General features: G+C 41.9%; 3 protein-coding genes across 3 annotated transcripts; 1 reads left to right on the top strand and 2 right to left on the bottom strand.

The window, feature by feature from the left end:
- The first annotated feature begins 16,128 nt into the window (after positions 1–16,128).
- si:ch211-247j9.1 (uncharacterized) lies at positions 16,129–21,513 on the top strand. Its single transcript, XM_050042037.1, has 2 exons — positions 16,129–17,245; positions 18,199–21,513. The coding sequence occupies exons 1-2, from the start codon at positions 16,257–16,259 to the stop codon at positions 18,434–18,436; spliced, it is 1,227 nt and encodes a 408-aa protein (XP_049897994.1). The 5' UTR covers positions 16,129–16,256; the 3' UTR covers positions 18,437–21,513.
- Positions 19,947–44,198, bottom strand: mapk9 (mitogen-activated protein kinase 9). The gene is made up of 12 exons (XM_050042036.1): positions 44,000–44,198; positions 36,241–36,387; positions 31,629–31,758; positions 31,253–31,311; positions 30,798–30,936; positions 29,800–29,965; positions 26,219–26,290; positions 24,428–24,610; positions 23,890–24,014; positions 23,728–23,791; positions 22,280–22,351; positions 19,947–22,093 (listed from the first exon to the last, which is right to left on the bottom strand). The coding sequence occupies exons 2-12, from the start codon at positions 36,354–36,356 to the stop codon at positions 21,957–21,959; spliced, it is 1,263 nt and encodes a 420-aa protein (XP_049897993.1). The 5' UTR covers positions 36,357–36,387; positions 44,000–44,198; the 3' UTR covers positions 19,947–21,956.
- Positions 44,199–45,525: 1,327 nt separating this feature from the next.
- On the bottom strand, positions 45,526–66,268 carry gfpt2 (glutamine-fructose-6-phosphate transaminase 2). Its single transcript, XM_050042726.1, has 19 exons — positions 66,110–66,268; positions 64,661–64,768; positions 63,689–63,796; positions 63,341–63,475; positions 61,872–61,930; positions 60,620–60,754; positions 58,578–58,639; positions 56,561–56,640; positions 52,860–52,977; positions 52,472–52,635; positions 51,095–51,190; positions 50,729–50,826; positions 50,445–50,565; positions 50,032–50,189; positions 49,703–49,817; positions 49,365–49,492; positions 49,058–49,225; positions 47,780–47,941; positions 45,526–46,743 (listed from the first exon to the last, which is right to left on the bottom strand). The coding sequence occupies exons 1-19, from the start codon at positions 66,114–66,116 to the stop codon at positions 46,699–46,701; spliced, it is 2,067 nt and encodes a 688-aa protein (XP_049898683.1). The 5' UTR covers positions 66,117–66,268; the 3' UTR covers positions 45,526–46,698.
- Between the last annotated feature and the right edge of the window lie 5,821 nt (positions 66,269–72,089).

Here is a 72,089-nt window from a genome sequence, read left to right as displayed (position 1 = left end):
TGAAAAACTCACCATGGTATATGAACAGTGCTTACATTAACTTCAAAACCAGCCACAGCTCAGCCCTGAGCAGAGTGACCGTTCTCTATTGACCAATCAACAGACTGCAGTGTTCACAGCTCCACATTTTAGTACCAGATCTGTGTGCTGGGTAACCCAACAGAGGGGATGCTTCTATTGGTACCATCCGCAACTTTTCACAATGGAAACGGAAAATTAATCATTCTAATGTGTCCTAAACTGAAGTGAACTGGACTGCTTGGTGGAAACGAGGCATAAGAAGACCTGAGTAGGCGAGACATGGCAGGCAAAAACATTGATTTTTCATGCAGTGGTCAATTTTGAGATTTTGGGCTAGTTTACTCCTTGAATATGTATTCTTTCAAACTGCTATAAAGAAAACATTCAAATTATACATTTAGACGTTTATTTTATTAGATGTTGTCTACTTGCGGCAGTAAGTTTCTCCAGAATTTACCAAAAAATTAGCATTGTGCAGTGTGGGCCAATACGTTTATTAGTTGGGTTACTACAGTTGTAGGCCTTATATGCCTGTCATGTTGTTAAATGATCAATTGTCATGAGCTTAAAATATACTATATTATTATTAAGGGCCTGAACATTTATTCTGTTTGTGAGCAATTGTTTCCAATAGAAATGTATTTAATTCTCCTATGTAAATCTTTGAATGTCGTTTTCTAGTGATGGCCTCATGAAGCATCTACTTCATTTTCTGAGCCCACTAGATGGCGCTCTTGATTTAAAGAGAGAGGCCCAAAGACTGGCAATTCAGTGTGTTTTACACCTTTGGTTGAACAAAAAGCGCCATCTTGTGGGCCCAGAAAATAAAGAAAATGCTTCATGAGGCTTCATGAGGCCATCACTACCGTTTTCTCAAAATGAGTTTTTGGTCATACTCCAAGTCGAACATCTCAGCCTCTGTAGCACCTATGTACCCCAAACTTTCCTGTTATACACCTAGCTATATTCTGAAGATATTTACAGAGGGATTTGTCAGTAAATCATTCCTAGCCTGATTCATGTGACATTTTATTCCCAAAAATATGGTGAATATTTTTTGTTTTTAAGGCTATGGACAGTATATTTTGATTTTCTAGGTAATAAAAGCAGATTTCCTTAAATCCCTCTGTATTTTATTTTCATCTTATATGTAAACAAAATGAAAAAATAATTTTTTTAAACATTAAAATTTTAAAAACTTGTAATACATGTTTTTCCATACTATTGAAAGTAATCAACTGAGGAAGTTTCATGCTGATATCTAAAATTTTACCCTATTCACCTGTAGTGTCTCACCTGAAACAGAGGTGAAACATGTCAGGGGCAAAACTAGTACACTCCTTAAATATTGTATTAACAGTGTAAAATAGTTTTTCTTTTTCACAGAGACATTTTGACATAGGAAAAATGCACGTGTAAATAATGAAATCAGGGTTCAGGGTCCTGTTATCGTATGTGCTCGTTCACCGTGACACCGCCACTGCTCCGTGGTACACTTGAATGTAGAGGAGTCATTGTCAGTGTCATTAGTTACACCTGCGCTATTCCTGCTATGAGGAGTTGAATTGTGTGCTGCTGCGAAAAAGGTCAACTGGGACAGAATTATAGACGGAGGAATAGCGGGCAGACAAGAGCGAGAGAGCAAAGAGAGCAGGAGAGACAACTGTAAGATCAGAGCGTTTTGACACATAACGAGGTTGTAATGGCTGTGCTGGGGATGATTTACAGAGCGCAGTGTGAGTGATGTGGTCTTGTATCCATACAGCACGTTATCATACGTCATAAATCAACACGGAGAGGTGGATTGGTGTGGATCAGATGCGAGCTGACATTAAAATGCAAGTGCCCTCATGCCTCACACTGAACAATGTTTTCAATCTAAAAATAGATTAAAGATCTCTCTTTCTTTGTCACTTCTCTTCATTCCTGCACTCAAAGTGCAAATGGGCGACACATCCGAGAGAGTCTCAAATGATCCTCCTTTATATGGAGAAGCAAATTACCACCCTCCTAATTTTTTCTCTGATGCAAAATAGAAAGAATATTTCAATTGTTCTGCCCGACACGTTTCCTGATGGGAACCAAATCTCAGAAATCTTCAAAAAGCCTGTTCATGGGGACGAGAGAGAGAGAGAGAGAGAGAGAGAGAGAGAGAGAGAGGAATTTGAGGAGGAGAGCACAGGGAGAGAGATAGAGACAGAGCGGGAAGAGAAGGAAAGCATTATATTCAATAATTTGATCTCATATGGGATACTCTGTAAGCTTGAATGAGCCTATTTCCTGTCATTGTGTGAGAGAATTTAAAGAGCATCTGATGAATGTGAGCTCATGCAGCAGCAGGTACATTAAAAGAACAGTCTCTGCCTATTTAATCTCCGCTTTATGGTCTCCCTCCTCACTCATAACCACATCTTGTCGGAGATAAGACTCTTTCTATTTATACCTGGGTATTTGCTCATGGAAGGATTCATAATGGTTTGGGAATTATGTGTGACAGATGGAGTGTTGGTCTCCTTATTGTGTGCCATAAAACGCTTCCGTATCCCTTCGCAGGAATTTGAATGAGCATCCAGAGAAGGAAGCAAACGATTGCTCTGTGAATCTTTTATTATTGCCATTTGTGGCACAAGTCTTCGCTGAGCCTGAATTAAAGAGCAGGCAATCTTTCTATAGATAGCAAGCGTCTGTGCCTGCAGGGCTGGAGGAGGTAGGTGTGCAGCACCACACACAGAAGTAGACAGTTGAGTATGTGATCATCAGCCCTCCCACTGAGGAAGACAGCGGTGTGAAATAGACACAGAGCATATGCCTCTGGCTCTTCCTAGTGTTGCTTTCCAACCTCTCCTTTAGTTTACACTTTCTGTCTCTACTCACCAACTACAGCAGCGGCGGAGCAGAAAGAGACATACCATAAAAACAGACAGCTGGGGATAACAACCAGCAGTCAGCTCTGGAGCTAAAACACTACCTGTTTGTGTGTCAACTTTATCATCACACTGACTTCTGACCAAGAAGCAATTTTTTTTCATTTCATTTTAGCATCCAGCAAAGAGCAAGGCAGTCGTGTTTATTTGCCAGGAGTAACAGTCGTCTCATCAATATTCAGCTCAGGTTGTCACATTGACCAAATGGAGAGCCTTTTCTCCCCTGAAGTCACTCTGCTGCAAACATACTTGACAAAGTGACCAGAGCTCAAATGAGCTGTGATAGCCTCTCTGTGTTGGAGAGAGAGGGAGAAATGTGTGTGTGACACACCTGCAGGCAGGGCTGCAAAGAGCCTATTATGGGCCCACACAGGGAAATTAAATTTAAATTTATTTTCATTCAAATAAAAGTGAAATTGATTTGAGTTAAAATGTACTCTGAGCAGAGGCGGCGTAATAAACCACGATTGATGATAGCCGCGATATTTAAACATGAAATACTGATTTCATGGTAATAATACACATCTGATAATATCCGGTAAATCAGTGGTTCCCAACTGGTCCAGCAGCAGGGTCCAGATTTCTCCTTAGTCATCAGATCAAGGGCCACACAGTTTCATAAAATCAGCATCATACTTGTGTTAAGCCATGTCGTATGTAGGGGTGAACATACACAACATGGTATAAAAACTACTACTCGACCATTTCCTCTTTATCTGCACGCATTCATGCTACTCACTCCACGCTGTGTTGTGTTCAGTGTTGCCAGATCTTGGGAGACAAACAAGCAACCAAAATTACTTTACAAATACATTATATTTACTGCCCTTGAAGAAGGAGAGGGGTGGAGGGAGCGGAGCTGTGGAAACATCCTGCAGCTCGACATACAATCATGCGTTTAAATAACTTATTAGACGGATATAGAGAAAGGTGACGTTAAGAGAGCAAGCCCAAATAAGCAACTCCACTTTAGAAACAAGGCCCCCCCAAAAAAAAAAACGCAACCCACGACTACCAATATTTGTAAGCAACTTTACAAAAAAACAAGCCCAAAGTCACGGCTTATAAGCGGACCCGTGTTCACGCACGAGGATGGCGCAACCGAACCTGACGTTGTTAGCTGTTTGTGTGACACCGTTGCTAGGTTACCAGGGAGTAAGTGAGTGTGTTCATGCAACCAACCTTGCAGAGCCCGACTCCGAGGATAACTCGCGCGGCTTTCCTCGTGTTTTTTTCTAACAGAATACAGTAAAATTATCAAACGTTACATCGAACGTTTTTTCTATCGACGGCACATAAGTGTTTAGCGCGAGACGATATGTTATTGTTTTATCACCCACCACTAGTCGTACGGTTAGTTTACCGTCTCTGTCAAGACGCTGTCCAGCAGGAAACAGCACTTTAAATTAAAGCTCTGTGCCGGAAATTCACTGTACTTCAAAATAAAGTGTGTTTTTTACAAACTCGACATGTTTGCAAGTCACTTGCAGTCCACTGAGAATGGACCCACGACCCACTTTTGAACGACGACCCACCTGTTGGGAACTATTAAAGTGAATAATCCTGCAGCTCTGACAGAATTTCTTTGTCTTTGTAATTGCTCTTTTTGTGCAATTTTGTACAGTTATGTACACAGACTCTCTGTCCACCACCCAACAATCTTATTTTGAGTGTGACTCACTTACCAAAAAAGAGACAATAAAAAAAGAAAGATGAAGTATGGGTAAAGGAAAATTGCATATGATGATGATGTCATATGATAAAAACATATAGGGTACAAAATAAATTGTATTGACATGTCAAGTAGCCTCACAGCAGAGGCTCTATAACCAAACCACAAGTTCCTTTTCTATAGAGCACACTTTGCAGCTTGTGCTTACAACTGATTATCAATTACACAACTATATTAAACTAAAAACAAGAGACAAAATCAAAAATGTCTGACAATAAATACAAAGAGCTGTCTGCAACATGTATGACTAAACTGCACAAATTAAGTAACCTCACACTTCCTATAGATTCAACAGCAGAACAAAACATCAGCAAAGCAGACAACTTTCCCTTTTGCGCAGTTTTTGCACAGCAACGTGTAGTGTGTGCACATGCTAGGCTGTTGCCTGGCAACGTCACCTGTCTGAACGTCACTCTGCCAGTCTGCTGCACCGTGACGACCTGCTCAGGCTGCTCCAGGTTCTCTGCTGTTCATGCCCAGTGTTACAGTCCACCCTGTGTCTCTGTCCTCCTCAGACTGTTCAGACATGTTGAGCTGAGAGACTCTGCAGTCTCACAACTGGGACTGAAGTTAGAGTCACAAACAGCTGGAAGACCTCACACACCTGACTGAAGGTAGAAGCTCCTCAGTGACCGTGAGCATTTTAGCATTTAGCATTTTAGCCAGATCCAGCACGCACCTGTTCGTCATCAGGTTACAGGTGTGTTTGATTTTTGTCACTCAGCGAGCTGACATAAATATAGCATGACTTTTTAAAAAAAAAATATTTATTTATAAGTACACAAAAACACTCAGTAGCCTAATAATAATAATAATAATAATAATAATAATAATAATAATAATAACAACCATTAATTTTTCTGGTTTACTAATAAACCATTCATGTTAACAGTAGACCATTAGCACATTATTTTAGAGTCACAGCTGAGTCTAAGATAATAATAATTATTTTTATTTTATTTTTAATTGTTATAATATAATAATAATTATTAATATTATTATTATTTCATTATATTTTATTTTATTTTATTTTATTATTCATGTTAATAGTAGGCCATTGCCACATTATTTTAGACTCACGGTGAGTCTAAAATAATAATAATAATAATAATAATAATAAGGAGAAGAAGTAGAATATTATTATTATTATTATTATTATATTGTTTTAATTGTTAATAAATACACAAAAAAACACTCAGTAAAGGGAGTAAATGTAATTTTTCCATGGCACCAACAAAGCTTGAAACATGTTTCTGTTTTCTGTAGAAATTAATTTAGACACTCACCCATCATACAGTGGGTGTTATGAGGACATTAAAACTATGAATGACAAAATAATGTTTTCAGTAGACATATGTGATTAGAGCATGCAGTGTGTGGTGTGAGGCGGCAGGCACATGGAGCCTGTTGTGAAATAAAGTAGAATCAATTTACTGAGCTGAGAGCAGTTTCATTTGTGGGTTGGCTGCATATACAGTGTTCCTGTGTGTGTGTGTGTGTGTGTGTGTGTGTGTGTGTTGTTAATTTGTGCCAAGGTCTGTTTTGCGCTGCATTACATACAACAGCTGCCAACTTCCCATTCTGTTGTTTTATTCACTCTCCGCCATTAAGTTTTAACCTCATGCCCTTTTCTCAGTGTTGTTTTTACATTTCCTCATACTAGTTTCAAAAGGAAATTCCCTTTTCCATATAACCATGGGTCTTGCATTTGTAATTTTGGCCACCAATTCTATAGCTAACAGTAACATTGCACTCATCAAGTTAAATGCTGTGATGCGGCAACTTTAACAAAAGGATAAAAATGATGCTGCTGAGCATTCAGACCAAATATCATCATAGACCATACAGGTCTATCATGGTTGCCCATGATCATCCAAATTTAATTTCGACCTACTTTGACCCAACATTATAGGAATTTTTATTCTTGGCTCAACCTCCAAATGAGGTCTACAAACTTGGTTCTCAAATAAAGACCTCAGCCTTTTCTTTCTTACAACAACTGCTAAAAAATAACGTCCAAAACTCTTGAAATAAGCGCCAAGCTGTAATAAATCGTCATTTTCCTATGAGAGATCTGTGAGGCAGAGCAGCAGTGGTTCTGCATGCCTGCTACAATAATGAAAGCCGTGCACAGCTCCTGTCCGTTTACAGTGTAAACAGCACAGAAACGGCCTTCCTCCACTGTTCCCAGAGGGGGATGGGAGCCTGGCAGCTCTGGCAACAGAAACACATCTACAGTACATGCACGCATGCCGCACACACCATCAGTACAAATACAATCACCACCCATGGAGTCATTATGATCAGTCTCCCACTTTCTGGTAAAACCCCAGCAGTATGAGCGATCACTGAGATGCACCAAAGTACATCCATAAAACCATGCAGTGTCTCTGTGTCCCTGCCTTTATGAAGCCACTCTGACTGTGAGCTCATAAATACACATATCCCTGTTTATCTGCTGTGTAACAGCCCACAGTTCTGCTATCTCAGTTCGTATCAGCTGTATAAATAAATATGAGCTGTGACTCTCTCTCTCTCTCTCAGCCTATAAATAGAGATGGACCCTGAGTAAAACTGGTCTTCCACATGCTGCATGAAGGCCTGCTAACCTGGACAGTACACATGCAGTGCTGCCTCAGCACTAACACACACACACGCTTGGGAGAAAGCCAAGAATAATGTGCTCCTGAAAGATTCCATTCATTTACATTAAGGCATGTTTGCTGTGTGTGACTTGTGTGCATGAAAATGTCAGGGCACACTGAGGAAGGTGACAGCTCATACGTGTAATCCACCCCGCTGACCTCTGATCTCCACGTTGGCTATTCCCATCATCCTATTGTTTACTCTCCCAGACCCAATCAGCCGTCCTAGGACCGTCTCCCACGGTGACCGCAGTACTGGCCAATGAGCCGAGCTCTCCCAGTGCTCTGTGCAAACTGGACTTGTTTCAAATGTGTGCTCAGTCACACACACACACACTGCGGGCCTGGGAGCCAACACTGTGAGACCACATCGTCCTGTTAAACTGAGAAACTGTCAGGCCTCTGTTTGCCCATTAGCCTCCAGCTAGAAGGTCGGACATGTCCTTATTCCTCGCAAGGGCGCGGAAAAGCTGATGGCAGCTCCTGAGGGGCAATCCATGGCTCACTTTAAGGATCTTTCATGTTGCTGTTTATGTCTCTCCTTTTTTTTGCATTGGCTCTTTTTCCCCTACATGATGTTCCCATCCTTTCCTACCTTTCTCATTGTTTTATTGCTTACTTCCAGAGGTGTGGACTTGAGTCACATGACTTGGATTCGAGTCAGACTCAAGTCACAAATCTGATGTCTTTTAATTTGACTTGACAAAATCAAAAAAGCCTTGCAACCTGACTTGGACTCTAACACCAGTGAATAATTACTTCACTTGGTCTTGCACCTTTTGACTTGGAAATACTTGATACCTACCTCCAAGCCCAAAGATTAAAAAGTTTCATCAGGAACCAGTGAAGGGAAGCAGGGAAACTTTGCTGATATTCAACCAGCTGTGTGTCATCACAGTGTGCGCAGATGAGCGTTGTTTGACTTCCCATCTGAGATCCCTGCCCGTCCGGCGGCGGAAGTCTGGGTGCTGTCAGCGAAGCCAAACACACACTGCGATGCCACACAGCTAGTTAAATATCAGCGAAGATTACCTTCACATTCATTGTCTTGTGTGGCGATCAGCAGTGATGTGGTGGTTCACTTTTACACTGTGATCTGTAGCCTATAGTTCGGCTTTAGCTTCTAACTATCTTTGTCTTTTGAACCTGTTGTTGCTGCTGAGTCAGTTTGACATCCTGGATATATCCTTCAAACACAGACTGTAGACCCCTCTGTCTCCTTCTCTCTGGAATCACTCTTTCATTTTTCCAAAAATATGATAATAATTCTTCAGGGAGTGCAGTTAGTTACAGTGTGGGCTCCATGCTTACTCCAACAGCTTGTTGGACTATCACGGATGGGTGAGGCTTAGCGAAGGGTCAATTTTGTTCGCATGCAAAAGCAAAAACAAAAACAACAAACTGCAGTAGGCCTATGCAAAAGGTGCGGGTCCAAAATAACGAACAAAGATGCAACAACTTCCAACTTCGTTTGACATTTGAAGGTGCACAAAGAACAGGAAGTCCGAGCTAATATTTACCTAGCTAACAAGCTAATGCTTAGCTAAGGTTAGCTTAGCAGCTAAGTAACTTTTTTCAAACTTGCTTCAATAAATAAACCATTTTTAATAATAAATTTATAAATTTATTATTGACATTATTTGTTATTAAAGAGTATGTTATGACATGTTAAGGACTCCAAAGTTCAAGTTTAGGACTTGGGACTTGACTCACTGGTGACTTGCAGAACAATGCCTTGGTCCCACCCCTGCTTCCTTCTGCATTTTTGTTCATATAATAGCATTTTTTATTCCATTTTGCGCTCCTTCCTTTCTTTAGCATTTCTTTTCTGCACAAATCAAGTGTGAGGGATCAGTTTTGGCCCCTTTAACACCTGTTTTTATGCTCCAACCTTGCCAATACCTGCTGAGGCCTCCACAGTGTAGAGGAGAGCATTGATATGCTGACTTCCCCGCTCACATCCCCTCTATTTCCAGCAATCCTTTCCTTCCTCTTCATCCCTCGCTATCGCACCTCCACACACTCTGTATCTGTTTTTCTGTCTGTTCCGCCACCTCCTGCTCCACCTCCCGCTGACAGACAGACTATCACATATGCAGACACTTCAAACATGCTCCCTCTCAAAGAGATCCTTGGAAGAGAGCTCGAGAGAAACCCTGAATAAGTCATCAAATCAGCTGCGTTTTTCTTTCTACCTTCCATCTCCTGGCCCGTGTGCTGTTGTGTTTTCTTTCTACGCGCACAAATATTTTCATCCCCACCAGCTTTTCCTTTTTTTTATTGTGTCTGCTAAGACTCGCTCTCTTCAGTCGCTCCACAGCTAGCTTTTATTGTGTTTACTTTGTTTCTGTTTCTTCCTTTGCTCGTCTGTTTATTTCCATCATTTTACTCCTCACTCCTCTGCATCCATCCAAAATATCTGAAATAATTGCTTTTACTCATCCTCTGCCCACCCAGGAATCTGACAGAAGGACACTCTAATAACATCCCCGGCTCAAAAGGGATTTCCACCGAAATTCTCTTTCCCTTTATTTCATTTTCAGCTCGAGTAGAGTGAACATCTGTCTCACCATACTCCGGGATGACAGCTGCGTGATGCAAAGTGGCGGTTACATATATACATATAACACATGCATCAGTTGCTGGAGGCCTGCAGTCAGTCAGAAAGACAGGTTGGTTGTTAAAGGTGTTGCTCCTCTCCCGTCCTGCCTGCTCTAAAAGAAGTTGTTCCCATGGTAACTCTGCCAGGTTTGTTAATTGACTGTCAAAATGTGTGATGCTCGGTGATGAGGAAAAAATCCTGCAAACAAATGTATAGCATGGTATTAGTGGGTAGATAATCACATCGCACAGCTGCCTCAAGAGATGATAGTAAGAGCTATCTAATCAAAATGTTAATGATATGAGCTATAATGAAACTGTAGAGCCTGTGGACACTCACACGCAGGCATGAACGTGTCAGAAGTTAAAATGTGCAGAGGGTTTTAATTGAGAATGCGTAGTGGAGAGATGGCTTTAAAAAGCAATATAATCCAATTTAGCATGGCAGCAACATAACCTACCCACACATGGATACCAGTGACGCACAGCTCCGATGTATAAATCTATGTGGGATTGTTTGAGAGACAGCAGGAGCGTTAGTGCGTGTGAGCGCGTGCTTCCTGTTGCCTGAAGGCACGTTGTTCATGTTCTCAAATAATCCACAGTGTTGAACGAAACCTTGAAACAGACACTCATTTAAAATGGATGAGATTGAGGCACAGACGCTTCCTGACACAAAGAGCTATGATTCTGTTCAGCCGGGTCTGATTCTGGACACGAGCGGAAAGTTTAAGAGCCAACCCTGAATAACAAACGCAGATGCATACATGCATCAGAGATGAATTACTTTACTAGAAACTGAGCCACACATCACTGTGGATACACAACCTCATGTGAATTTTATTCTGCATAAAATCTGTTTGAAACATAGAAAAGGGAACCCCACAGTATCGCATGATATTCTGATAAATTTAACACCATATGCTTAATCCAATTAAACTATAGTAGTAGTGTTGTCAGCTAAACATTTTGAGTTTCGGCTCCAGTGGTAGAGTAAAAAATAATTTACTTAAGTAGGGTGACTCTGGCTCAGGAGGTAGAGTGGGGTGTCTTCTGATCAGAGGGTCGACAGTTTGATGACCGGTTCCCCACCTCCCAGACCAGAGGAGATCCACGACTCTTCCAGTCCACGTGTTGAGGTATCCTTGGGCAAGATACTGAACCCCAAATTGCTCCAGTGTGAAAGTATGTTAAATGGTTAAAAACTGAGTAGTTACACCTTGTATGGCAGCCTCAGTCACCAATGACTGAATGTGACAAGTAGTCATCGAATGACTAGAAAGGCACATTTCAAAAGTTGCCCTCACTCGTGAACAAGACCCCGACATACTTGAACTCCCTCGCTTAAGGCAGTAACTCACTCCCAACCTGGTGGGGGGCGATCCACCGTTTTCCGGCAGAGAACCATGGCGTCAGATTTGGAGGTACTGACTCTCATCTCGACCGCTTCACACTCGGCTGCAAACCGCCCCAGTGCATGCTGGAGGTCGCGCTGTGATGAAGCCAACAGAACCACATAATCTGTGAAAAACAGAGATGCAATTCTGAGGTCACCAAACCCCTTCCTCCCTCCTAGTTGCGCCTCAAGATCCTGTCCATGAAAATCACGAACAGAATCAGGAAGCCGACACCCACTGAGAACGTGTTTGAATTTGTGCGCAATTTGTGAACGCAACTCTCACTTGGGTTATAGAAGGACCAGATGGCTCGTGGCAGCGACCCCAGTACCAGTATTCCTGCAGTACCTCCCTCAAGTCTCCCCTTGGGATGCGGTTGTAGGCCTTCACCAAGTCCACAAAGCACATGTAGACTGGATGGGCAGAATCCAATGACCCCTCCAGCGGCCTCACAGGGGTGAGGAGCTGGTCCACTGTTCCAGACCAGAACAGAATCCGCAATGCTCCTCCTGAATCCAAGGTTCAACAATCTGTTGGAGCCTCCTTTCCAGCACCCTGGAATAGACTTTCCCAGGGAGGCTGAGCAGCGACCTATGGTCATGAGCTCTGGGTAATGACTGAAAGAAGGTCACGGATACAAGCGGCCAAAATGAGTTTCCTCCGTGGGGTGGCTGGGCTGAGCCTTAAAGACAGGGTAAGGAGCTGGTATCTGATCAGGATGCTTCCTGGGTGCCTCCCGTTGGAGGGGTTCCAGGCATGTCCCACTGGTAGGAGGCCCCAGGGCAGACCAACAACACGCTGAAGGGATTACATGTCGTCTGGCCTTGGAATACCTTCAGGAAGACCTGAATGCGTTGCTGGGGAGAGGGACACCTGGACTGTTTTACTCGGCCTGCTGCCCCCACGACCTGGCTTTGGATAAGCGGTTGAAAATTGATAGATGGACAGATTCAAAAGTAGCATTAACACACTATAATAATGCTCCATTAGAACAAGTAAAACTACTGCAATTAAAGTTTTAGTTAAGAAATAGCAACAAAATGTATCTGTAGTAACAAAAGTAAAAGTGCTCATAATGTCAAATACTCTCTGTTAGTGTCTGTTAGTGTTGCATTTAAAGGTGCAGGTGTTTTTGTCACCTTAGAACGAGCTGTTTTTATCTTCATATGGAGTGGGTCCTCTTCCATAGAGTCTGCCATGTTGTTTCTACAGTAGCTCAGAATGGATAAATCAAACTTTGGCTCTAGATAGGGCTATTTGTGATTTCGTGTTTTTGTGTTGGCCACCACAGTTCCCCTACACACTTGGCACACAGGAGAAGTTTCAGTTGGTTGCAATCTGCAACACTTACCTCTAGATGCCACTAAATCCTACACACTAGACCTTTAAAAGGTAAGAAGTACATTTTCTGTCTCTCTGAGATGTAATGGAGAAAAAGGAAAACTTGCACCGAAAACACACCAAGCAGTGGTAAAGAGTGGCCTGTGCGGAGCTGCCACGCAATTTCTATGGAAAACTGCAGCAGCCACTCAGAGCTCAGCGAGCTGCAGCTGTTTGATTCTGTGGCGAAGTGCGGCCAAACTTAAAGTGGATGATAGTTTCATTTTTGGCGGCAAATTGCGGCCAGAGAATACCCTAAAGCCAATCAGAAAACAAAGTCCTATGACCCCTGACATGTTGACTTGCGTTGCAAAGGATTTCTTCCGACCTGAAACACATGAACACTTCTCGCAGCCGCAGAAGAATTTGCGGCGAACCACGCTTTGCCACTGCTTGATGTGTTTTTGCCGTTAGTATAGTGCAAGTACCTAAAAGTTGTCCTTGAGGGTATTTGAGTAAATGTGCGCAATTACTTTCTGCAACAGTTGTGAAGAAAAGAAAAAGAAAAAGAAACAATAAAATGCTCTCCACATACTTATAGCAGCATTAAAATAGGACTCAGTGTGGCGCTGGGGTTTGAGAGCTGCTGAGGTGACTGAATAGGAAGCTGTGGTCGTCTTAATAAAACATGAGTAAACAGCAAAGAGATGGTATATAATCTGCTCAGGTAGCACTGCAGCTTTAAAGCACACACACACAGAGGTTGGGGATCAGAGGAAAGAGAGGCAGGGATGTTAATCTCTCCAAAACACACCTGCATGCAGGAATACACCATCGCATTACAGACAAACTGCTTTTTTTTCTTATCTCGCTGCTCTCCTTAATGGTGTCCATGTAGCTGCCTATCTCCTCGTCCCTCCTCCACATCACATCCACGGCTACACTTTTACCTGATTTGTCTTAGTTTTACACCCTGTGATGAATCAGTATGGTGGACTATATGTACCTTATGCCTCCCTATAACCACTCGGCAGTTAAAAGAGAAGCTGGCTGTGTGTTGCCCTTGGAAGCTTCGCCTGTTAAGCAGAACCTGTCTCTTGTTAACAAGGGCCCTCCTCAATTACTCTCCATCGAGACACTTGCTAAAATAGCCACAGAGCCCTTCTTTTCTCCACACCCCCACCCCCTCCTCCTCCTTCATCCATCCACCTTTATTATTTAGAACCATGGGGATCTGTGTTGCCATGGATTCTGTCGTCATGACTACAAACAACTACGCACATGTACAGGAAGTGTGGAGAAGGACGAATGAGAAGGGAGGGCCGGGGGGTTGATAAAGGGTCTTGGAGGAAGCTTAACCTCTGTGTGCTGGCTATCCAGCTGTGATAAGTCACGGGGTTCAGGGTGAGGGGGCAAAGATGGCGAGGCTGTCCATCAAATGTTCAATGACAGATGGAGGTCAGGGCAAAGCCTCAGAGGGACGCGAGTGTGATTAAAGCACATGTGTAGTATTCCAGCTGGGTGTTTCCTTGTGTCAGAGAAGACATGTCGGAGCATTTTCTGAGCGCTACAACAACAACAACACCTTTCCCATATTCCAAAAATACCTTCCTGCATTAATGCAGGATGGCAGGAAGAGGGAAACTCTCTCCACATTTAAATCCTTCTCTGTACGTGTACAAACAGATAAAACATTGTGATTCCTCCAGTCGGTCTGTGCAGCCTTGAAGGACGCGGGGTGATTTACATAGGGGGCAGATAAGAGCGGAGTTTTATCAGCGTTGACGGACAACTGACTGTTCAATGCACCCGTGCAGAAATGAAGTTTGCAGCACGTCCTTGACTTGTGAAGCATTGCAGTGACACTCCAAGGCTCTCATGGAACAGTTTGTACCCAGGGCGTAGATTTTGTTTCAATACTGGTAGGGGACACATATGAAACACAGGGTTTGGGGGGGTCCTCTGACACTTATTTTCCTGCATTTGCTGAATTTTTAGGCAAATATGTGTATTTTCTGATGCAAAACCCCTCTGCTACTTCCATGTTTTCATTCGGGTGGACAAATGCACATGTTCAAAATACTGAGAAGGTTGTGCCGTCTGCATCCCCCCAATATCTAATCTTTGTTCTCAAAATGAAGCACTGACAGGTGGCATGTGTGGTTAAACGACGGTTTGAGAGACGTCACTTCCTCCATGCTCTGTGCAGCCATTTGACTGGAGGGGATTTAAGGACAAACTGCTTGTATGGATGTTTCGTCTGATCAAGAGGAAGTACCTTTGATAGTAGTTCCTCCATTGCATCACGCTAATGAGGGAGTTCTTCACCGGGCTGTTGGATCAATGGTGGATCGATAAGTCGTATCTGATCTTTATAAGGCTCCAACTAACTCTCTACGGCCCAAACACGGACTGAAAAGGATAGATAAAAACAGAAGTTATAGGCAATTAAAACATAATGCATGGGAGGCAAACACAATTACAATGATGTTATCTTAAATTTATATTTCAGCCGCAAATTAAATCACATTTATTGGACTGGTGTAGCTCTGAATCATCATCCTTGTCTCTACACCACCCATTTACAGTACTTCATCATGTTGTCTATAGCTCCACCTTGTGGCTTTATGACACAGTGACCATGACAGCATGAGGAGCTGTGTGTTGTTTCTCCTCTCCCTCTGCCTCTTATGCAGACTCTTCCTTTCATCAATAGAAAGACACATTTTTCCTCTCTACCACACAGTGGAGGTTAAATCTGCAACCTTTATGATTTGATAATACCAGGTGACACTATATGATTTGTTGCCTGGCTGCTGTTGTTGACAGCATTTCACAGGTTTAAGTGCTGAGCGGCTCTCAAAGGTAAGTGATAAATGCACTGCAGCAGATTCCGCGGGGTGAGCTCTTTCTACAGTACAAGCACTTGGCTGTTAACACATCCTACAGTGTTAATGTAGACAGAGTGCATTACAGGAGAGAAGGGAAATCAATGGCCCAGCTGAAGCACTGGCCCATGCAAGCAGTACACATTAAAAGTCAGAGTAATCCTGATCTGCACTGTGGAATTTCCTCAATGTTAATATTTTTATATTCAGTATCTGTGTCTGACAGATATTGAGTGCAGATTATGGGGTTCATTGTGTGTGCTTCACACTTTGTGCCTGTGGCCACTGTCTATTTCTGTGGTTGCAGTTATGTGTGACTGTCTTTAGGAATGAGCCAGACTATATTACACCCTGGTCCCTCCCTCAGAAGCTCTGCTAAAGTAACAGCTGATGTCAGTCCTGCTTAAAGACACACACACACACACACACACACACACACACACACACACACACACACACACACAAACACACACACACACACACACACACACACACAGAGAGAACTGCAACCTGTCTGCCATTAGGCAGCAGCTTCAAGGGCACAGCCAAAGGGGAGGAGGGCTCCTACACCTTCCTCTCCCCACGACACATCAGCACTTGGCACAGGCGAGGCTCCATAGCTCGCTCACAAATCCACAATCCAAGGCTTGAATCCCAAGTTGCAGCAGACAGAGGAGGGGAGGGCAGTTATCTAAGGCTCTCAGCACCCCCATGTGCCTGCTTGGATCATGGAGCTGCACTGTCTTCCTACTGAGACCCCCACCTCAGCCAGCTCCTGCTCCACGGACCCCCTGTACGACAACTGCCCACCTTTTGCCCAGCGAGGGAGGGCCAGGGAAAGGGAAATGGAGAGTAGGGTTGTGTGCCCGGCTGTAACCAGACTCCCAGGCCCCTGCAGCCCTCAGCCTGGTCTGGCCCCAGCTGTGGCTGAGGTTCCCACACTGGTCGGTGGGGGAAGAGTGACTGGCCCCTGGCCAGATCACAGCTACTGCAGCTGGAGAGGAGGTCTGAGAAGACAGGGCTGGGAAGCAGAGCTGGGCCCAGGCATAAACAGAACAAGAGGGGGAGAGAGAGGAGGAGGAGAACAGGGCGGTAGCTGGGGAGTTAAGGACAGAGCTCATCTGAACCAGAGCCCCAACCCATCACAAAGTGAGGAGCACAGGAGTGCTCTCTCTCTGTATGATAACCTCCCCGATGCTGTCACTCCTGACAGCCTCCAAGAAGTCTTTGACATGGAAACAAGCTTCCAGGAGCAGATGTACCAAGCATGGGCCCCTGACCAGATCCAGGGAGTGATGGACGGCGAGTGTGTGAGCGAAGACAAGAGCACATGGTCCTCCTGTGAGATCATCCTTGCTGAAAGCCGTTTCAGTAACCAGGACCAGAATCCAGACCAAGACAAGAAACATGAACAGGAGCCAGAGCTGGACTCAGGATCCTTTGGATTTAAGCAGGGGGACCCGATGCTGAACCTCCAGCTCCAGATGCCACCTCCTCAGCATCCTGCAGCAAGTTCCCCTCAGTTATCCCAAACTGCGTGCCAAGTTATGTGGCCCCCAGCTGAAGCCCAGCACCCAGAGCAGCCATCCTGGTCTCCCAGGGTGCCCCCTCCGGTTCCCTTGGCGGACCCCTCCGCCAGTGCCCTTCGCAGCCTCCTCACCAGCCTCCAACAGCAAATAGTCAGACAGAGGGAGGAGTACGAGGCACGCATACTCAGGTAATGTTCAATTTGTTTTGTCTTGCATTTCCATTTCAAACTACACAGCACGCGTAATCACGTTACAGAGATTAGGCACGCTGTGTGAAAAAAGACAAATGAAATGTCCTGAATTTAATGTGCTTTGCTCTCGGCTTCAGTATTACACTTTCAGTTCACTGATTCGCCTGTGAGATTTTCCCAGCCCTTGGTGTATTTGCAGCGGAGGGTGACACAATGTTCCCAGGCCCAGAAAGTGTGTGTGTGTGTGTCCACTCAGCTGTGCTGCTCTGTTCACTCAGTTGACCCCGAGCTTCACCCAATATCCTGTTTAGTTCAAAGCTACAGACAAGTGTTACTAGTTTGCTTTAAAGTTTCCCAAGACAGGAACATTAAGTCCTAATTATTCATGTTCTGTTTATGTGTTTTCACTCAACTATGGCAATCTCAGACTATCACATATTTCACTTGTGCTATACACTGCATGTAATTTTTCCACTGACCTACACAAATTCATGTTTCCTGTTTCACAGACAAAACGCACAGCTTGTGTGGTTGACCTATAGAAACAGCTCATGGCACTGGAAAGCGAGCTAATTTAAGGGGCCATGCTGCTGACCTAGACACAACACATACCTCATTTATTACCGATATAGATAGAGCAAGTCTCAGTGTACTGGTACTGGTTAGCAAGGGCGACAGGAAAACGACAATTCTTTTGGCTTTAACATAGACTATAGGAAACAGACAAATTTAATTATGTAAATTAACCCCACCTTCAAAAGCAAATGCTGCCTTTTTTTTAACTATATTAGGCAAGAATCAAACCTACACACACACCAAACAATCAGTCTCCAACAAATACACTACTGACCTCTCCTCTTTCACTCAGCCCAACCCAGTTCTCCATCTTTTATACACACCTTGTAATTCTGATATCCTTTCCCTCTTCTTCCTCATGTCTTTACCATCAGCCTGGAGCAAAGAAACGAAGAGCTCCAGGTAGAGGTTGTTCGGTTGAAAACGAACCTCGCCCAGCAGCGGCACTGGTACCACGCTGTCCAGGCTAAGATTGCAGAGTCTGAAAGGGGCCGGGCCGCCGCAGAACTTCGCAATGCAACTCTGCAGAAGGAGATGGAGCAGTTCTTTGACACTTTCGGAGAGCTCAACAACGAGGCCAAGAAGACAGAATATATAGTCAAGAGCTTTTGAGAAAAGAATGTATGAAATGTGTGTGCTGATGTGAACAGTGTGTGCTAAGAGAAGGACAAAAGGCACAAGACTGGTTAGTCTTTAAACTCTAGTTAGGATCATGTTTAATAGTTTGTCACCACCTATGCAGAATACTTTCTTACCTAATTGGGAGAGGTTTAAAGGGACAGTTCAACAGAAAATATTCATATTTTTCCATTTACCTGTAGTGCTATGTATCCGTCCAGATTGTTTTGGTGTGAGTTGCTGAGTGTTGGAGATATCAGCTGTAGAGATGTCTGCCTTCTCTTGAATATAATGGAAATAGATGGCACTCAGTTTGTGGTGCTCAAAGCACCTAAAGATAAATTTGGAAAAACTCAACAGCAATGTCTCTTCCCCAGGAATCATGACCCAGATACTAAAGATAATCCACAGACTTTGTTGTGAGCAGTTTCATCTAGGAACTATTTTCTTTCTATCTGACTACATCAGCAGACCATACCATTGCGCAGAAGGAAGGGTGAATCTACTGCTAGCTCTCCTAGCACCACTGAGCTAGCTAATGTTACAGTTCAGCCAAGGAGGACAGCATTAATGTTTACATCTTGCACTGTCACAAGCAGGAGCCTCTTATCCATGAGTAGATGCACACTTCCTTCTGCGCAGTGATACGGCGGGTGTACTAGTTCAACAGAAAGAAAATAGTTCTAACATGAGATTACTCACTGTACCCGACTCAGAATTACGTCGATCAAATCAGATTTGGCCAATTCGTTGTTGTTTTTTACGAATAAGGATTTAAAGTTTGAACGGGCTCAGCGGGAGGTTCAGTGTGACAACAGCATTCATGTTATATAGTAACAAGCTAACTATGCTAACGACGGATCGGAAACGTGCAACAATTTTTGCTGACACCGGATATTAAACAAAAGCCAGAGACTGTGTTGTATTAAGTATCAGTGAGCTGTAAATACACCACTTCAAAGCTGAAATGAAAAGATAATGTTATCTCAGAATCTTCCCTCTGTGCGTCTGCAGCTGACTGTACCAAGGGGTAGCGTGAGAGTCAAGAGCCCTCACACCACACCAAAATCTGGGCAGCAAATCGCCTCAGAAATGCACTGCGCAGCACACTAACTAGCAAAAACAAACGAAAAACAAAGATTCAACTTGAAGCAGTCTTAGTTGACTGAGGGATCTCCAACTGACGATTCGAATCTCCAACTTTTAAGGGGCAGTCTTAACAAGGTCTGGGGATTATCTTGAGTAACCAGGTCATGATTTCTGTAAAGAGACATTGCTGTTGCGTTTTTGGCGCTTTCGGCACCACAAGCTGAGTGCCATCTAGTTCTATTACACTGGAGAGAAAGCAGACATTTCTACGGCCGATATCTCCAACACCAGAACAACCTGGCAAGAGGGAAAACATGCGTTACGTATTTTGGGGTGAACTGTCCCTTTAAGTGATGTGTGGTTATGTCTTCATTAAGAATCTGAGACAGATACAAAACATCACTGAAAGAAAATGAATCACTGATGTCCACTTTATTAGTTACGTAAGGGCAAAAGATGTTGGCCGGGTGATTATATTGTGGTCATTGCAATCACACAGGACATCTCTGAAAACAAAGGCAGAAATAAACTGAACCAAAATGTGAGATGTACAGTGTATACAATGGAGCTTTCTTTTAAAAAACCAAAAAACCAAAAAAACATGGTAAACATTGTAACAGAGGTTCTGAGCACTGTAACGCTCAGTCCTTATCTGATCAGATTTGTGGGAGTGAATTGGCCACTCCTCGGGTCATTTAAGGCATGGCTAAAAGAATAAGGTCATGGTTTTAAAAAAAAAATATAGTGTACAACAATTCAGTCCTCTGTGACTCCATAGTGTCGTATCTCTGCATGTCCATCACACTGTGCAATCAGTTCTGCAAAAAGCAGCTCCACAGTCCATTTCTCTCGTCTTTAAGTTTCCATCTCAGGTTCCAAGGTCCGGATTTTCATTCACGCTGTCCACAGTCACATCCTCATTTTAAACCACGACATGTCTGCTTTTTGTTGAGGGGGGCAACTTCCTCCTTAGACTCTGCCCTTACAACCAGGCGACTGCTGTCTTTAAGGATGATTCAAAGGAGATTACGAAAGAGAGCGCCGCACAGCACATTGTCATAACACACACGCGCACACATATATAGGTTTACAATGCAAAAAAAAAATACAACATCTGCATCAAACAGGCTTTCAGAACCAAGAACATCAAGGTACTGTAGGTAAAAGAAACGGACCTGAACGGATTTCTCTTGATAAGAAGAACTACGGTATCTTATTGGCATCTTTAATGCCTTCATGCAAGTTAAACACCATTATTTGGGTTTTACTGCCTTAACATGTGTTCTATGTGATGTCTTATTCATGATGAATTGTGTGACTGTTCCAGTACTAGTGGAATGGTTTAGAAAAGGATCAGCCAATGCACTGGTTTGTCAATGAAATGCGTTGACGAGAGGCTTATTTTACACTGGCCTCAACGTGATTGTGTGCAACATTTTGCAAGAACACAAAAATAAATACATGTATCTTTTTGCCTCTCCAAAATTTACAGGATTACGATGTTCTTTTGATATACACATTGTTAGTCGGTACCTTTTGTCCAATGGGGTGCAATATATAGCTCTACAGGTATGTTGAAATTTTAAACAAAATGAGCACACCGTATCTATTAGTAATGAAATGGTCTACGGCCACTATGAGCGTCAGATCATCTTTACATACAGTACATTATATCAGGAAATAAAAGTGTAACACTGCAACCACAGCTTCCCCCAGCTGTCAGGAGGAAAAGCTCAAAATCCACATCACTCGAGGCAAATAATTAAAAAAACAAAAACAGTGCAGAAAGCACCACTGTGGAGATCTGCGTTTGATCATCAGATGGACATCACGTGGTTGGCGCCATCGACTCACGGTAAGCTTTTGCTCTTATCGGCGTAACATGCATGAGAGCAGCTGGCAGCTGTGGTCTATGTTCAGTGCGCGTCTGCTTTGATTTGATAACCTCTGGACTCAACGTAATATTCGCTAAAAAAATAAAACTATTAAAATACAGGCATATGGAACAAACAACAATCCCCACCTACTCCTTGTAACCTGAAAATTAACATGGATGCATACATCATATGTACTTGATGAAGGTAAACAACATCCACAAAGAAGAGAAAGATAAACGTTTGATCCAACCGACAGAATCGACAGCTCTGACCTCCAGGCAGCAGTCCAAAACAAAGTCGAAGACGTTCGACAAGATCCGCAACATCACACATGGAAAAATTAGAAAAATAGACCTATTCGCTGACGTTAAAGAGGAAAGAAGAAAAACACAGGACAAAAAAGGGGGAAAAAAACAAACAAACAAACAAGAAAATGGGGGTCAGATGGAGTAAAGAGAAAAGGGAAGGTGATGGGTGATTGATATTTGGATACTGTAAATGGGAGGGGAGGACTGAGGCAGGCAGACGCACGTGGCCACGGACTGTGTTCACTGACTCTCGTCCAGCGGTCCCGTCAGTGTGTCGATGCTGCTGCTGTCTGTGTCCGAGGCTAAGGTGTGCTCCGTGGACATGGACGAGATGTCGTTGGCTGATGAGGACTGTGAGGCCGAACCTGACACCACATCTGATGGATGACACGAGGTTTAGGTAAGTGTACAAGTAAGAATAACATTTAGAGTTAATGCAGTGCATCTCCTATATATTTTTGTGGGACTACGACGACATATTACAGGGAACCGGTTTTAGGCTAAAGCTAATTATGCTTTGACACCTCTCCTTACAGCAGTTAGGTGTCCAGTCCTGTACGTACCTGAGCAGTCTTCTTTCATCAGTCCATTCTTGTTCCTCTCTTCCCAATCCATCACCTCTTCATAAATGAGTTCTGTAGAAAGGCAGATGCAATGTTAGGTGCTCTCAGTCTGCATTCACAATTGGGTTGCAACTTAATGAGATTTTCACGGAAGAATTACCATCTAAAAAATATCACAGTTTCACGGTATTACACTGCTCTCACTATTATTATTACTGTTAACTGCTAAATGAAAAACATCAGCTGTGAGCTTTCAAAATAATGTCCCATGATTATTAAAAATTCACGCTTACTGTAGGTACGCAACAGCATAACCAAACTGTCTGTACCTTTTACTCACACACACACTCACATATGCTGTCAGCCAGAAAGTGAAATTATTTACAATTCTTGCTTGACATACAACTTCAATTTCTCAATAGTCTGAGGTCCCTGTTGTCATATTTTGTGCTTCATATCGTGTCACACATTTTCAATAGGAGGTCACACACATTCAGAATATGGCTCGGTGGAATAAACAGGGACATCCCTGAAAAAGATGTCATCTGGATGGTAGCATATGTTACTCCAAAACCTGTATGTAACCCATGATGCCATGGGGCACTAACACACCCCCACAGCACTGGTCACAGATGCTGGCTTTTGAACTTTGTGCTGGTAACAATCTGGATGGTCCTTTTCCACTTTAACCCAGAGGACACTATGTCTATAATTTCCAAAGCAATTTAAAGTGTGATTTCATACAGTGAAGCCTGAGAGACTGAAGGTCACGGGCATTCAATATTGGTTTTCAGCTTTGCCCCTGACGCGCAGATATTTCTCTGGATTCTCTGAATGTTTTGATGATATATGAACTGTGGATGGTAAAATCTATAAATTCCTGCAATTGTGCATCAAGAAAGGCTGTTCTTACACTGGTGGACTGTATGGCCACACAGTTTTTTGTGTCCGTCATTGCTTATGAACAACTGGGCCTTTGAGGATGCCATTTTCTTACCCAATAATAACACTTTAATCTGTAATTAATTAATCTGTTTACCTGTGGAACGTTTCAGGTGTTTTTGAGCCTTAAAGTCTTAAACCTTTGCCAGCATTTTGTTGTCTCTGTCCCAACATTTTGGAACGTGTTGCAGACATCAAATTCAGAATGAGTGTGTATTTCACAAAAAACAATAAAGTTTATCAGTCTGAACATTAAACATATCTTGTCTCTGTGCTATATTCAATTGAATATAGGTCAAAAAGGATTTGCAAATCATTGCATTCTGTTTCTCATTACATTTTACACAGCGTTCCAGCCATAAATGTACAGGGAATTCTGTGCTCATTGTACCAGCTCTTAGAAATGTCATTTAGTTAGGATCAGTCTGCTGTAACTTTATAATCTAAATGTAAAGGAAGTGAAGCTGCACTGCTGATAGATTTCCCTAGAGGGCAGTGCATCCTACCTTTCCACTGCTCGATGGTGTGCTCCCTCTCCTCCAGCTGCTTATCTGAAATCTGGGGAGGAGGCTGTGAAACAAAGAGAAATGCATATAAATATCAGCAAGGTCGCACACAGCCAGCTGCTGCACTGGTAAAGAGAACCACCACTGGAACAGTCTCCTCACCGCGTCGGCCTCTCCTGGGTCGTACCACACGTGAATGTACGGGTGATTGAGGGCTTCTTCTACGGAGATGCGGCATTCGGGATCAATGACCAGCATTTTGGACAGCAGGTCCCTTGCTTGACCCGCTGTTATGGCAACAGAGGAAGGGCAGTGTTACTATGGAAACAGGCCCATGACATCATTTAAGCGGTCCTCATAAGAACTGATTACTTCCCCTTGCGGTGTTGGGCAGCATCTCTGGAAATGTCAAGATCTGTTCTCTTGTTTCAGTGATATGATCTCTAACTCTAAATGCCACAGAGGAGAGCAGAGAAACTTTTGACCTGCATGGTCATTCTCTAAACTAGTTGTATAAGGGATCCAGTTTTCAGTCTCTGTGCCCCTCTAATTTTGTTGGGAAATGTCTTGTTACATCATCAGTATACTGCAGGCAAATGCCTCTGACTAAACTCTATGTTACATGGTACTGTCCCTAAAAAGACTCTATGCAAGGAAACTGCAACTATATGCATTTAAATTTGTATTTTTGTTTTCTTACTCTTTAGTTTGTCATGTTCTGAGTCAGAGGGAAAGGCCCAGTCTGGGAAAAGCTCGGCAAAGCTGACACCAGGATACTGCGGCTTGTTCATCACATAGTTCCTCACGGTCTCCATCAGTCGGTTCATGAACTCCAGACTGGGCGTGCCCAGAACCTCAATCACCTTATTCCACTGGTCGATGTCTGGACAACACGCTTGTTAAGGGAAACTTAGCTGCATTATGTGCATATGCACGTGTCAGTAAATGAAAGGAACATTTGATAAGGCACAGAATCAAGAGACACATACATGAAATGGATGCATGTTACATAACATAAATATCCAAAGACAAAAGGTAGGCTCTAATTATGCATATTGGTGCTTTGAGCTAAATGCTAACATTAGCATGCTAACATGCTCGCACTGATGATGATGTTATGCAGGTATAATATTTACCTTGTCAGCCATCTGTGGTTAGCATGTTAGCTTGCAAATATTTGCCAATGAGCCCAAAACAATGTTGTTAGCTTGGCGGGTATTTGGTCATAAACCAAGGTATGAGCTGGAACCTGACGATGGTTCTAGATTACCAACGTCATCATAACAGGGTTCCTACAGCTTAAGGCAAGTTAGATTTAAGACTTTTTAGACTTTTTTAATGACAAATGGAGTGAAATTTACGACGAATTTGACAGTAAGAAAAAAAGGTTACTGTTACTTAGGGTTTGGGACCATTTTACTCAAATGCTTTTTATAACATAAAGCTTGACTCTTCTGTCTCGGAGGGGAGACAACGGTAGAACAGAACTAGGAAATACCTTTTGTTTCTTGGCAGGCTTTCTGTGGGATTCCACTGCCTTGATTCCCATCGTGCTGAGTTTGGAAAACTTTTTGCATAAAATAAATGTAGCCTGTTTCGGCCATGCTGCAAAATCTTGATTAAATAGCCAGCTTTCCTTAAATTTGCTCTTCCTCAGGTTGTCTAGGGCACAGTGATGGCTAGCTGGCAGACAGTGGATCATCTGCTCTGAGCATCCCAGCCGGAAACAACATATAAGTGTTGTTGCTTCTGCTATCCAGATCTGCACAAATCCTACTTCCCTACATCCCTTAGAATTTTTAAACCTTTTGAGAGATTGATTCAAGATGTTTTAATACCAATTAAGGCCCAATTTTTACATGAATGCATTCAAAGCCTTTCGAGACTTTTTAATTTCATGGCAATCTATCCAATAGTTGTTAAGATTTTTTAAAACACTAAAAATATAGATATGCACATTAGGCCAACCTGCTGCTTTACAATCGCAGTGAAAGGCTATTACTTCCCTAGTTGAAAAGCAATCTATCCTTGAATCCCGCTGCGCCCTGCGTCCATTCTCAGCTACTCAGGTGTAAATGGTGCCACTGAAAGGAGCCGGTGAGTGAAGAGGTGACCAAACCCATTAGAAACAGAAACGGCCAATATAAATGCAAATGACTTGAATTGCTTCGATTTGATTTCCTCTATCAATTAAGGGGATTATCGCCATCTGAAAAACAACTCCACAGATTAATAATAATCGTCGAAGAGGGCAGGAAACACACAAAGCGTTCTGATTAAATTGGAGTGAGCTGGAAATCTTGAGTGGTTCTATTCAACAGATTATATTTAGAGGACATAACTGGGAAACGTCTGGGAGAGTGTGCGTGGGAGAACTATAAGACAACTGTGAAGACAAATGAAATACTTTGTGTTAAGTGGAGGTTTGATGGAGGGTGAAAGATGGACAAAGTGGAACGACGACAGTGACTGAGAGAGCGGTGAAGGATACGGTCGGTACCCTGGAAGATGACGCTGCCCTTCACCATCTCTCCCATGATGCACCCCACTGACCAGATGTCCACTGGGAACAGAGAACAAAAGCAAACATAAATACACACACAGACACGCACAGAAAATCTATCAAACAATGACCACGTGATATCAACCACATAATATAATGCACATTAAATATACGGTACGACGACACGTCAGATGTTGCCAGATGAACCACATGCTCCAAACACTGACATGCAGAACACTAGCTCTCGTTATTTTTGTCCATCCTCTGGCTGTGTCACGGCCTGATGCTTTCATCATATCCATCTTGAGGCTGGCTTTCTTCTTCTCTCTCTGGCTTGGAAACCAGACGCAGCCTTCCAGGCCTTTCTCCTCGCCTCTGCAGCTCTGCTTATCAGTTTACACAGCTGTTGCTCTCTTCATCACTTTCCCTGTGTGTGCGCTTAGCAGAGTAGGATATATGCAGTTTGTCTCTCTCTCTCTCTCAGAGTTGTTTGCTTTAGAGCCGTGCATATGTGGCAGTCATTAGCAGCCATTAACTCCCCTCTTCCTTCTATTTCAGTTTCACTGAAGCTGAAAGGTCTGCGTGCTCTGCTAACTTACCCAGATCATCCAGACCATTTTAGGTAAAGTCTGCAAACACAATGCATATATCGCACATTTATACTTTGGACAGGTTACACTATTCATTGTGACTGCTTGCTGATGACTGGGCAAACAGGCTTTCCTAAAAGCCGATTACTTCCTGTTCCTAATCCTACCTCTATATGATGTCTCATGTTTCATGCATCATCTTGTAATTAAGCTAGTTTAGAAAAGATACGAACAACTCCACCGTACTTTGTAGCACAAACTGACACTTGTAACTTATAATGGACCTATTGTAGACTTGCATGGCACACTGTAGCAACTGCTCTTGGCAGTAAAATGACTCTAAAAACTTAAACAAACTGAACAACTGATTTTTGTCCTTTTCTCTCACTGGGACATGCTCTAATGAGCTAAATAAACAATTCCTGATTTGAAAAGCGACACCATATATGTCCCCCGAGGCTCTTCTGCCTCCACTGAGAAAAACTGAAAAGACTGAAAAGGAGTCAAACAGGGAAGGATACAGTCCTTTCCAGGAAAGAGGACTTTGTGAGAGATCATTTCAGCCATTATGCAGCCAACCGACCACAGGTCCACTGTAGCAGAGCAGTGTCATGGTAGGGACATTCAGTGTTATCATCAATAACAGATAAACACAAATTAAATAAAGCTGCAAGCAGCGTCCAAACACACTGTCCGACATATGTGCACTCTACAGTTTTCAGAGCCACAGAGTGTGAACAGTAGGGTTGGGTACTCTTCACGTTTAAACCAATACTGGTACCAGTAGCTGGAATTCAGTACCAGTGCCCAACAGTGCCTTTTTTATCTTCACTGTAATGACAAAAATATAATTTCTGAAGAAGCTGCAGCAGTGACGTAGCAGACTAAAAATCAATTCTGCTCCTCTACTCTTGCCTAATCACACAGAGCTAATCTTCTGTCTCTGTCTGTCTATCTGCTTGTGTGTGAGTGTCTGCTTGTTTAGCAGTGATACTAAGCTATTACTAAAATACTGAAGAAAAGAAAATAGACCAGACGGCGAAATTATTGTGGCAGATCTGCGCTGCAGTGATAGTTTTGACATGCTGGGAAGCCGACGGAGCTGCCCACGGAGCTGCCCACGGAGCTGCCCATGGAGCAGCCAACGAGCTCTGTGGGCGGTTTCCCAGCTTCTGGGCACTTCCGCCTCCTGTCTTAACCCAGCATTCTCACTCAGATGTGCTCTACAGTACCGAAATATGGCACATATGGAGTTAACATGAATCTGTACTTGTTACCATCAGCCGAATTCGGTCACTACCCTTAAAAGTACCCAAGTCGGTACCCAACCCTAGTGAACAGATTGCACAGCAGAAGAAGAAACAGGAGGATGCACATATTAAGGTTTGTTAGCTGGCTTTGAACCAGTGACCCTGAAGTCACAGGTTATTTGTCTTCAGGACACCTCAGTCTTTTTGACAGCAATCGACACTAAATACTGACTGAATTCTACGTACAATCAGGTTACTTACTCTCCTGGACATTACCAATTACCCATGTGCTTGTCAGTTTGTCATAGTGACATTGAAAAAGGTTAACCTTTTGGGACTTTTTATGCCTTTTCTACTAAGTCAACAGAGGAGAAATGACTGAAAGTCAGGAGGAGAGAGATGGGGAATGACATTTAACAAAGGTCCCCTTCCGGATTCACAGACCTTATGGTTCACAATCAGTTACATATCTGCTAAACTACCTCCTATACTGGGTGTCTTTGCTCCCGCAGGCTGATTTATAATATAACAGAGGTCTACAAGAATTGATGGAGCAGAGAGTTTGAATACTCACTGAAGTTTCACATTTACAGATAAAAATCTAAAATAAATTAGGTATGACTGTGATCAAAAAAGTAATGTTGGGGTGTCGGTGGCTTAGTGGTTAGAGCAGGCGCCTCATGTACAAAGGCTCAGTCCTTGCTGCAGCGGCTGTGGATTTGCCTCCAGCCTGTGGCCCTTTGATATGTGTCATCCCCCCTCTCAGGAAGAAGAGAAGAGAAGCCTCTTGGACCGTGTAGGTGATTTCTGATAGGTTTTGTATTGCTACATTTTAATAACTCACTAATAAAAACCACCCACTTTGATCAATCAAAAATAAGTTTAACCTGCTGACTGGGACATGACCATAGACCATGTCATTTTAAATTACAGAAAAACAATCCGTTTTTTGAATGTCCCAGGATACAAGCTCAGAGCTGACATCTGGTCAAGTGCACCAAATATGGTCCCAATAGCTTAAACAAACTCTGATTCACTGTAGCATATGCAAAATGGACCTTATCGACTCAACTTTAAAAATGCATGTACGACTAATAATAATCCGCTCCAAGCTGGTTCCAGCCCCTGTGGTGCTTGGATCTCTAATAACCAGCTAGAGCCTGACTAATACTGGATCAAAGACTTGTGACTGTGCACTTATTATTCTTAACAGCCTGCACCATCTGTTCAGCTGTGATGTGCTTCTTTGTTTACTCCAATGCTGCTGTGTATTGTAAACAATCGAGTCTGTTGGACAAACGATGTAATGATGACACTGTTTCTTAATTACCTCATGCTGTCCTCTGCGTTATGTGCTATAATATCGTTTGTGCACTAGCTGACATACATGTGAGATTCAAACAAATGTATGATAAGCAAATATCCACCAGTTATGACGGTGTATTGGACAAAGAAAAGAGTGTTAGTTGGTCGCAAGGATGAATAAGTGATGTAAGAAGGACGTGACCAGTTCCAGAGTTACTTCCTGTACACACGTGACAGTATTACATTGGTATATACTGCAATTTTAATCAAATTATCACAATACCTTTGTTGTTAGTAAATTTTAAGATAACTGTAGTGGGACAGAGCAGTGTTACATGATGATGTGATCCAAACAGTGGAGCTTAATTCCTTCATCTACCCCTCTCATTTTGGAGATATAGGAACCTTTGAAGCGTGTCCTTACCATTCTCCTTATACTTCATGCCCAGTATGACCTCTGGGGCGCGATAGTATCTGGTCACCACGTAGGGGGTCATCATGAAGTTGGTGCAGGCCGTCCGAGCCAGGCCAAAATCCAAGATCTTTAGAGTGCAGTCTGACTTCACCACAATGTTACTGGGCTTCAGGTCCTAAGGGGAGAGAAAATATATAACTCTATATAAACATACACAAAAATACAACCCTCAAAGCATTTATTTCTATAGAGATGATAACTGCAGAAATATTAGAGTGGATGCTAGTTATTTAGGAGAAACTTATTTTATTTAAAGGTGCTGTATATGCCATTCAGAACATTAATATAACAGAGGAACTACTATTTGCTTTGTAAAGATATAGTGGTCTCCTGAGCACAGAATGAAGTCACACACTGTATGTCCCGCAATCTGAGCTTCTCTGACCAATATTGTGGTACACAGTCTGGCCATGCACGCATGTTAATCCATGTGAGTCTCTGTGAATGTATCATACTAGCTAGCAACTTGCCACCACTCTGCACTGCGCTCATACAACGGTTAACACTGATAACGCCTTCCTGAATCATAGTGGTGGAATAGTGTTGCACTACAGGCAAAAACTGGCACCATTTGTTGCTAGCCGTTGTCTTAGCAACCTCCATGTTAAGAGCCATGTGCAGACAATCCTGGAATCATAGATATGCTCTGAATATCACATACAGCTCCTTTAAACAATTGGTCCAAATTGGTTTAAGACCTCCACATTCCTTCAGAATTCACAAGGTACTACTATGAACAGTTCCAGTAGTTCCATTACAGTGGAGAGAAGGCAGACATCTCTATGGCTGATATCTCCATCACTTGGCAACTCACACCATAAAATTAATAAATAGCATTCAGGAAAGAGGAATATATGTGTCATTGATTTTGGGGTGAAGTGTCCCTTTAAGAAACCTTACTGTCTTATTAACATTTAGCCCACAGCACAATCATTCCTTGTTGTTACCCTGTGGATGATGCCAGCAGAGTGCAGGTGCCTGATGCCACAGAGGATCTGGTAGAGCAGATAAGACATCCTCTCATGGTCCAGGTCCATGTGGATCACCTGGCATAGGCTGGCATCCATCAGCTCCATCACCAGATACCTAAAAGCCAAGGAAGGGATGAAAAGGAGTGAAGCAGAAACACAAAATGGCAGAGTGGTAGATAAGAGATGCAATGGATAAGAGATAATAAGTGGAGCAGTCAGTAAGAAGAGGCCGAAAAGGTAGTAAAGGGGTTCATAAAGGGATGGTGACAAACTCCAGGAAGAAATTAAAGCTGAGAGAGCATATAAAAGCTACTCAGTACAATAGAAAACAGGTAGATAGAGGGATGCTAGTTAAATGCTAGCTTCAGCTAAAATCTTGCTAAAGCACAGAGTAGATTGCTGCAGCCCCAAAAGACTCCACTGCCACTCACAGGTCCTGGAATTCCTCCAGGGACTTCTGAGGCGTGAACACATTGATCAGACGGATGATCTGCAAGCAGAGAGACAGGCCATTAGTCCACTCTTTTACTCTCCCATCTATGTCCACTTCACTGTGGAGAGTTAACCAACTGAGGGCAGAGCACTCAAGTAGGTTTGTCTGGATTCTCTCATTCTGAGCAAGACATCACATCCACATTGCACCCTTTCTTTTTCCCAAGTTTGTGCAGGACTTCAATATTCTTTTCAGAACAACACACAATTTAAGTCATTGTCTGCCAGTCATATTTCAGTGGTACTGTAAATCACATCAGCCAAAAAAAGAGAGGAAGGAATATAATTCTTAACTCAGATGTGTCTTAGACTTACATTTTTGTGATTGACGCATTTAAGCAGCACCAGCTCCCTGTAGGCACGCTTAGCATGGGTCTGGTTCTGGAAGGGCCGACAGAGCTTTTTCACTGCCACAGGTATACCGAGGTCTGTATCTAGAGCAGAGCTGGTCACACATGGTATAGAGGAGGGAACAGACAGAGACAAAGATTATCAAGGAGGGAAAAAAAGACATCCTGCAGAGCAAAGCTGCTGGTTGCCTTGGCATTAACGTGATGTGAAAAAAGCTAGTTACGTTGTCATTTATCTTTTAAATTTAGGTTCAAGATAGGGCTGGGCGATATGACCTAAAAAAAAAATCTCCTATTTTTTCACAAAAAATCCGATTCACGATTTAAATTGATTTTTCCCCTCCTAGTTAAAAAAATAAATAAATAAATAATAATATTTGCGGCCTGGTAGCACATACCTGGGGTCCAAAACTTTCAGCATGTGAATAAACCCCAGCTTTTCCACGGTAGCCTATATATGGGCACCATATCTCTTGCAATATACATGGCGACTGCATCTATGATCGCTTTCCACCGGACCCCTTTCTTATCATACAGCTGTGTTTCCCCTACCATTATATTGGATCACAACAGAAGTCATTTAAGGTTACCTTTGTTATAGAACAGGTCTATATCTTGTCCTTTTATTAAACAAACTAAATAGCCTTATGTTACAGGCTGAGCCTGATGTGTGTGGCTTGTGTGTGTGTGTGTGTGTGTGTGTGTGTGTGTGTGTGTGTGTGTGGGGAGCTGTGTATGTGTGTAGTTGATGTAGGAGGTATGAGACGTTAGTGCGCCGGGTGTGGTGTGTGACGTCAGACGGATGCGCCCCAGGAAGAAAGTGAGGCATGTGCTATGTTGTTTACATCGAGCAGCCACAGTGAAGAAGCCTACGCAGTTCTGCATGCTGTTTTTGAGTTATTTCCCTCTATGTAAAAGTCAGACACTGATGAGAGAGGCTGTGCATCATCCCTGCAGTGCTGAAAATAAAGTGCCGTTCTTTAAGGCAGACGAACCTGTTGTTTATGTGTTGTTGCCACAACGAGCTAACACAAGCTAAAGGAGCTAATGGTCTTCGGAGGTCCCTTTACTACGGTTCGGGGGTCTGCCAGCTTGGCGTTGGTAACACTATATTTATCTTATTTACGCAACGGCATGTCATTTATGTCCCTACACGGTGCGTGTCTAAAATCCTCTGCTCTCTGTGTCACGCACGGCGTAGTTCGGCCCTGATGCGTGCACACACACGCACACACACACACACACACACACACACACACACAGGCACAAACACAGACACGGGTGTGCACACAAAAGCGCTGAAGAACTCGTTCCCTTTCTTGAGAACAAGTTCTTCCCCGTTCGCTGCCATGTTGTTTGTGTATCAAGCGCACGGGAGTTAGAGGCTGACATTTTTTCGGGAATCCCACGGGTCACGTGATTCCCGTGGGATTCCCATGGGATGGGAATCAGTTTCACTATTCTTCACGTGATTGGGACGGGATGGGAAAAAAAGTCAACGGGAGCGGGCGGGACTGGGAATCATAATTAGGCCTGTGGCGATATGCCAGTCGGTTATTGCACGGTAAATTAAAAGGGATTAATTGCCGTATTCATGCGTGTTTGTTTTCCTCATCTCTCTCCACCAAAGAGACTGGACGACAAGAGCGTTCACTTCCGTGCATCGTCTGGCAGCCAGGTGAGTTGATTCATTAGCGTATGGACGGAGGGAAAGCTCTTGTCATCGAGTGTCTTTGTCTCTGTGGGGGAGGCGGGGCTATGGGCTACACACACACAGTGCCATATCCATGAGGGGGAGACAAGGCGGAGAAGAAAACAGAGAGTTGAGCGTAAGAGAAAGACATGGAACTTGTTCCTAAACCAAATGCCACGGCCCCTGTGTGGGAGTGTTTTGGATTTAAACCAAATGACAGAGGGCAGCCCAGTAATTTGGACGAGCCGGTGTGCCGGGTTTGTTCTAAAACCATCTCAACAAAAAGAGCAAATACGACCAACTTAACTGCACACCTGCTACAACAGTAACATGCTGCTCTAACACTGATGCTTCAGTATTAATAATCTAATGATGCCATATATAATCATATCAGTCAGAGAAACCAAACACTACTTCTACTGCAATACTTTAACTACATTTTTCTCTCTCAGAACTGGTTCTTATGACGTGTTGTCTGACCACATCAGAAATCAAATGTGTTTATCATTCTGAACAGCATCAAGGTGGAGTGAATGTTAAAATAATTAGGCAATAAACATCAAAACACAACATTAGATGTCATATTTGGGTTTATATTCAACTAAGGTAGGCATGGTGTGATCCATGTACTATATACATATATATATACATATATATATATATATTTTTATTTATTTTTTTTCACTGTAACTGAAACACAACACGGGAGCGGGATGGGACGGGAGTCATTCTTGTGGGATTGGGATGGGACAGGATTTTTTTTTTTCCTTTTTCATGGGAGTGGGATGGGACGGGACTGAAAATCCACTCCAGTGTCACCCTCTAGCGGGGGTGAGGGGTGAGCCCACTCTGAACTACGTGAGCCCAGCATGGAGCGGCAGTGGCGGATTTTAAATAGAAACTCGATTTTCATTAAAACAAATCGGCCTAAACTACAAATTCGAATTAATCACTAAAATCGATTTATCGCCCAGCCCTAGTTCAAGAGATTTCTTTCTTTGCATTTAGGGCCCAGACGCACCAAACCGACACTGAAGAACTAGTGCGTCGATGGCTAATTGTTGCATTGTCTCACATCACCTGTGTACCTGCCAAAAAGTTGAACTTCAACACACCACAAAGACTACAGCCAAGTGCCAAACAGCACATACATTCTGCGCCTGCATTATTCCAGTAGGCGGCAGTAGTCTGTATTTGTCCTTCAAAAAGGGAAACCAGAAGACCAATAGGATGAATTCAAGATGCTAGTTAGCCAGTTCGCACATTAACAATACGACCCAATGCTTACAAGAGCAAAGAATATTAACTGTGCATTAGCAAACAATAACACAAACAATTATGAACAGTTTCTGCTAAAGAAATGAATGGCTAAAGATACTCTTACCTCATATAACAAGTTTGTTTCAATCTTACAGTCTCTTGGCTTTGGCCATTTGTTTACTTTCCTCACTTCCATTTGTCTTCTCAAGCACTGAGCTGAAGTGCCAGTCACTGATTTCATTTACAGAAGGGCTTCACCAGCTCCGACACTAATTCAACATGCAAAATCGGCCGAAAAACAGGCATCAGGGCTGACCAGTGCCAACTGTTCCAGATACACAGCAAAAACTAGGGCGAAGAACCAACAGCCCAACACTGACCGACGGCCATGTCCATTACAAGCCACAATACAAAAATGTTGAACTGAAATAAAACATATGACAGTACTCAAAATTTTCAAAATGACCAAATGTGTTTGTCTAAATATTTGATCAAATTTGACCAAAATTATATATATATAGCATATTCTCAATTAATGCAATGATACAGCTAAAAAAAAGTGTTAGATGCGAATATTTTACTCAATTAAACATCATATAGCTTCAACGAAGAGTGCGAACAAGTAAAGGCACTGACATATCGAGCCAAAAATCGGCTACCGGTCAAAGTTGGGCTGTTGGTGAGCATCTGCTGCCCTCGTCCGCGCTAGTTGGCCTATATTCCGCCAATTCATCATGGTAAATGAATGAAATCTTTCTGATTTGGCAGTTCAGCTCAGCAAACAAGGAGAGAAATAAAATGGAAGTGAGGAATGTAAACAAAGAGCTAAAGTCGTGAGGGAGTGAGGTAGAAACAAACTTGTTATTTGTCTTCAGGTCCTGAGCTCTTTAGTGGATACATTTTGTGTTATTGTTCACTGGTGCCCGGTATACATGCTCTGTTCTTTCAAAATTGCATTGTGTTGTTAATATGCTAACTGGCTAACTAGCATCAAGACGGTTTTCCAGTTTCCCTTTTTGGATGACGATTACAGAATACCCCCATTTGCTGGTATGGAAGGGTATGTCCTCTCAGACAAGCATAGAAAATATGTTTGTTGGCATCTGTTTAGTGTGATCATGTGCAACTTTTTGACCAAGACACAGCGACAAAAGGCCGCGCAGCGGAGGGCTCTCGTCGCCGCTAGTTCTTCGACGTCTGCCTGGTTTGTCTGGGCCTTATCAAAGAATATAGAAAATATGTCACACTGCCAGACAATTGGAATAATGTCAACATTTCTAAATGGAAACTTTATCACTGCAGATACTTTTACTTGTCATAGTAAGAAAGCATAGCTGTTACTAATGTCATTAAGAATACATTACAGAAAGCACAACACCAGGAGCCTGAAACTGAAGCAGTTAAATGATATTCAGCCGCCATCATTAATTTGATTATTTACATCTGTGCTTTTCTTGCTGTGACATGTCGAAACTGCCTGTGGTGAAAAAGGACTACTCTGGCACCAGCAGGACAAAAGTTTATTTTTAGTTTTACTTTGCTCAGTGGTTGAAGTCAGAATATTAACTACACCCTGGGCTGGTGACAAAATCACTGAAATGCTAATAAAAGCGCAGCCTCTTACCAGACGATGCCCTGGGCCCCGGAGCCAATGGCGCGGAGCTGCTGGTAGCGCTTGAGTACAGTGAAGGTGGAGTCTCCCACCTGAACGCTGTAGAACTGGCCCTCCGCCTCACTCATCCTGCTGAACAGTCAGGACCACCAGCGCTGTCTACAGGGGGCCAACAAAGCACACAGAGGACAAAAAAAGAACAAAAGATAAACACCCAAACAGCATGCCTATACACAAAATCATCTATCTCCTAATGGTGGTACAGAATGGTAAACAATTTAAAGCATGCTAATAGGCCTACGTCAGCATGATGAGGTTATTACGCTTATAAAAAGGAACCTGAAACCTTTTTTTCCAGTCCACTGAATCACTTAAATGATCCACGGTGAATGGCAGGGCCTAATATGGTTCCATCTGTCAGTCCCTGGCATCACTCGCTTCATTTTCAGCCCAGTCCCACAGCCAACCAATCTATGACTGCTTTCTGCCCAGTTTGTTCATCTGACAACGGTAACAGTGAATTGGAGCTGAAGTCGAGGCTGTAAATGTTTTGGTGTGTGTGTGTAGTGGAGAACAGAGGCAGCTGACAGCTTGGAGTTCCCGAGGCTCTCACTGCCATCTCTAAACTCATGCTGACACACTCATGCTCAGTAAACACATACATAACACACACACAGATGCAGGCAGCGTGAGGCTTAAACATGTTCATCATTCTTTGAACGGCATCCAGCTCTGCGACAAGTGTGTGTACAGCCATCAGCATGACATGACCACATGGTAACTGATACATGTTGATGTTAACACGTGATGCATTAGTGTGTTCATAAGAAAATGTCAGTATTAGCATTGATTCCTCAGGCAGGAAGTGGAGGAGGAGTATTATTCTTGGCCAGGGTTTGTGCGTATGTGTGTGTGTGTGTGTGGGCGAGGGCCCACAATTGTGTAGCTATGCAACAGCGAGCAGTCATGGCTGTTTGTCATTCCTTCAGAAAACAGCCACAGGTTAAATGGAGTATGATATTTTAGCCTTGTCTGTTTGACGGGCAACAAGGACACGAACACTCGCTGGTTTTCATGGTCAGGGAGACAAAGCGCTAAAAAGAAAGCAGCAGTGGGGGAGAGGTTAGAATCGAATAGAGCCAAAAAACACCTCCAGCCGCGTGAATTATAAAAGCTACTCAGTCTCAGCTTTGACACTGTGACAGCATTACAAAGAGCTGAAGTGGGTGAGCAGTGAGCTACATCGGTAAGTAGACGTGGACCAACTGGCAGCTACAGACTTCACTGTCAGTGACCTTTAATATGAAATTATTAATGGAGAGAAGGAACACTGCACAATGTACATTATTACCAAATTAACTGACAATGTATATCACTATCACTATTATATCCTAAGTAGTAGCAGTAGTATAATTATGGCTGGTGATTAAAGAAACAAACCTTAGTAGTCTTGAAGTTCAAACTTAAAGCTCTTATATTGGGATATGTGCCATTTCAAAAAATAAACGAGTAGTTAACAAATAAATTTTAAATTAATAATTTAATAAAACATATATATTGTTGCAGCCAAGGATGATTAATTTTTCATAAATAAATCACTGTTGGCAAAATTAGTCTTAAAACTCTATGGCTTTTGTAGCAATTTTATAGAAAACATACAAATACTGTAGACGATTTTATCAAAATATATTATTTGCTTAACATTTTATTCCTTCCCATTTTGTACACATACCGAGTTCCTACAGCTCAAGGCAAATTAGACATTTGAAAACTTTTAAATGCCAATCATAATGAAATTTAAGACAAGAAAAAGGCACGCCACTGATTACTTAGGGACAGTTTTGCTCACGTTTATTATATTAAACATGACTTTCTGGAGACATTTTGGATTCCACTGCCTTGATTTCAATTGTGCCAGTTTGAGCCTCATATGCATTGTCTTGTACCAGTTTTAGCCATGCCACGAAATCTTGGCTAAAGGGCCCATTTTTATTTGATCTGCACTTCCCCATGTCTTCCAGGGTACAGTTACAGCTAACTAGCAGACAGTGGATCCTCTGCTTTGTGCATTCGTGCAAATGAGTTATTGGTTTTGCTATCTGATCTGCGTGACATTAATGCAACAGGCATTCAGTAAATTATTTTCATAAAGTAGATGCTACCAATTATTTTGAGATTTTAGAACGCATATTCAGGAAAAAAAGGATCCATAAAACCCTTCTCCCTGTGTCTTAGCATTTTAAGACTTTTGAAAGATTGATTTAAGCCATTTTAATACATTATTATGTGAAGAATGTAATGCCTTTTAAGACTTTTTAAGAATCTGCAGGAAATCTGATATAAATAAATGCAACATAACAGAAATTGGCAAAGACAGGAATTATAAACTATTGACAATATTGTCAGTAATAGTTTAATAATGTTTATCTAACGTTTATCTATAATAATGTTTATTTGCAATCTCCATTTTGATCCTTTTCTTTGTATGTATGATTGTTGTTATTTAATAGAGGAGATATCTTCATGAGCAATTTTTGGCTTCTAACCTCTCCTACACAATATTTTAATTTATTTTTCCTGTATTTACTACGCATGCATGTGCTAACCATCGTCATTCAATCATTTCAATATTGATATGGTTAAATACTTAAATTAAAAAACAGTTAAATGAACTCCATACAGTCTCTCGTCTGCCTCTTCAGACACACACATTAGCATATGCAACCACACATACGCAAACTTCTTCATCACCCAGTTCATCTTCATTACAACAACAATCATTTCCCTTGTTATTATTCATGTTGAGGTATTTCCCACTGTGTTTATGACTTCATTTGATTGTGTTATCTAATCCCACAGAGTCTCTGCTTTTCATCTTGTTTTTTTGTTTATTTCCTACATTGGTTTATTCTGAACAGTTTGTTTTTAAATCTCTCTTGGACATGCCATCTCTCTCTCTGTCTCTGTTGCTTTGTAAATGCATAAAGACTGAATAAAAAAAGGCTTTAGATGTAGTAGGTGTGGGTCTGCAACCGCAAGCATTACTCAGATGAAAAATGAATCCTTCTCATCTCTATCTACTTTCTTCCTCTGCCTCCCCGGCTTTTTCTCCTCCTTGCGCGTCCAGCTGGCTCCCTCGCTACACCCAAAGGGAGAGCTGCAAAGACCTTTACTTTCTTTGTGCCTCGCTCACTATTTCCATTTTCCGTGGCTTTGTCTTTCTTTTATGCTCCTGACATTCCCTCACTCTTCTGCCCTTTCCTGGGCTTCTTCCATCTTCCCCGTGGCCTCCTCAAAGACATCCCCACCGAGGGACTGACAGATATATTTTTGATGAATATTTTTATCATGGCATGCGAACAGAGCTTTTCCCGCTTGATTGCATAATTGTTTGAAATGCAGGTGCTGCAGAAACAACATGCTAGGGCCTTGGCTGTGCTTAATTTGAATAAAATTAAAGCTTCCCTTGACACGCAGGCAGCACGGATTTTAGGCCACAAATTTAACACAGCACATAAACACCTTGTGCAACAAATATCCCGCAACACCTTTCCCTCTGAGAAAAATACAGGCTCTGCTGTGTTAGCTTGGAGGCTGCCTTGGCTAACAGTGGCACTTTGATGTTTTTCTCCAGTATCTTTTTTACCTCAACGTCTGGTGCACTGATTCACAACACACACATCAAGCTAAGGAACACTATGAAGGGGCCATTAATCATAACCAAAACCCATTTCATTTGCAGCAGGCACAGCGTATGTACGATCCTTCACTTGCTGCCAAGCTAGGCACGACTATAGGCTAAATGTACAGTTGACTCAGCACAGATATATGGACACTGACAAGGAACAACTGAAGTGAGGGGAAAACCGCATGTAAGCTTTACAAAGGCAGACAGACACCAGCAGACACCTGTTATAGCTCTGGCCAGCAGGCATTGAGGAATTTGTTCAAATCAAAGGGGATTCGATTAGTGTAGATGAAAGTTAATGTTCCCAAGGGTAATCTAGGCCATTGCAGGTCGGGTAAAAGTGGGACACATCAAACACTAATAGGATATAAAGACAGAAAGTATAAACAGGCTTAATTTGAAGCATTACTGACATTTAGAGAAGAAGTGATTATAGCATTAATCACAGCAGTACAATCACATTGCTTGATCTCATGATACAGCTAATACTGCAATATTCAAGATCGTTATCTGCAACACATCATTCGGTAGAGGAAATCACACCAATACCACCAAAAAACAAAACAAAACAAAAAACACACAGATATCGCCAATCCTTGGGCAGATAATTAACCGTATAATAGTGATCACGGATTTGGCTTCCACAATTAATTAAACCTGATCAGTCACGATGTTAACTGCTGACTAAACTGCCAGCTTCTAAGGTACAGACTGCCTGATCATTGACATTTCTTCAGAGAACGCTGTAATTAACCAGTCTGTGCTTCCCAAACATCATTAAGGCTGCATGCAAGAGCACTTTCACGGCACAGACAGACTGCCAGTGTAATGTGACAGTGTTTTCCATGGAGAAATGATTTAGCTGGTTGCTTTCTCTTTGGGAACACTATTGATCGAATATATATAGTTTCTGAAGACGGATAAATTGTAATCATTAACTGTGGTTTTAATATTACAGAACATTCAAGTCAATTTTTATTTATAGCGCCCAAAATAAATTGCGCTCATTTGGCAGGCGCTTTTTCCAAAGCAGATTACATTTCCCAGTACGCACAGATCTGAAGCAACCTGGGGGTCAATATCTTGCTCAAGGACATTTCAGGTGCACAATGGGAACCTGGGATCCAACCATTAAGGGCCTGTTTATACAGTTCCGTATATTTCTGAAAAAGGGTATTTATCTTTGCGTTTACACCTATCATTTACACGTAACCGCCGTTTTTCTTGACGAAAACTGAGATTTTCAAAATGGCTTCCAAAGTGAAAGTTTTTTTAAAAAAATATCAGTTTCTATGGAGACGTGTAAACAGGATAGACGGAGATTTTGGAAAGCGATGACGTTGCAACCCAGTTCGCGCATGCCCATTAGGCGCCCGGGAACCACAACAACAATGGCGGATATATGCCAGGTTGTTTACGTTTTGTTAGCACTTTTGGGACTACTTACGAGCTGACAAATGAACTTAGCACTGCTGCATCAACATCACCGCTACATCGGCGCACAAAGACGTCTGCTGTGCCAAATATTAGTGAGTGCATAGCAGCTAACTATGCTACATAAGGTTAAAATGTAGTTTATCATTGTTTTTATCACTACCGCCAAGAGGAAAACAAATCACTGTGCATGCCCAGAACGTTCTTCTATAGTGTTTGACATATGGCGTATCGCCACCTACTGGCCTGGCATGCTAACTGCAGCAAAAAGCTGCCTTTTTTGCGTTTTTGTGGATACAGGGATATCGTTTTCACAACTGATCGTGTAAACCCAGAATTTTTTTAAGACGGCATGAATAAAAATCCGTTTTTATTTGTATCGGTATCCGTGTAAACAAGGCCTAAATCTACAACTAAGGACTTACCTGTTCCACCAAGATACAAACTAGGAATGTTCCTAAAGACCAATTTCCCTGACATTTTAACGGAGGTTTAAACTTTGACTTGTCCATCATCTTAAAGTAAGGAAACACGCGGAAAAAAAAAGTGAAACTTTAGTCTGTGGGCTTAAACATTGCCCAGAAAACTATCACGTAGGAAGGACTTCCTAGGACTCTAGGAAGATAAATCTTTAGGAAACCTGCCTCATTGTATCAACAACAGTAAGTTTAACAGTATGGTGTTTCTGGTGCTGACTTGCGAAGGTAGCAAAGTTTAATTGACAAGTTGACTAATCGTACACATCCCTATTAGGAACTGAGCTACAGTCGCCCCAAAGTCAACCAAAACAGTTGCAATTCTCACATTTGCCTGAACTGTGGGGTCTTAATCAATCGATTAGTGTTTCTTTATTACAAAATATCCTGCTTTATCCTGCTTTGAGTTTCAGGTAACTGAGATAGGTGCACAACATTTAGGGCTAACTGGAATACTTCAAGGATTTGATCATTGCCATGGTAATCAACATTCAAATCTGTACTCGAATGCTCTGTTTTTATATACACACACATATATTCATTTTAAAAATGCATTACCATCACCAAAATTCCCAGACAGTCCATAAATTAAGAAATAGTGATAAAATATTTAAACTTAGTAATAGTTTTGTGACTCAGCTCTGCTCTCATCTAATGTCAGTCACTTTTTTCTAGATATTATAGCTAAGGTTACAGCAACCTGCATGCTAACAAAGTGACTAATTGCCACATTATTTTAGGTGAATCGACTGAAAACTGGTGTTCAAAAAAAAAAAAAAATCCAATTTATGTACTTGTCTCTCCCCGAAGCTTTGATTGAGCGTGGATATTTGTGACTGAAGCTCCGATGGCCACGTGTGGTGCCATATTTGTCACTAGTCAAATATTAAACAGATAAAATGACCTCAGAGAAAACAAAACAATGTTAAAATAACACAATGCCTCAATAAGGCAAGACAGTATGTTGCCAGGGTGCTGAAAGCGTATGGCAAGAGACATAATGTTATGTGCATTAGTATGTGTCACCTTCTTATTATTTAGAATAAATATGAATTAAAAGATGACAGGCAAGCATAATGCTCTCTTTTTCATTGCCCCTTAAAATCCATAGTTTAAAAGGCATGTAATTCATGACTTACTATATCAAGAAGTTGATAAGAAAAGTGACCTTCACCATCCTCATCCCAAGCTCATCATGACTGTCCAGTTCAGTCCAGGGCAGCCTTGGGGTCCGCTGTGGCCTTGGCTCTCAGTTGGGAGCTGGATGGGAGTCAGTGAGCTGGCTATGATATCAGATTAGCATGGCCTGAAGCCTCAGCATCTCATCCTGATGTGGCAGAGTTATAAAACACACACAGGGGCGGGTAAAACTACATCCAGGCTGCTGCTGCACCAGAGATGTCTGCTAGGGGTGTAAAACCAGTCTCTTGAAGAGGATGAGGCGACGCTAAAGATGTGTTAATGGGAAGAAGGTGACACATGTGTTGCTCTTGACACAATCTTGTCATCCCTTCATGTGTGTACTATCCTGCACTCATTGTGTATGATCCCACTGACTAACACAACCCATGCCAACCTGTTTCTGCTTTGACATGCTTCAGATTTTAGACATGACAGATTAATCCCATCATGTACACATGGTGAATGATCTGTTGACACGCTGAAACCTGCCTCTGACATACCATGCCAAATAAAATATAGCACCAGCGTTATATAAATGTCATTTATTTGGCTCAGAGTGGGTCCAGGGGGAAGCTACGTACACTGACAACCTTATGTTTTAATACAAAATGGGTGTAAAGCTGAGAATCTTCACGATTTCCTCAAGCAGCATGCCTACTCTAAAGTACACACAGATACACACACACACACACAAAGGTATGAAGTCACCCGTGTATGACACACCGCGGCCGCAGCACCGCTGGCACTCGGCGGTTTAACACAGTCAGAAACGGTCGGTTCACGCAGCCTTAGCCACGCTAACATAAACACCGGTAATATTCACGTTACGTTTGCTCGGTTATAAAGTTACCCAGGCCTACACTGCTCGTCTTTATCACTTCTGTCGGAAGCAATGCGGTAGTCGGGCCGGGGCTGAACTGAAAGCTCTGACGGACCAACGGACGGCAGAGGAGGCGGCAGCGGCGGCGGCAGCAGCCGCAGCGAGACCTACCTTCTCCCTTCGCCGCTCCCAGGGCACTCCCATGCATCGAAAACACCGATGAAACACTCTCCCGGTCTCTCAGACACAAGCCAGGCTCGGGAAAGTTCAGGAGAACGGGCTGTCACGACAGATAGACCTTCCTCCGGTTCCTAGCTAACTCCAGCGGCAGCGCGGAGGGACGGGGTGCGGAGGGAGGGAAGGAGGGAGGGAGCGCCACAACAAGCACAGAGCGAGCATGCGGGTGACGTCATCGCGCAGAGTTTACGTGGGCGCAAACTTCTTTTTTTTTCCTCAATAGGAACTTTGTGGAAAAACTTTTTATTCTCAATAATAATGATTAAATATCGGTATAAGAGCTGTATCATAAATAATCATATCCTTTTCTAAAAAATAAGAATAAATAATATTATTTCAAAATACAAAATAAGTCTACCCCAAAGTATCAAAAGTGAAAGTACACAATCATACATATAATGTTGTGTTGTTATTACTAATACATTAACGTGTAAGTATTATTCCATAGCTGATAGAAGTGAAGCTAATTTCAACTATTTGCTTCATTAATGCCTCATAATTTCAAGACGGTAAAATGTAAGATACACTCACCAGCCACTTTATTAAACACCTGTCCCACTGTCCACTAAGCAAATATCTAATCGGCCAGTCACGTGGCAGCAACTCAAAGCATGTAGGCATGTAGACATGGTCGAGAGGACGTGCTGAAGTTCAAACTGAGCATCAGGATGGGGAAGAAAGGTGATTTAAGTGACTCTGAATGTGGCATGGTTGTTGGCGCCACACAGGATTTTCACACACAATCATCTCTAGGGTTTACAGAGGATGGTCTGCAAAAGAGAAAATATCCAGTAAGCAGCAGTTCTCTGGGTGAAAATGCCTTGTTGATGCCAGAGGTCAGAGGAGAACTTCAATATGGACCAAAATCTCTGAGGAATGTTTCCAGCACCTTGTTGAATCTATGCCATGAAGAATCAAGGCAGTACTGAAGGCAGAAGGGGGCCCAACCTGGTACTAGCAAGGTGTACCTAATAAAGTGGCCAGTGAGTTTATATAAGGTGTAAAAACTGACTCTTTAAAGTAACAGGCTAGGAGAAAAATTAGGGAGTGAAAAGTGTTTGCCTCTGAGATGTGGTAGGGCGTAAGTATAAAATGAAAGAAGGCCCACTCACAAAGTTAAGCACAAGTAGGGGATTGTAGAATATACGTAAATGTTTATCCTACAGAGGATTTTAAATATTTTTAACTGGCTCCAACACACTAATCTCTGTCTGCAAAATGTCTTGTATATATGCACCCATAAATTGAACTAGCCCCACTTAATGCATCTCATAATGGTTATACATTACAAGCACAAACTGGAACTGAAATGAGTGAATGCCCATGTAGCCTCAAGAGTAAAAACTATACCTGCAGTTATTGTCCTCCTGTTATAGTAATATCGCATTAACATATCACTTACCATGACAAACACCGGCAGGTAAAAAGAGAAATAAGGAGTGACAATGGCACACTTTGAATAAAATGCTTTATCTATTTATTTATTGATTGATAGTGCCTGCTTATGTCTATAAAACACACAGTATAAAATACAATCACAGTTAAAGATATAAATCAAACCCTTTCTTAAGCCCCTATAAAATAAGAATCAGATAAATACAGAACATTATCATAAATCCATACAAATGGCTGACAAAATAAAAGCATTATTGAAAGTACTTTTTTTGCTGCATAAATTTCACGTGTGTCTATGAAAATGCTCTACCCTATGACAAGGATAAGTATGAAGAGCGTCAGGGGGAAAATACTTCATGTTCCACCATGAACTGACTTTGGAAACTGCAGTTATGTTAAACAGCCGTACAATATATTTTAAATTAAAGGGAAACAACAATAAAATGGAGCGTACATTAAAAAAAATAAAAAGAATCAAGTCATAATGTAAAAGTCAGATTGAGGATCTTCCTTCAGGTAGCTTTTGCTACAAAATGTCGAAGTAATGGGCGACAGGCCCACCAGGCACAGTGATGGCATGAATATGCAGCAAAGTAAAAAAAAATAAAAATGAGATTTTGGTAAGTCGACAACCCTCTGGAATAAAACCACATAAGTCTTACATTTCCCACGATGCAAAGGGAGGTAAGACGCCCCCCACAGATGTAAGAAATTCATCCAACAGAAAGAGAATAAATCACCTAACTCATGATTGTGTACATACATAATGCACATTTGGTCCCCATATTGCACAACTGTAAACACTTCAATACACCAGATCAATGTTTTTCTGCTAAGCCTGTTGTGTGTGTTTTTGGCTCATCTCAAGATAAGAAAAAAGGCACGGCATGTTGCTTTGGACGTGTGAATGTTGTTTTTCATAGATTGTTCTGAGAGGCCTCACTGGCACTGGCACTTCCTCAGCAGTGTATTGGTTGGACTTCACATTTCTCTTCTTTTTTTAAATAGATATTGTACCGTATCCCTCCCTCTGTCTTCTGTCATGTTCTCTCACTCTCACTCATTCACGCTCTCTTCTACACACACACACACAAAGTGCCCTACTTCACCCCAGTCTCGCAACACGCACACACACACACACACACACATGCACACACACACACAAACATACTGAACGTTCAATTGCACTGTAAATCAATGAGCCTCCTTTCTCCTCTCCTGCTCTGTGTGAACTGTAATTACTCCACGGTCACAGATTTGGCCAAGTTTCTGGGAAAGTCGACCTGCAAAAAAGAGAAAGCACTTTGTTAGAGCAAACAACCTGTGGCTGTGTTGTGTCACACAAAGTGCACTCATCTAGAAACTGTTGAATATGAAACGTACACTTCTCTATGCTGAGACAAACACACATTAACAAGCCAAGAAAAGGTGAATAACAAATGGTGCTACAGAGGACGGGAAGGTGCATGAAGAAAAACCACATTGCACTGATAAGAAAAGCCAGTGGTGGCGAGACATTACACGCACCATAACTGTGTAAACTACGTAAAGACGCCGTCCAAATTGGTAAGACAGAGATGAAATGTAAGCTACAGAAGCTGGGGTAACAAAACGAAACATATTGCCCACACACACATTCAGATACTGTGCACATCCGGCTTTAGCAAATGCAGCTCAGTAAACTGGTCTCCTCCACAACCACTGTAAAGTTTGTTAATAATGAATTGACTGCAAGCAATAAATAGCCTCCCTGAGTCTTGTGCTGCATGCAAATTACATTCCACTGAAATGTTGAAATTCTACTCTGATTTGCAAAGTGATGCAAGCGAGAGCATTTGGATGGCAAATTATACAAGCACAAGATGTGTTTGAATATGTGCATTTAAATGTCATATTTCTGATCAGTTTTGGGTTCCAAAAAATGTTAATTGATATAATTTTTTCAGCAAAATGAAATTATCTGCTGACTATTTCAAAATCACGTGATAAATAATTAAAGTCATGTCCATTACAGTGAGTCAGCTGTTGATACTGTGCTTTAATAAAGCGTAACAAATGACATTTGCAGTATTTAGACAGTTAGGAGCTTTAACATCACATAAAATCAGATTACAGAATGATAGTGACCACAATATTTATTTGTTTGTATGATCTGTTTCATATCTGGGGTTCAGATCAGTTTCACTCCAATTAGCAGACACAGTCTCACACATCTCCTTTAAGATTTTGGTAGATAAAAAACACTTTAATTCTCTATACTTCATGTCCACTGGGAATCAGTACGGATAGCTAGAGTCAAAACTTGTGTTGACTACTTACGTCATATCCTCGCAGGACGGCCAAGTGGAAGGACAGGAGCTGCAGGGGGATGACAGTGAGGATGCCCTGCAGACAGTCCACAGTTTGCGGCAGCTCAATAGCGTGGTAGGCATTCTTAGTCATCTCAGGGTCGTCCTGGCAACAAAGGATGATGGGCCGACCCTGATGGAGAGAGAGTCACAAATTACATTGGTTGCACTCAGAATGGGACATTTGTGTGAACGTGCATGTGTCCAGGTGTGAGTTTAGATCCCACGCCACTAAGGGTGTTTTTCAACTGATGGACGGCCTTGTTGGCTCGCTTTGGGTAATTTTGTCTTTTTTTTGGATAAGCTAGAAAATCGTGACATAAGGAGTTGTTCATTTACCTAATCTTTGCTTTAACCGCAAGATAAAACCTACAGGTGATGTCACACCTAACTGTAACTTGAAACAGAATGACTTTTACCTGACTGCTGATAAATTCTCAAATTGGCCATCATAATGTTACACTGGAAAATATGTACAACTAAGTCATGCTAAAATATACTGACATTTTGATGGACTAAATCAGTGTATCCCAACTGGTATGTCGCGGTCCAAAAGTGGGTCACGGGTACTCTCTGAGTGGACCCAAGTGACTCGCACGTGTCAAGTTTGTGAAACACACTTTATTTTGAAGTACAGAGAATTTCTGGCACAGAGCTCTTATTTTGAAGTGCTGTTTCCTGCTGTAGAGTGAGTCACTACTGGACAGTGACTTGACAGAGACAGCAAACTAGCTCGACGACATGGCGAACTGCAAGTGTGACGCTGGACATATTGGGAACCACTGGACTAAATTGTGACAAAGGGGTCTGTACTCTGAAATCGATGTAGTATCTTGCAATAAAGATGCCCAAACAGGTGTACAAGGCAGACTATCAATTTCCATATACATATGTGTGAGGCCAAATATACAAATCACCGGTAAACACGAACAGTATATTCTGTTTGTCTTCATACTTGGGTATTATTCAGTCCAGTTTGCCCTAATTTTCTAAGCTTTAGAAATATAACTAGGCCGTACTTTGCCACACAGTGCAACCTCTCATTTCATCACACAAAAATATGACAGGATTTTTTTTCTGCAGTCTTACAAAGGTGCACACAGGTTATCATAAAAACGTCGTACGGGCTGAGACAATTGACAGAGTTCACCAAAGCATGCACTGCAGCGCCCTGCAAAACCACGCCCATCCAGGTAAAATACCAAGTTTTCAGGGAGTTCTGTTACAGTAGAGTTTTTCCAGGACCTACCGATCTGGCAGTGACTTGTTGCAGAGCATTCTGGCACTTGGTGTAGCAGGCGTCTTTCATGATGATCATGATGACCGGCATGTCTTTGTCGATAAGTGCCAGAGGGCCGTGCTTCAGCTCACCAGCCAGGATGCCCTCAGAGTGCATGTATGTGATCTCCTTGATTTTCTGCATTAGAGAAAAAAAGAATAAAACTTAAAACTCTCTTATGTCATCTGATGTTTATACTTTGTCCACATATTTTATGTTACTGTATGAGAAGTGAATTGCAATTTTTTTGACAGGCTATGTGACATTCTCGACTCACCAGCGCCCCCTCAAGGCAGGTGGCGTAGTGGAACCCTCGGCCCATGACCAGAAGAGACCTTTGCTGGTACAGTTCATTGGCGATGTCCTTGATCTTCTTATCTAGGGCCAACACTGTCTTTATCAGCTCTATGAGAGTAAAAGAACAAGCGATGGAGTTATTATGGTAGCATTTAAAATATAAGTGTGCAATTACACAAACCAAATATACTGTATTCTGTGAGTCTGATTTGTCAGTGGTGGTCGAACATGGTTGAGCGTCTCTTAAAGATGCTGTACGCTCATGTTGAGACCATGACAGCTTTACGTTTGTGATTTACTGATGTCTGTTGGACTGACCAGGTAGCACCCTGAGGCCGTTGATGATCTCCAGTCTTCTCTGCTGTAGGGAGAGCCTGTCCTCGCTCATCATCAGGCCAAACATTACGAGGGCCACAAACTGACTGGTGTAGGCCTGGATCACACACACAGGAAACACTCATATAACCCCACGTGTTCCTTAACAGTGTGGCCTATCAAGCAAATAACACAGGACTACATCCTGGAGTCTTTAAAAAGATGGATTTTATCATTAGATTGAATGCAAAGTGCTGTTAATACTTCTGGATGACTTATATTAAGCATGAGCAACATGTTACAACTTATGGGATGTACAGTGTAAACTATACCTTTGTGCTAGCCACTCCTATCTCAGGCCCAGCATTGACGTGAACTCCGCAGTCTGTTTCCCTGCAAATGGAGCTGCCCACAGTGTTGGTTATACCAACTGTCAGAGCACCTTGGCTCTTGCAGTACCGTAGTGCCATCAAGGTGTCTGCTGTCTCTCCTGAGGGAGCAGAGGGAATAAAGAGACATGCTTACAATGCAGAACTGCAGCACAGTAAGGCCACAGTTGGAGGTAAGACACAAAAAGATGATGATACTGTCAGGTTTGTCTTGGAAACAAAAGACCGTCATCTCAAATTTCTGTTTTTGAGAAATGAAATCCAACAAAACTAAGCTGTTGACCAAAAAGACAAACACATGAGCACAGACTGACAGCAGGGGCAGGTTTTGTATGTGTTTTTTGTAGTGTTTTCACCTGACTGGCTGATGAAGAAGCAAACGTCGTCTCTGAAAACGGGCGTGTTGCGATCCAGGAAGTCGCTCGCCAGCTCCACCATGACGGACAGCTCTGTCAGCTCCTCGAGGATCTGTCTGGTCTGAAAATTAGGGAAACAAAAGCAGCAGTCTAACCATCAACATCATCATCACGACTCTCCAGACAAACAGTAACCATGTCTTTAGAACTTTGCTTTTACTAATAAACACCGTCTTCATTAAAGAAGGGTGGTCATCGCGCTTATTTCAGTTTTCGATACTCACAGCCACTGCAGCGTGGAAGCTAGTGCCGCAGCCAATCACGAGTAGCCGTCTGCAGCGTTTGATTTCTTTCAGGTGGTCCTTCAGCCCGCCGAGAACCACTAAACATATAGATGACGGTTACATTAGTGAGCATCGAAATAAGGGACTGAAGTGATGCACAAATACATGTTTTAGTCTCTGACTACTCTTTGTCTTTCAATCCTGTCTTCAAACACACAATGGTAAGAAGGTCACAGCAACAAACAACAGATCCTGATCCTGAACTAGTCCTTGCTAATATTGACTGAATGGATCAGAGACCAGGTCAGACGCCCTATGCATCATTAAAACCTGAAGGCCCTGCAGGTTTGTAAGCTCACTAGTCACCTGTGTTGGTGTCAAAACATATCCGTCCTCTCATAGTGTTGACCACTGACTCCGGCTGCTCGAAGATCTCCTTCTGCATGAAGGCATCGAAATTACCTGCAAAGAGAGGAACATGTATGTACCTCAGATTATCAGATCCTCAAGACACACGAGGACATGCAGAACCTCTTCAGAGAGATAAGACAGAAAACAGAGGTATGTGGAGGAAGGGTTAGCGATTGAAAGAGGCTGAAAAACTGAGCAGCCATTTTACTTTTTCACTTTCAGCCAGCAGAGGGCGAGCAAGTATAAGTCTACAAACTAGACTGTGGTGGTGACACTGCATGCATGTTACCAGTGGACTCAGTAGGTGTGGTTTGAAAAACTTTTAGGTATAAAATATGAGGTGTATGTGTCTGCATTGTTGTGGTTAACTGAACCTGTTCTGTCTTACTTTGTCGACAAGTTAAAATGTCCCAGGCCTGTTTAATCAGAGAGGTTAAAAGAAGTTGTGTCTGCTGGCAGCAGACAGGCACTGAGTTGTTTAGACTAGATAAAGAAGACGAGGTACACACGTCCATCTGTGACCTTGTTCTTGGGTATAATTAAGGCTGTAAAGATTGATTCTTTGAGGCACAACGGCTGTGTCTGGTCTGTTTAATGGCACCAGTGTTGTAAATAAATACATTCATTGCAAGACAATAAAGACTAATGAGAGTGTTTTTCATTCACTAAAATGGAGAGTTGCCTAAGAGGACACTTGTTTATTCATTAGAGTAATCTGTTGGAAGGTCCAGTGTGTAGGATTTAGGGGGACGTATTAGCAGAGATGGAATATAATGTGATAAGTTTGTTTCTTAAATGTGTAATCTCCTGGGAATAAGAATCGCTGTGTTTTCGTTACCTCAGAATGAGCTATCTTTATCTACAAAGGGAGTGGGTCCTTTGTCCTTCGCCATGTAGCTCAGAAGGGACAAACCAAACACTGGCTCTAGATAGGGCTATTCGTGTTTTCCTGTCAGCCGCCATAGTTTGCAGCCCCTCCACGATGAGAGTGTCATAAAAACACAGCTTTATTCAGTTGTTTTACCCATTTAAATCACCTGATCTGTTTGTTTTTGGAGAGGAAGAGACCTCTGCGGCTAATATGGCCCCTGATAAAATCCACCTGAACAATTAACACTAAAGGAAATCTAACTAAGAGAAATTCCAGCTGGTTGCAATTTGCAATCCTCACCACTAGATGCCACTAATTCCCCATAAATCCTACACACTGGACCTTTAATTCTAATGTGTTTTAACAATGTTCTTTTAAGCTAAACTGCTTAGATAAAATCAGAATGGTGTATTATCCTCATATTCATCGAATAATCAAGTTTTCTTCCTTCATTTTCTCACCTTTCATGATCTGTTGCAGCTCCATCTGCAGGGTCTGGATTGCCCTCACTGGATCCTCACCAGCCTGCCGGTTTAGCCTGTGGATGGAGAGTTTCCCGCCGGTCACCACTGCGATGTCATCATCCTCCATGTACAACACCTTGTTGGTGTGCTCGATGATGGCACTGTGGGTAGAGATAAAACGGATACACGTGATGAGCTGACGATGATGTCTGCAAGTCTGGTGTTTATTAAAGGCACTAAATGTGTTTCTTTTTAGAATTTTTTGCTTGATAGGCGTGATAGACAGACACAGGGGAGATAAAGTCAGTGACTTAATTAATATGACAAATAAGAATTCAATGCTACTGTCCCATGTTGGATTCACCACAGACAATTGCTTTCTCACCTGGCGTCAGAGGCAAAGTAATACTCCACAGCTCTGCCATCCCCCACAGAGTTGATGGCGCTGGAGCAGTCGGGACGATTATGGCTGTTCTTCTCCTGGACTTCCTCCTTGTAGTGACCTACAGGGTCAAAAGTCAGAGGTCAGGGGTCAGAGGTCGCACAGTGACTTTGAGCGACTAAAGCAATCAAGATGTGCTCATCACTTGAATTCTTCCTCTCAACTTCCAGATGGAGGCAGGTCACTGCTGTGGGAACTGGGTATGACATGTCATGAAATTCTGATTTCGTGGTAAAATCAGAAAGCTTTCAAGGTGGAACATTCAACTGATAACAGTGGTTACCACGAACAGAATATTTACCACAGATTAAATGTCCATATTGCTTTATATGACTGGCTACTATTTTTGTAATCAGATTTGTTGTCTTAACTTGTTAATAATTATCAGCAGCATGCATTTCTGACTGACACATTGTCTTTCAAATCTGCAAGATTACTTTACAGCACAAGAGAGCACTTTTCTTTCCCTGAGTCAACATGGTCTTATTAGGTAATCATGGTACTTTATATATTGTTTGAACAACAACAGGGTTTTAAAGAAGCTGTGCTCTAAAACAGATTGTCACGATTGTTATGAAAAGAGAGGTCCAAAAAGAAGTTAGAGGATTATTTTCAACCATTAAAAGGACACACCCTGCTTGTCTCCCTCCTGGCCTCAAACCACCTAACTCCTTGGACTTTGCACTGCTCTCACCTGAGCCATGAAGTGCCATAAATTTAGAGTGGACAGATAAGACAGTGAAGACACGGCTCTACGCGCAGTGGAGACGAGGAAGCAACAGCAAAATAAGCAGGCTGTTGTTAACAATAAATAATCCTAATAGTGCATCTAAAAGATTACAAGAGAAACACGATCATAAACTTTGTCTCTATTAGTGGGAACTCTGGGATCAAAAAACACATTTTCCATTCAACATCCAGATAAGTTTTCAAATGACCACCACCCCCTGATACTAAACAAAGAAATCCCTGGCACTACTTTATGGAAAATTACTTTCTAAGAATGATTTTTAGCAGAATTATTGCACAATGAATAACAGAACCACAAAACATCTTGCACTACTTCCACAGTTAGCCAAGAGCGTCACTTTGTGGGATTTGTTACAGCACATCAGAGAAAATCAAGAGTTAGAGCAATATTATCCAGGAAGAAAGTAAAGAAGGAAAATGCTCCCTTGATAGGATACATGTTTTCAGGCTACTGTGTAAGGCGACTATCTGCGTATCTTGCTGGATCAGATGTTTCCATGAAAACTCATCAATGAATTGATCCCATAACAACAATAACTGTGCCAAAGCCTGGTTGTGCTACAAAGCTCCATTGTTGCCCAAAAACTATTAAAAACACATCAATGAGCCACGTTGTTGCACTGAGTGACATGTTCCTTCAGTGCAGTTTATTTTGAGTCGATCTCACATACACCATCCTGCTGGCTGAAAATAGTCCCCAACAAATATTTACTCCTGTTTGAGTTTGCTCTAAACTACAGTGCCCGGCTGTTTTAGGAAATACTTAAGTCTTTTTTAAAAAAGTAAAATACATATTCATGACCCATTTTTGGGATTTGCAATGCCAGTAGAAGTGAGTGGGGTTGGGGCTGAGCGCCACAGACCGGTTAGGGGAGTCTGAAAGTATTGAGTGAGTAATGCAGTGGCTCCCAACTGGTCCAGCCATGGGGTCCAAATTTCTTCATCGTCATTAGCTCCAGGTCCACATAGTTTAATATGGTTAGTGTCATGCTTGCGTTTGGCCATGTCGTCGAGTTAGTTTGCTGTCTCTGGTATGTAGCTTTCTGTTAGTCACTCACTCTACAGCAAGAAAGGGCACTTCAAAATAAAAGCTCTGTGCCAGAAATTCACTGTACTTAAAATAAAGGCCCAATCCCAATACCCCCCCTTGTCCACTATCCCTTAGCCCTTAGCCCTACCCCTTGGCCCTCGAAATGAAGCAGCGAGGGGTAGGGGTTGAAATCTTTCCCTAGGAATTGGGACACCACTCACTACGTCACTGCGTCGGTTATGTTCACGCATACCTAACTACATTTCCATCTACATTTCCAACCGGCATCTACAACATAACGGTAACGTTAGCTACTATTATGCTTGCTACTAACATATCATTAGAGTAATAAGATATGTACGACAGGGGACTTCTGCTTGCTAGCTAGCTAGCTAACCAGCTAACATTACGAGGCAGCATAGTTATACTAGCTGGCGTGTTATCGTAATGTCAAAAATCAAACAATTTTGCAGAACAGGACAAATGACAGATGCCAGATAGCGCAAGCTAGCTAACAAGCAACCTGACGACGGTAACGTTAGCTAGCTGGCTAGCTTTCTGTCACCTCCAATCTAGACATCGTGAATAGCAATGAAAACTCTTTTCCCCGTCTCTTGCTCGGTGGTAGCCATGGCGACCTTCCCTCACTGGCAAGTCAGCATCTGAAATCCCTCGCTCCGAAGGGCTAGTTTCATACCTACTACCCCTCGTTATGCCCCCTACCCCTACACGCAAAAAAAGAATTGGGACACCCCTACCCCTCACGGGAACGCGCAAATCTAGGGGTAGGGCCAAGGGGTAGGGCTAAGGGGATGGTATTGGGACGGGCCCAAGGTGTGTTTTTCACAAACTTGACACATTCGCGAATTACTCACGATCAATTCAGAATGGACCAGTGACCCAGTTTTGGACAATGCCCCACCAGTTGGGAACCACTGGACCAATGCACATTTGGTTTGGGTCTTTCCCCTCCTTTTTAAGATGTTTTTTAAAGTGGTTTTAGAACAGGTCAGAAATGTGAAAACTGAAAAAACTGCAGTAGCATTAAACCACATTACAATTGGTTGTCGCCCTATTCAACTAGGATTGGAGGTTTAAAGATGATCATTTTGCGACCTCCCATCAAACACTTAGATAATAACTATGTAAAACAATGCTCGATAAATCACTTAGCCTTAACTGGAGGGTAAGACAATGCACTTAATTACAATCATGAGGAGGATTTTCATCAACGGGGACTTACATGACATGCTTTTGCTAAATTTTAGGTGTTGGAAAACTTTTAAGAATGTGCACTTTTGAAGAATGAGAGCCGTTTTAATAACACTGATATATTGTGTGTTTGGGGTTTGGTGATGAAGAGATTGGCATGCCTTCATGGGTCATTACATTAACAACTGGTGCTGGCAGATCAGCTCAGCCTCTGAAACAAACCTCATAGTTTTAAACAAATCATAACTGATGTATTTGAGCAATAGCAATACAGTTTTTGAGCAGTATCGAAATCAAGCTGTTGAAGTTGTGCAGTATTTCTTAACTTCCCTAATGGGTCATTCGGGATCTAGTTACTGATTTAATTTCTCCATTTATTTTCATCCTTCTCTGCTGTGTTATGACTAAGCAAGCAGCTTAGCAAGTCCCTTTATTTCGCAACTTACATGAAGCACTGATTGCTGGAGTATCTTTTGCAGCTCAGACTGTCAGGAGCAAGATCATTTAATATGCTATTAAATTCAATATGCTAATGATTTATGAATACTCTCTGCTCTGTGTGTATTTACAGTATGTCGGTGTGCGAGCATGCAGAGATGTGGGGGTGCAGAGTAAGCGGATAATGGCAGACAGAGACAGGAACAGAGCTCACCACTGTTGTACTGGATGGGGATGTTTTCGGTCAACAGCTCATGCTCGCTTCGCACACCAATGAGCAATGGACTTCCTCTCCTGCCGGGACAAGAATGAAGCAAGCAGGGAGGCAGAGACGGGAGGGAGAGGGAGAGGGAGAGGGAGAGGGAGAGGGAGGGAAAGTGTGGGTGAGGTGGGAGAAAGGAGAGGATTAGGCTTTTGTAGACACACAACAATGTCGGATACATACACCCTCACGTGGTGCTTTGTACAAGTCTGACTGTTCAGGTAACCTGACATCCTGCCCTGCTGCGTTATTCCACACTAAACTAAAGTTCCTTTGCACTCTTAATGATCATTTTTTCTTCAATGAACAACCTAAAATTCAATCGAGTAACACTAGAGAGAGGCTCACTTATTCCAGATCTCTTCTAACCTTCCTAATCTTTAACATCAGAAAGGTAAACTAACCCTCCATTCGTCTACATCCCTCTAGGATTTGCTCACAGTTCCTGGAGAGAGTCACTGCTCTCTCACTGGCTACTGATTTCATGTGTGCTTCTCCTATTGGCAGTGGAGGCAAGGAAGGTGCAGCCACAGACATTTGACAGGTGAGGGAGGAGACCGAGCTTAAAATAGATGAAACCATAGTAAAGCCACAGTACAAATATTATAACAAAACACAACCTCTTCATGGCGACTTTGTTATTATGACACCGACTCTTGAGAAACCGCGTCCAAAAGGCCTCTCCTTATTTCTTGTCTTTCTCTGTCTGGATCCCTCTTTTTTTTCCCCAAGTCTTTCTCTGGGGCTCGGCCGCGCTGACGTAAGACCGCTGGTTGTTTTAACGGGTGTGGGGCTTGAAAAGGGAAGGCTTGCAAACAGAAACATGTGGTCGCTATCCAATACATTATTTACCCTGAGGGAGGGAGAGAAGAGAAGAAGTGAAGCAAAGGGATGAAGAAATTAGGGGGTATGTAAGAGAGAGACAGGGTGGCAGAAAGAAAAAGAAAGGAGGATTGGGAGAAAGTTAAAGAGAGACAAGCTGAGAAGGAGAGAGTAGAAGTTCTGCAGAGAGGTTAAGATCCTTGATGACAAAGGGCGGGTGGTGACTAGCATCTCTAGATAATTACAAACATTCCCTCAATCCCTCCATCCTGGGAGACAATGCTGACTATTCAACATATTAACCGCAACACTGCATCGAGTTAGCCAAAGCTGTGCAACACTCTGATATCAGGATCTTCTGAAACAAGCACACAATGGACAAATGAGATGCCAGAGTTTCCTGACTTTAGCAGCAGCGGGTGTGCCAACAAGCGGCCTTGGCAACAGTGGCACCGCCAGGCAACCTGTTTGTCTAAACCATAAGAAACGGCCCACTTATCTCTCTTCACTGATTGCCCTGCTGCCCTCCTCCTTTTTCCCTCCTTCACTCCCATGCTCCAGCAATCTCCCTCTTCCTCTGATCCATGACAGCTCATTGAACCAGGGAAGGTATAAAGTTAAATAAAATGATGTGATTAACCAGGAGTTTTTCTGGCAAGGGCATTTCCCGGAGCAGAAACAGGAAACTCTCTAGTCTCTCCTTTAATGAGTCACAGAGAAGCCGGCGAAGGGCCAGCCGCCCAGAGGCCAGAGGCCCAGGGGGGAGAAGGGGAACCTGAATTCAACCTCTGCTCTGCTCCCCCTCTCTGCCTGGGTCTTAAGACGCAGATAGGACTGACACATGCAGGCTAGCGGGAATTTATACATACTCACACACACACACACGCCTACGGAAAAGATTTCAATTGCCCATTATCATAAGCAAAGCACGTTCGAGAGTCATAACATGTCATGTGAAATGGCTGTTAACTACGATAAGCCGCAATGACTGAGACAAAGTCTCCTCAAATCATTTTTGGGATTGCTTCATAGTTGGCTGATTCATCTCAAATAAGTCTGGCTCACTGCACAGACACTGGACCAAAATGTGAAGTGAAGTGTCAGCGCAGTGGGTGTGCATGTGTGTGTGCATGTGTGTGGTACAAACCTGGTGGATACAGCCTCTCCAGGGAAATGACGGCTTTTAAACACCAGAGCGAAGGCCCCCTCCTGAGACAGAAAGAAGCAGAGGAAACACTGAGTTTACACTGGCTTGATGAGAGACTGAAATACACCAGTGTTGCAGTAGACTTTTAGGGCAGAGGAGGAGAAACTATTCAAAATAAAATAATTAAAATGTAAAAGTAAAGTCAGCCGTGTATTCCTGGAAAGCATGTAACCTTTAGGAGAAACATATTCAGGACACAAACAAACATTTCTTCTGGCCATGTGGGATTTGGCAGTTGTGGTGGGGGTGTGAGTGAGTGTGGTAAGTAGTGGTGTGCAGGGGGGAGTGCGGGTTAAGAGAAATAAGACCTCTATTGTATAACATCAGCTGTGTTTCGAAAGCACTGACTGCAACGCTGCCTGCGGTGGTTCGAAGCAGAACTGGCTCGGAGTGTGTTTGTGTGTGCGTGTGCTGAAAGTGGGCGGATGAGGGAGGGAGACGAGGGGAGGGTGTCGTGGTCGTGACGCTGTTAGTGAATCTAACTATCTGGTTCCCATTACTCCAAATCCAAAATGGCTGCGTTTGCCTCCTCTGTTATTCCGAGGAGGGAGAACCCACTCCGACCAAAAGTGTGAAGCATGAAAGTCCCACAATGGAAAAAAGAAGCTTGCTCAATCTCACCCGAAAAAATCTGTTCCAAAAGGTGATGATGTCACTTATGATGCTGTTCGGGCGGTTGCTATAGAGACTGGTTTTGTGATGGTGTACATGGTTTTAAAAGGCAGGAAATTCAAGCACACTTTGTAGAATGAGTAAATGAGCGTGTGTGTGTATGAATGGTCACTGACACATTTTATGACACAAAGCTACATAATGCTATCCTTTATAGTTATCAGGAAGCTGGTTATAAAAATTTCCATTCCTTAACGTGGAGCTGAAACTATGGTGTGTGTCACTGACAGAGGTGGAGGAAGTACTCAGATCCTTTACTGAAGTAAAAGTAGAAACACCACAGTCTAAACTATGATAATCATCTAATTTATTTTTACTTATCTTTACTCAGCTGTATGTCTGTTTCTGTCCTCCTGAAAATACTGTGTGTGTAAATACAGTGAGAGCCACTAAAAGACAGAGTCAAATTCCTTGTTTACATTCACCTTCATGAAATATTTTATTACAGGTAAATAACAACTGTTACTTCATTAGAAGAACAGACGTATTATATATTATATAGTAGTATATTATCAACATGCAGTGACTCCTTTAACAGTGTTAATTTAATATAGAATATAACATGTTTTATTTGCTAATGAATACATATAAGAGCATTTTGGTTTAGTTTAATTTAATTTAGTTTATTTTACTCTAGTTTAGTTTAGTTCAGTTTAGTTCAGTTCAATTTATTTTAGTTTAATTGAGTTTAGTTTAGTTTAGTTCAATTTTGTTTATTTTTGTTTAGTTTATTTTACTCTAGTTTAGTCTAGTTTAGTTTAATTTAATTTATTTTACTTTAGTTTAGTTTAGTTCAGTTTAGTTTACTTTAGTTTATTTTAGTTTAATTTAGTTCAGTTTAGTTTAATTTAATTTAATTTAGTTTAATTTAGTTTAGCTTAGCTTAGCTTAGCTTAGTTTAGTTTAGTTTAGCTTAGCTTAGCTTAGCTTAGCTTAGCTTGGCTTAGCTTAGCTTAGGGTTGTGTGAGAGTTTGTAAACACATTTTAATAAAGTTTTGCTGTTTGTAAACCAGTCCCTGTTAACTTCAATTCATGAAAAATGTTTGCCTTGTTTGGATTCTTCGTTCACCCCGGAAGCATGCCAGAAAAATAAAGCTTTCCTCACAAATTCAAGGTAACACGCGGCAGGTAAAAAAACAAATGCTAACTTTGAAGTGAAGTGTTCTTTTCAAATATAATACTTGAGTAAATGTACTTAGTTACATTCCTTCACTGCTCACTGGCAGGAGGAATAACTAGATACGAACACCTGATATCTTGTAATTAGCATGCTAACACTGGCTATGTGTTTCTGTGTGTGAGCTACTCACCAGCTGCTGAATCACCCTCTCTACCAGCGTGGAGAAGGAGATGTTGTCATTCTCCCGGTTGTCGTAAACATATTTGATCAGTTTGGGGATCACTTCCGTGTCCGTCTCTGACTCAAACTCATATCCTTTGGTGATCTGAGGAAGGTGCGAGGCACAGTTTATATTAATATGTACATAACTCAGATAAGTAAAGTACTTTAAACTTTAATTCATGGCCTTCAGGAGTTGCTTTTATTTATGACAAGCATATATCTGTGATGTGATGTGCTGTTGTGTGAAGCTCTGTGTTGCATGTCATGTCGTTTTGACCTGTTAAGAGACTACAGATGCAAATATGCTTAAAGCTACAATCTGATATGGTGCATTAAATCGTGACATTTATGTTTTCAACTGTAATATAAATACAGTACAAATATAAAAACTGTTGCTATGAGCCCTGGAAAAAATACAGTAATATTAAATGAAGGTAAAAACATCCAGTTTTGATAACTTGAAAATACAGCTATTTTTGCTGAGCATCCAGAGTGACACTTTGTCTCATCTCACTGTTGTGTGTAAACAACTGCCTCCTTGATGAGATGAAAATGACCTTAACAGATCAGGGGAGCTCTCCAACACTGTATTTACTAAAGTGATTATATTACACACTAAAGTTGCATGGGCCGATGACGCAATTTCACTCTGAATGTTTTTATGTGCAGCAATCCAATTTGAACAGACTTCACTGGCATGGTTATATTAAATGTTTGGCTATTTTAACAAGAAAAAAAAACACTACCAAGGAACATGCTTTCTTTATTTTTTACCAATGCTTCCCGTGTGTATGCTCCACTCATATCTGACTTTTGCCCAGGCATACTGTGGCAACAAGTCACTCCTTAGTTAATGAGTAATACTGAATAATGTTGTCTCAATAGACAATTCTAGTGCTGACAGCTTAAGTGATTGAAAAACAAAACAAAACTAATAATTGTTTTGTGTGTGTGTGTTCATGTTATCGAATGAATTAGTTACATGACAGATGACAGAGTAACTTATAACTACACCCAGGTGGATGAACATTTGTCCAACCTGTTTACACAACAACATGGCAAACACTGCCACATTTACAGCACAGTGGCTATGATGATTTATTTCAGGGATGTTATGATTATCAAAGAGCAGGATGAGCGTAAACCTGTGAAGGTAATATAAGCTGTAACAGGACTCGGTTGTGTGCACAAGAGAAATTCCTGGTGATAATGTAACTCACCAGGTACGCCTTCAGCTCTTTGTAGTTGGTGATGATGCCATTGTGGATGACGACAAACTCTGCGGAGAGTCAGCGAGAGTGAACAGATTAGACAAAGGGGCTAAAGGTCGAAACGCTAGGCAAGTTGTAATAATGCTCAGGTGCTCTCTCCAATTTGGATTCACACTCTTAAAAAGTGTTTGCATTTTGTCTAAGGTTTTAGAGCTGTAACATCTGCCTCACCTATAGACCCTGGCGCCTATAAATCTTAATGATAGTATGCTGCATGTATTTAAAGAATGTCACCAATGAAAGTTGATGCATGAAGACAAAGCGGCGGATTTAGCAGCAGGTAAAGTAACACGGATACAGGATCACCACAATGATAGACTTACACACAAACAAGGTGATACGTTATCATAAATGATAACCAAGTAACAATAGGCGCATATCAAATATAATACAATAATAAAGCTTAATACAATGCAAACATAAGTTACTTAGTGTTTCTCATTTTCTGTGATACAGACTCTCGTACTTAACACACTTAAATTACACACACGCCTTGATTTAAAGCCAAGGTACATTATCGGCACGCCTCAGAACATGGTGCACCGGTGACAAAGAGATGGGTGTAAAGTCAGAACAGAAGGCGTGTGAGGGTGTGGTAAATTAACATATATATAGCATCTTGACCTTTAATTTTAATCATCTGCCAAGAGGCTTTTATAAGTGGTGGAAAGGAAGTGATTCAAAACATGGGAATGACAGGGTCACGGAAAAAAAGGTCAGAGTTAAAGCTACTGTGATTACATGAAAACTGCCATTGAGATTAACTTTGCGTCTGTATTAAATGCATGTATATATTGTTGTGTGTATGTGAACATGCATTAAAGTACTGGTTTTAGCAGATGACATCACATCACCTAAATCCTGGCTCCTCTCCATTCGGCTCCCTGTTTGTTTTAGAAGTGACATTAAGATTTTAATGATCACTTTTAAGGCTCTTCTGGGTATGGCCCCGAGCTACACAGCAGAAATGCTGACCCCATATGAGGCAGTTCGCAGCTTTAGATCTTCAGGTGCGGCCTTTGTGGCGGTCACAGAGTCGAAGCTAAAATCTAAAGGTGATCGTGCCTTTACCATCGGGGCCTCTCGGCTTTAAAACCACCTGCCCGAGGAGATAAGACTCACAGAATCAGTGACTTCTTCTTTTAAATGTTTATAGACTTGCTTTTATGTGATGCTGTCTTTTTTATTGCTTTTATTCTTTTTATTTGTATCCATTTATATTGATTTTTTGTCTTCTTGTGTTAACTTTATCTTAACTTTACCTTTATTTTGTCGTACCTTGGTACATCTGATTGGCTTTCTGTTGCTATACTGACTTCTAAGTATCCTGATTTTGCTTTTGCTTTGTCAAAGCACTTTGTAAACTCTAAATCTAACTAAATAAAGGTATTATTATCATTATATTTAGGACATATTACCGTTATCCTTGTCAGAGCGATGAGGGTGGCTGTTGAGAGCGCTCGGCTCTCCGTGTGTGGCCCAGCGTGTGTGAGCGAGGCCAAAGTGTGTGTTCAGCTCCTCGTCCAGGTCCAGCGAGTCCTTCTCTGAGCAAGCTAAACACAACACCAATCCCTTTACTGACATGAACAGACTGCGGGGACTTTTTAAGACAGAAACATGCAGCACACAATGTTCAATGAGGGGGGAAGGGTGATCTCTTCAAAAGGACACTTTCCAAATGGTGCACATGGAGGACAGTTTATCAGAATTAAAAGCAACACACATGAAAAATAAGACAAATATGAATCAAATGTGCGTGAACCCACTGTATAGCTCCTCATCCAGGGCCTTGACCTTCCCCTTCTTCTTGATCAAGCAGATGCTGTTGTTGTTTACGTCACTGTCCTTCTTCTTAGGGCCATCCACAGCGACACCTGCATACAGACAGAAGGGAAATGATACTTTTACAGTGAGGTAAGAAAGGCAATAAGCACACAGAGAAAACAAAACAGGAAATAAGACAATTCATAAAAAAAGAGAAGAAGACATGAGAGATTTAGCTTCATTTGAAAAGGGGGAAGCATGGTCAGGATTAAATATGTTTATATCTGAGGTGTTATTTATTGTGGGTGTATGCCTGTGTGTGTAGGACGTGGTGTTTAACAGCCATGAAAGGATGTCTTATTTGTGCGGCTTCGGGCTTCATCTTGCTCAAATAGGATGAACAAACACAACGTGAGAGTGTGTGTGTGTATGTGTGTGTACATATTTAAACAGTTTTAAATGTCCGGGTGGCAGGGATGTGCTGAGTCAGGAGTCAGAATAGCTAAAATATAGTCTGTATTCGATACCTCCTATAGGGTTTTATGGTTACAGGTGTGTCTGAATGAAGCCGGCCTCACTCCATCAGACAATGACAGGTGGTAGCTGTTATACTAGTTTTGCTTCTTTTCATTTAAGATCGTTATGATAGTGCGTTTAAATTAAATGTCATGAAACACGTGTGGAGGAGGAAGTGGCTCAATAAAAAAAACAGTGCCAGGGTGTGCACGTGCGTAGACGGTACAAATTCAAACAAGAGATCACATTTGCTGACTATCAGGTGACTCGTGTGACATAACAGTGATTCAATCCCAAATCACTGAAGTCCTCACAGATCATTCTTCCTCATGCTTCGCTGTCAAATGTTGCTCAGATTTCTTTTTCCTTTTTCTTAAGGGCATGACACACAGGTGCTGCCAAGGAGTACTATAAGCTTTTGTGCACGGTGTGTGTGTGTGAGTGTGTGAGTGTCTTACCTGCTGAATCGTACCCTCTGTACTCCAGTCTCTGCAGTCCCTTCACCAGCGTCTCAAATATCTCCTTTCTGGTGCGAGGCACTCGGTAATTTAGGTAGGCAAAGATCCCTTTTAGAGAAGGGAGACAGAGACACAGAAGCTTGAATCCCCTGAAACACTGTAAGCAGGCAGAGTTTACAGCTCTAAAGAGAACAGAGGCAACTTTTGAGCTGTGGGAGTTGACGGATTCATTTTTATGATGTGGGATATGACAACAAAATCCACTTTTTTTGAATAAGTGGGTGAAGAAGGACATGGCTTCTTCACCCAAAGGCCCCAGTGAAGTGAGGCATTGCAGCCGAACACACACAAAACACACACATACACAACCCACCTGCAAAGACTGTGGACTATGTCACCTATATTAACCATATTACCTATGAAAGCACTTTAAACAGAGGACTAGAACTACATTATACTGCTCTTGTCTGGTGTCCAAGCTGATGTTGCATATTTGCACCATTTGAATTGATTGCACTGCTTGATTGCATAACTGTAGAACTGACAATAAAGCCTCTTGAATCTTACACTGATCTGATCTATGAGGTCAGCTCCTAGCCTCCAGCTGTATTATTCTCCTTCACCCATCCCTCATACGCTTGGCTCATACATTTTGAGAACGCACAAATCTCATTACATGAATCAGTAAAGCTGATGCATCCTTACATTCAATTAAAACAGCTGTATGTACAGTGTGAAGCTGCTGTGTCCTACGCCTACCTCTGTACGTGTGTGTGTGTGCGTGCGCTCAGGAATGTTCCGTGCAGCCCAGCTCCCGCAAGCACACAGCTGGCCATTGACGGACGCACATTGCGCTCAGTGTTGGAGCAGCCAGGTACAAGCAGGCTGCTGTAAACTCCCACCGCCTTGGCCTCTCTCTCTCTCTCTTGCAGACACGAGGAGAGGGCGACGTGCTGTTAAAGATTTGCTTTAGGCTGTAAACGTCCCTGTTCCGACTTTGTTAGATATGATTATAAATGAGGTTCTTAAAAGAAGCTATATGTAGGAATGGTTCAACTTTAGGTCGTCAGGGCGGGTGGGATGTGATTCACGTCATGAACTTATTTTTACTGTAGCCCAACCGGTATAACTTGCCCTGTCAATATCCCTGTGTGGAAACGTTGACACGTCGCAGCTGCGGTTGAAGCATCTCAGGAATCCACGCAATTCATAAAACAGCCATTTATCCAGCTGTTTAAAGCCACAGGTTCTATTTCCCTTACCACCAAAACTATAAAACGATCTCCTGACTAACTACACGAGAGATTTTGATGACAACTTTGACAATCCCTGGCTTGAGAGAGCCTATCATCGCACCGGGCACTGCACAGCTCCATGCGTAAAGGACTTGGGATTCCTCGCCACAAGATTCCAAATACATGAACTGGATTTTTAAAAAGGCAAACTTACCACACATGACTCAAGCTCTGCCTTCTTTACTGGGTGTCCTTCTGTGAGAAAACAACTCGTAGATTCCCGACTGGAGTGATGCTGCTGCTGTGTCTGCCGTTAAATCCACACGGACTGCACACTCCCACTGTTCATTTAAGCGCTGTTTCCTGGAGAGGCAGCGGCCCCGCCTCCTCTGGCAGCGCCCCTGTCCCCTCTCCCTGTCCCTGTCAGCACCGCCCTGCCCTGCCGCCGCACAGGTAGTCACCACTTCACCTGTCACAGATTGATAGGCGCCTATTATTTGTGGACCCACCTGTTAACGTCAGCGGTATTCAGGGGTTTGTCTACTTTCAATGACTTGATGGTCCACCCTTTGCATCTGTCAGTCAAATGCTTGACATGTGTACAGTGTAGCTGAAAAAAATAGTTTCAGCTGTCAATCATTTATTTGGTAAAGTCTAGCCATGACTCTTTGGCTCTTGACCAGCCTTTTAGGCTGTGAATGAAGAATCAGAGTTTGAAACAGAGCCTGCAGCATCTTGACAATGACAATGCGGTTTCCATAATTACCTCCAACACCAAACCTTCTCCTGGCACACCTTTTGGCTCCTCTGGCCTCCTGTCTCTAATAAAATAATATCCCAAAACATCTGAATAAAAGTATCTCTGTTCATCTAGCGCACTCATGGGTGAACTACGAGCCGATGGGCCCCTGGGTAGATATGCAAAAGGCCTCACCTACATAGAAGCTGTGGTGGTTTTGCTTATTTTTTTTCATTTGTTTTGCATATTTTTCTGGTCGGTACGCATCTTTTTGTGCCTTCATGTCTCTTTGTGGGCATTTTGTGCCTCTTGTGATGTATATTTGTATCTTTTTGGTCTGTTTGTGTCTCTTTCTAGTTTCTTTGCATCTCTTTGAAGTCATGTTGTGTCTCGTTGAGGTGTATTTGTGTCTTGGTAGTTGTTTTGTGTCTCTTTGTAGTTCGCTTGCATGTCTCTGTAGTTCTTTTTGTCTCTTTGAGGTATATCTGTGTCTTTTTTGGTCCCTTTCCGTCTCTTGTAGTTCCTTTGCATATATCTTTGGTCATTTTGTGTCTCTTCTTCGAGGTATATTTGTACCTTTGTAGTCATTTTGTGTTTCTTTGTTGTTCCTTTGCATCTCTTTTTGGTTGTTTTGTGTCCCACTGAGGTTACTTTTTGTCTCTTCTTAGTTTCTTTGCATCTATTTGAAGTTCTTTTATGACTCTTTGAGGTGTATTTGTGTCTTCTTTGGTCCTTTGCATATATGTTTGGTCTTTTTGTGTCTCCTTGAGGTCATTTTGTGTCTCTTTGAGGTATATTTGTATCTTAGTAGTTGTTTTGAGTCTCTTTGTAGTTCCCTCGCATGTCTTTGTGGTTGTTTTCTCTTTGAAGTCATTTTCTCTTTAAAGGAATATATATGTGCCTTTTTGTTCATTTTGTGTCTCTTTGTAGTTCCTTTGCATCTCTTTTTGGTTGTTTTGTGTCTCACTGAGGTTAGTTTGCGTCTCTTCATAGTTTCTTTGCATCTCTTTGAAGTCATTTTGTGACTTCAGAGACACTGTAGTTGTTTTTGTCTCTTTGTGTATTTGTGTCATCTTTGGTCCTTCTCTGTCTCTTTGCATCTCCTTGTGGTCTTTTTGTGTCTCCTTGATGTTATTTTGTGTCTCTCTGAGGTATATTTGTATCTTTGTAGTCGCTTTGTGTCTCTTGTAGTTTCCTTGCATGTCTTTGTAGTTGTTTGTAGTTGTCTCTTTGAGGTGATTTTGTGTCGTTTTGGTCATTTTGTGTTTCTTTGTAGTTCCTTTGCATATATTTTGGTTGTTTTGTGTCTCACTGAGGTTAGTTTGTGCCTCTTCTTAGTTTCTTTGCATCTATTTGAAGTCATTTTGTGTCTCTTTGAGGTATATTTGTATCTTTGTAGTAGTTTGTGTCTCTTTGAAGTCATTTTATGTCTCTTTGAGATGTGTTTATGTGTTTTAGTTCCTTTGCATATATTTTTGGTCTTTTGTGTCTCCTCAAGGTATATTTGTAATCTTTGTAGTCGTTTTGTGTCTCTTGTAGTTCCCTTGAATGTCTTTGTAGTTGTTTTTGTCTTTTTGAAGTCACTTTATGTCTCTTTGAGGTGTATTTGTGTCTTTTTGATCATTTTGTGTTTCTTTGTAGTTCCTTTGCATCTCTTTTTGGCTGTTTTGTGTCTCACTGAGGTTAGTTTGTGCCTCTTCTTAGATTCTTTGCATCTCCTTGTTGTCATTTTATGTCTCTGAGATGTATTTGTATCTTTTTTGGTCCTTTTCTGTCTCTTTTATTTCCTTTGCATGTCCTTGTGTCTCTTTGAGGTTTGTCTCTTTGTAGTCATTTTGCATCTCTTTGTGGTCTTTTTGTGTCTCCTTGAGGTCATGTTGTGTCTCTTTGAGGTATATTTGTATCTTGGTAGTTGTTTTGTTTTGTGTCTCTTTGTAGTTCCTTTGCATGTCTCTGTAGTTGTTTTTGTCTCTTTGAGGTGAATGTGTCTTTTTATCCCTTTATGTCTCTTTTAGGTCCTTTGCATGTCTTTCTGGTCTCTCTGTGTCTCTTTGAGGTAATTTTGTGTCTCTTTGAGGTTTGTACCTATTAATTTGAGTGACATTTTATCGGTGACCAGGGGGCCGCATACAATTTTGGGCACCTGCATGGGCTTGTGCCCAGTAGGCCCGTCCAGTAATCTATTCGTGGGAGCACTGTATTTTTACATTTGGGGAAATGAATGTAATATTTCTGTAGTGAAGTTGTACATTTGCTTCGACATGTATTTGTTTTATTGTACTGTTGCTACGTTACGTGTAATTGTACTGCTCCTACCTAAGAATGGTTGAGTCGTTAGTAAGGAATGAGTGAGCAACAAAGGGGAAACTAAGTGGCAATTAATGAAGTGTCTTCCTGAATGATCTCATCGTGGATATGCAAATTTTCACTACACAGAGAGGAACACAAAAATAGAAAGTAATGAGGAAGTGTTCAGTCATCATTTTTACGTCTGGTGTGGTAATGATCATATCTGGAGGTTCACATATTTCTGATGTAATCAAACTGGTTTGTGAACATGGTAGCTTTGATTCTGTTGTTAACTCATCATTATCCACTGGAACAATTTTTTGTATGAAGCCTCAGAGCTGCTGATCCACTTTGGGTGGCTCACTCAGGTTCACTTTTTACTTCTAAGCACCTTCTAAATAAAAAAAAGTCTGCATGTGCACTGGTATCTGTACATATATTTATTTATTCATATCATGCATAGCAAATTACAGTAAGATCACAAGCATATCTACTGTAGTAACAGCTCTCTGTAGCAGTCCTGGGACTAGACGATCATTTCACTGTTTTCATTCTTATGTATTTATACTTTTTACCTATTTTTTCTATCTATATGTGTATCTGTGTTTTTGTGTGTGTTGTCCTTTGGGATTGACTAAGTACCTATCTATCTATCTATCTATCTATCTATCTATCTTAAGTAAAATGTAATAATACAGTGTTAATAAAAGTGTTAAAATGGGTTTAAGTGTTAATAAAATATCTGACAATAGTGAAACATGCCCTTTATTTTCCCAGTGTCTAAGATGATATCTTCAAATCATATGTGACTGACCAACAGTCCACTAATCCAAATTCTATTGAGTTTATTATCATCTATGACAAAGAAAAGCATCAAATTCTCACATCAAAGAAGAATGACATTTAGCAAATTTTGGTTTTTTTGCTTTAAAAAAATGACTAAAAAAAATGTCTTGATTTTTAAAAACAGTTGCAAACAGTTTTCTGCTGCAACGAGTGGTAAAATAATTGGTAAACTGATTATTTTTTTAACTCGTTGCAGCTCTAATTAACATCCACAGATCTGGTCTTAATCATATTTAACAGCCAGAATCTTAAAGATGGATGTCCCACAAAAAAATCTTATCAAATGGGTGTCCGTGACCTAATGTATATTACAGTGAGAGAGAAGAGACTTATTACTTTAGTTACTCATCTCTCAGCTAGTTCTTAATTTATTTAATACACACTTCCTCGTATTAACTCACAAAAACCGCACCATACTTTTGTCAGGTGGAGATGCTCAGTTCAATAGAAGAGGGTGTGACATCCACTAAAAGGGAAAATATCAAAACTCTAATCTCGAAACTTACTTCCTCCCTTTTTCATCTTTTCAAAGGAACCTGGAGGTGCGGCAGTAGCATCAGGGCTGGTATAGGAGTGGTAGTGACATGTACTCTAGGAGGAATAAAATGTTAATATAAAAACCCCTTTCACATATTTCATTTCCCAGTGGTGATAATCTGATGCCAAGCAAAACATCGAGCAACAAGGAAGCACAGAAACTGTTGATTCAGTTTGCCCCAAGTTGCTTCCTTATCATCTCTGAATATCTCTTGGACTCTGGCATGTTTGTAACTTTAACAGCCTGTGTGGTGACATTGAAACTGTTTTATGTTCATGTTGATTAAAAAAATAGTATTCCATTGTATACTTCTCCTAAATGAATACCAGGAGAATAGTTTTATAGAAGTCTCAGGTATCACGTACGCCCACATGACGTGTAACAACAGCAATGATAGCCTGGAGAAGTGCCACGCCTGATTTACATTACACAGACAATAAACAGAGATTACAAAACAATTGATTTAACAAACGACTGGATAACGCAGATTGATTTATTATTTATTCATTTAAAAAATGGCTTCAGCACTTAGGTTGTATCACCAGGTCACAGAACCTCACCTTCCTGCGCTAAGGTCAGGTCATGCACTTTACTGTAATGTTTCAACGTTATCGCTCTGGTTACTCCTACTGCTCCTCGTTTTCCCTGTGCGAAGGTCATGCCAGGGCTCAGATCTGATGCCAGGCAACGTTTAGAGCAGTAATGAAAGATAGGAAGTAACTGACTTTGAACAGATGTATATGGGCTTATTGCATGTGCATAACATAACAGACACTGAGGGGAATTCTGGGATTATCTATAATTTGATCATCTATTCAAACTACACGTGAACTATAGTTAGCGTATTCAAAAACATATGAGAGATGCCAGTAAGAGTCAGAGCCGGAGGCGCTGCATGTCTCAGTCTGGATGGGAACCAACAGCCACTGAGTGGAGGTGAGACAGGTGGTGAGAGAGTGTGTGAGATGGCAGACCTATAGAAATGACGATGTCACAAAACTGGAATCAGCAGTGGGAAATCTTTCTATAGGCGATAAAGGCAGGTTTGTTTGTTTTTTGGCATTCAATAACATAATTGAAATGGTGGAGTGGAGTGTATCATTATAGTGGGAAAAATAAAAAGGCAAAAGCTAGTTAGGACACAGTACTAAAACAAGACAAAATTTGCATATGTTGTATTCTCTTATTGTTTATTTTTAGCTATGTAATCTATTTGTGGTAATTTATTATCAGCTCTTGTTAGTAGTCACTGTTGTATGAGGATACGGTGATTACTAATACAGACAGTTGTATTAAAACCTACGAAAATGTCAACTTTGAGGACGGAAAATATGAACTAGCGCCCCATGAATGACGCAACGTCCTTAAAGTAAAGTTACATAATTAATGTAAAGGTATAGAGGTTAGGTTTAGGCAAGGAAAGCTACTGTGGGTAGGTTTACAAAAAAGAACTATGGTCAGGCCCTAAAATGACTCAAAGTTTACACGGTCAGCACACTGGACTCCTGGGGAAAGTCCCAAGGGAAAGTCCTATGTTTTGTGACCATCCACCACCTGAACTGTCTCCTACCTAGACCGCTCAGCACTGCTTCCTTCTTTACACACATCAGCACATTGGTCACATGATCACTGCCTTCCAAAACACGTGGGATATCAACAAACTGGCTCATCATTACGTGGGATATGTACCAATTTTGGTGCTTTATTTTTTGTAGGAAAACGTACAAACAGTGCATGAGAAGAGCCTGTAGTAACAAATTCAACACTTATTTAAGATAATTA

This window comes from Epinephelus moara, chromosome 4 (genome assembly GCF_006386435.1).
Source record: "Epinephelus moara isolate mb chromosome 4, YSFRI_EMoa_1.0, whole genome shotgun sequence".
In the NCBI taxonomy this organism is placed as follows: domain Eukaryota; kingdom Metazoa; phylum Chordata; class Actinopteri; order Perciformes; family Serranidae; genus Epinephelus; species Epinephelus moara.
This window is presented reverse-complemented; position numbering and strand designations above follow the sequence as displayed.

What these genes read in the sequence shown, in the direction of transcription:
- si:ch211-247j9.1 (XM_050042037.1), top strand. Translation starts at nt 16,257, where the DNA reads ATGGAGCTGCACTGTCTTCCTACTGAGACCCCCACCTCAGCCAGCTCC. An exon ending in TACGAGGCACGCATACTCAG is followed by an intron (nt 17,246 to 18,198) that starts GTAATGTTCAAT and finishes CTTTACCATCAG; the next exon opens with CCTGGAGCAAAGAAACGAAG.
- gfpt2 (XM_050042726.1), bottom strand. An exon ending in CCCCATCCAGTACAACAGTG is followed by an intron (nt 52,978 to 56,560) that starts GTGAGCTCTGTT and finishes TTGACCCTGTAG; the next exon opens with GTCACTACAAGGAGGAAGTC. An exon ending in CGGCCTCAGGGTGCTACCTG is followed by an intron (nt 49,493 to 49,702) that starts GTCAGTCCAACA and finishes TTACTCTCATAG; the next exon opens with AGCTGATAAAGACAGTGTTG.
- mapk9 (XM_050042036.1), bottom strand. Translation starts at nt 36,356, where the DNA reads ATGAGTGAGGCGGAGGGCCAGTTCTACAGCGTTCAGGTGGGAGACTCC. An exon ending in AATGCGTCAATCACAAAAAT is followed by an intron (nt 31,312 to 31,628) that starts GTAAGTCTAAGA and finishes CTCTGCTTGCAG; the next exon opens with ATCATCCGTCTGATCAATGT. An exon ending in CTGGAGGAATTCCAGGACCT is followed by an intron (nt 30,937 to 31,252) that starts GTGAGTGGCAGT and finishes CTTGGCTTTTAG; the next exon opens with GTATCTGGTGATGGAGCTGA.